This window comes from Prionailurus bengalensis, chromosome C2 (assembly GCF_016509475.1).
Source record: "Prionailurus bengalensis isolate Pbe53 chromosome C2, Fcat_Pben_1.1_paternal_pri, whole genome shotgun sequence".
Classification (NCBI taxonomy): Eukaryota; Metazoa; Chordata; class Mammalia; order Carnivora; family Felidae; genus Prionailurus; species Prionailurus bengalensis.
This window is the reverse complement of record NC_057350.1, coordinates 6,786,031-6,856,919: the sequence shown is the minus strand read 5'-3', so window position 1 is coordinate 6,856,919 and position 70,889 is coordinate 6,786,031. Positions and strand designations below refer to the sequence as shown.

At 49.6% G+C, this 70,889-nt stretch overlaps 1 protein-coding gene and 1 long non-coding RNA gene across 2 annotated transcripts; one reads left to right on the top strand and one right to left on the bottom strand.

Annotated features, from left to right (window-relative positions):
• Positions 1-16,358: 16,358 nt before the first annotated feature.
• On the bottom strand, positions 16,359-22,446 carry LOC122491166. Its single transcript, XR_006299291.1, has 2 exons — positions 17,507-22,446; positions 16,359-16,473 (listed from the first exon to the last, which is right to left on the bottom strand). It is a non-coding gene; the product is annotated as an uncharacterized LOC122491166 (long non-coding RNA).
• A 225-nt stretch (positions 22,447-22,671) lies between these two features.
• Positions 22,672-42,579, top strand: ETS2 (ETS proto-oncogene 2, transcription factor). The gene is made up of 10 exons (XM_043593591.1): positions 22,672-22,922; positions 27,499-27,570; positions 30,320-30,431; positions 31,756-31,875; positions 32,231-32,431; positions 34,247-34,330; positions 35,296-35,517; positions 36,625-36,888; positions 39,408-39,526; positions 40,268-42,579. Exons 2-10 carry the CDS (start codon positions 27,499-27,501, stop codon positions 40,481-40,483), a joined length of 1,410 nt encoding a protein of 469 aa, XP_043449526.1. The 5' UTR covers positions 22,672-22,922; the 3' UTR covers positions 40,484-42,579.
• Positions 42,580-70,889: the final 28,310 nt, after the last annotated feature.

The window sequence follows — 70,889 nt, the reverse complement described above, 5'->3', positions numbered from 1 at the left end:
CCAGACCTTTGTGGGGAGGTGGCCTATCCATAAGCATCGCTCGTGCACCTGAGGACAAAGCAGGCATGAAGGTTCTGCCTATAAAGGAAATAACTAGGTGGAACCCAAAACCTCTGTGACACTTATAATAGCGGGGGAGGAAAGGGAAAGGGGGGGGGGGAGGGACGACCTTGAACTTTGCAAAAATTTCTTTCTGCTCTTGGAGCATGCCGGAGCACCTGTCCTATCAAGCCACTGCTAGAAGCCTTCTGGGTCACTCGGCTCTGATTTGAACAGGACTGAGGTCAGGAAAACCCTTCCTGAAAAGTGACATTTAGACTGAGACCTGCAGAAAGGATCTCAGTTAGAAACAAAAATCCTTGCTCAGAATTTCAGCTGCGCTGGCTACAAATGGCTGCAGGAATCTGGAATCATAGATAGAAGCCTTTTAAAAGCAAGGGGTTAATTCAGCATCCTAAATCTAGTATGCATTAGTCAAATAAAGTTCTGTGGGGGAAATGGGGTGGGGGAGTTGGGGGTGGGGGGACCGTGTACCTCTCTCATTGATGGTTGTCATACTGATAAAGTCCTTATCAGAGAGGAAGGTTTTCAAGACTGTAATTCATTTTCACCCATTGGTTTACTTTGAGTTTGCCAGAAAAATCATTGTTTTTTTTTTAAATTTTTTTAACATTTTATTTATTTTTGAGAGACAGAGAGAGAGAGAGAGCATGAACAGGGGAGGGGCAGAGAGAGAGGGAGACACAGAATCCGAAGCTGGCTCCAGGCTCTGAGCGGTCAGCACAGAGCCCAACGCGGAGCTCAAGCCCACTAACCACGAGATCCTGACCTGAGCCCAAGTTGGACACCCAACTAACTGAGCCACCCAGGTGCCCCCAGAAAAATCATTGTTAACTAAGCATCAGATTCCATTTAAATCAAAATAATTCCTATTTACATAATTTAAAGAAGGTCTTTGGAGAAGTGGGAAATAGGCTTTGCTGAAGTATTAGCTCCTGCCCAGCTCAGCTCGGAGCGAACATTGTCTCCTTAATCCAGGCACAGCCCTGCAGGGACGTCCAGGACTCCAGACCCACTTCCTAAGAAAGAAACAGGCTGTTAACAGTCCAAGTCTTATGCCCCTCCTTACCGTAGTAAGTTGATTCATTCCTTTGTCTGACGTAATTAAACTGAACTTTGGAAAGTCACTCCTATTCTATTACCAGCAGTGGGACAGAACAAAGACAAGAAAATAATGTCTTCGGTTTCTTCTCGGTTTTTCACTTTAACTACGTTCTACCAGATTCTCAAATTTCCAACAATTGACTAGGCTCTCAAATTAGAGGTGTGTAAACAATGCTACTTTATACAAAAGCATAGCATCCCGTCATTTGGGGATACGGTGTGGCCAATGGACATACGTGGGTTTCCAGCATAGATTGTGCCAAAACACTGTACATGTGGCCTGGTCTATAGACTATGCGACAGATAGATGATAGATAGATGGATGGATAATGTAACTGGGGTCCAAGGATATAAGAACACCTAGCTCCAGGAATCCCAAAGAGATCAGGTTCGGCCACTTTCCGCTGACAAAATCCAAAGGCAGAGAGACGTTTGGTGGCGACACAGAAAGGAATTTATTTCAGGGACGCCAACACCGGGAAGACAGCTGACTAACATCTCAGGGGTTGTCTCCAAAGTACCGAAAACACTTCCAGGTTTATACAAGGGAAATGTGGGACAAGGGTCGGTGGGTACATGCAGCTGGACAGCCAAGGTCAGGTGGATCGTTATCTTGAGGTCAATCACGTGGGGGCTTGCAGCTCAGGGCAGTTCCCTGTGGCTTGAGGGGGTAATTTCGGTTTCCATCAAGGGATGCTTTGCCCGCTGGGTCCTTTGCCCGAGTTAAGAAATGACGAGAGAAAAGCGCTCTAAAAGTCTGATATATAAGGGAAACCATTTTCGATTTCTTTCTAAATCAGCGTGACCGTACGTAAACTTTGTTCAAACCCAGAGCCTGGTTTATGATCCACCCCCCACGGACTGTACACCTGCTTTGTGAATGAGCAGCCGAAAGGACAACCATCTTGTTCTAGAGACATCCATCGGGGCTCCTGCTTTATGCATTCCTTGATGTTAAAACTCGCAATTCCTGCCTATATGCTAATCTATAATCTTTTGAGCTGTTACAAGATGTAAAAAAAAAAGACATACCTCTGTAAGGTCTGTTCATTCTCCGGAGCACTTTCTTCCCCGTAAAGAGCATGGTTCCCGGACAGCCGTCCCAACTTGGGCTCAAAGAAAACTCTCTTTCTTTCTTTTAGCAATTCTAAAAGTTGTGTTCATTTTGAATCAGCAAAGATAAGCTGGAAGGAAGGACTTAGAAGAATAGACCGAGGTCAAAATGGAGGTAGGTGAAGCACTCTTTCAAATACACAGATGATGGATAGATACGCAGACAGACAGAGCCATTGACCATCAGTATGGCCACTGAGTCTCCCAACACCACTGAGGTAGATGCTGTGCTTCCCATATCACATCTGAGGCCCAGAGAGGGTCAGCCCCCAGCTGAGGTCACACAACGACTGAGTTGACAGAGGCAAGATCTGACCCGGGATCTAATCTATGCTGTCTGGCCGCCTATCAAAATACATCTGAAATAGAACAAAGCTTTTGTATAGTGTGAGCATTTAATACCACTGGTTGCTGCCGAATTGAATTACATTCTAGTGTACCACTAATGGAAATTACAGTTGTAGGGGCGCCTGGGTGACTCAGTTGGTTAAGCATCCGACTTTGACTCAGGTCGTGATCTCCCAGTTCACAGGTTCGAGCCCCACATCGGGCTCTGTGCTGACAGCTCAGAGCCTGGAGCCTCCTTCGGATTCTGTGTCTCCCTCTCTCTCTCCCCCTCCCCCACTCAGGCTCTGTCTCTCTCTCTCTCCCTCTCAAAAATAAGCAAACATAAAAAAAAAAAAAGGAAAATATCCAGTTGTAGAAAAACAAAAATAAATCAAAGTTCTGCCTACTGTACAGATGGCCACCAACTTACAATGGGTCTACTTACAACTTTATGACTTTGTGATGGTGTGAAAGGGATGTGTGTTCAGGAGGAACCAGATTTCACCGTTTGAATCTTCATCTTTTCCAGGCTAGCGATATGCACATACTCTCTCATGATGCTGCTTCAAAATTACCCGAGATAATTCAACACTTTATTATAAGTTTTATGTCAGATAATTTTGCCCAACTTTGGGCTAACATTAAGCATTCTCATTTAAGCGTGTCTAAGATAGGCTCAGCTAAGCCACGACGTTAGGTAGGTAGGCGTAGGAATGCATTTTTGACTTATATTTTCAAGTTGTGATGGGTTTATCGGGATGTGTCCCTGTCGTTAAGTTGAGGAAGATCTATATATGGGTCCAAATGTGGCTGCTTTTCACCTCTTTCTCTTAAGGTTGAGTTCGAAAATTAAGTTTTCACAGGTTTCCAGTCCCAAACTTGGCAGCTTAGCCTGTTAAGTTAAACAAAGAAGCCACTAGATTGCAGGGGCTCTACTACCCTGGCGGCTTAGGTAGCAAAACAAAATTTAAACCTGGAAATGCCTCAAATGTATAAAATAGAAGCCTAAGCATGACCAGTCACAAACAGCCAACCATGCTTTAAGTGATAGGCAATCAACCAATTCCCGTCTTTGCTCCCACACCCTCTCTCCCCTGGGGCCTGTGGGTCGGGGAGGGAGAGGGTGGTGGGGGACACATTACAGCTTCCAGCTTAGCACTGCCCAATCCAGAGTTCTGCTCAGATAAACTCAACATTTTTCATATCCCTCCATGTATCTGTTAACAGGACCCGAAGATATTTGTTTTTAAATGGTTAAAGAAGACAAGTGAGGTGATACAAACGTTAACACTTTATCAAGAGGACAGTCTGTCTCCATCAAGGGAACTGGGAAATGAGGCAGATGTCAGAAAGCTTTTATAGCATAAAGAATAAGGAATAAGAAATGAGGAAGTAAAGTGCGGAGCCCAGAGTTGGCTCGGTGTTTGGGGATTGGCCGACTGGGTACATTGCATTTCTGGGCAAGCAGGGCATTTACAGGAACCTGGAAGTTATCTGTTTGGGTTTGCCAAACACATGGTCTCTGGGCAAGAGAAGCTCTTTCCGGTCGATAATTGACTTCGACAATACCAAAAGCCGCAGAGTTTAGTGACCACTTTGGCCCTCCAGGCCAGGGCGATGGTGGTTCCGGGGGCCTTATATGATCTTCTTCCTTGAGGGCCGTGCTGAAAAAGGCTGAGAGCACTGCTGGGGTTCAGCCTCTGTATCTGTATCTCCCCTGACTTTTTCCAGGTTGCTCCTGAAATTCCCGCATTTCCTGATAAGCCTGATGCTACTACAAAGTAACTATTTTATGAAAGGTGTCCTCTAGCAAGATGGGGATTTTTTCCCCTAAAATTTATGGTTTAATGACATCATAACAAATTTTATTGCTCCTTCTGCAATCTGTGCCTGGCTTTCACTCAGCAAATCTCTACCGAGCCCCTACTACCTGCTGAGTGAATGGTGTAAGGGAGAACCAAGAACGTGTATCACTAAGAGGCCTGAGTTTTCACCCTCGCTATGTTATACCACTGGGGAAAACGGGGCATCTGATTCAGGTAGATCTAGAATGTTCTTAGGAATATGATAAATTACGTAACGGGGCCAAGTCCTCATGATACAGGAAAAGAGAAGCAATGACTTGGTCAAGCGAACACAAAAGCAAGACTTCTCATCTTAGACCCGCGATAGTGACCCAAAGCAGAGAGCCTAAAATTAACATCTAGTACATGAGTAATCATAAGTGATGTTCTAGTACTGAATGTCACTAACAAGGATGTCAAGTTCTTATTGTGAGAGAGAGAAGGATATTCAAATGTCATTTCAATAGAAATAAGCCCATGTCCTTTAAACTATTCAATATCAGCATTAAATATGGTGCAAAACTATTCATATTATTCTAACTTTGGTCTATATACTTCCTCTAAGTTCTAAAGCACCAACTTTTTTTAAATGGACATCAGCATGGAATGCTAGCATGAGACAGTATTTATAGGCCCAGATTTTCCCCATCTATGCTTAGTTATAATGTTGCTTTATGAACAAAATCAGTTAAAGAGTTGAGAATTTGAAAGGGAGACATGGAAAATTAATTTTTTATTTTATCGAAGGGAGTGCATTAAATGTCTTTTTAAGGCTACTCCAGAGTCTCCATAAACATGGTAAATAGCTAATAATTCAAATTTACAATGGCCATAAAAGCTTTATCAACCAAATTGTTTTATCACGTCAAAAACGTCTAAAAAAAATAAGATGTCTAAAAAATACCTAAATAAAATCGGAAAATACAGGTTCTTAGTCAAAGCTGTTTGTTAAAAGAATAAACTTTAAACTCTCTGGAGTTGACCTTATTTCCAGTAGCATTCCCTTCTCTGGAAGATGCCTCCTTCCCTTTCCTCCTTTCCAGGAGCCCATTGGCTGGTTTGACACGTTCACATTCCCAAAGCAGATCTACTATGAGAGACTGGCGAATCAACAGTGGGCTACCATCACAGACTCAGAGACACCCACCAATTCCACGGCCCCGAAGGCTGGGGTGCCAGGCTGGGGGCCACCGGGACGTCACCTTCTGGGTGACGAAACCTCTGCTTGTGCAATCCCAGCCAGGCCCATCGAGCAAAGCGCAGCGTATTGATTCTTCTGCTTTCTGTTTATCTCGTGGGTCTTTGATGGGTCCGGTGACTCATCCCCAGCCCTGTCAGAACTTTCTACGTCTTGATAACATCTGGATGACTAATGCCTACGACACCTGGCGAGCTCCGAGAAGGCACTGTTTGTTCAGAGCACACTCATTCCAATAGAATCCAGAAGTTGGTGGTGACCACTGGCAGCCCTGTCCCCATGGACCCTAAACCAGAGGAGTCGGTCTAGTCTCACTAGTTGGCTCTGATGAATCCAAGTCAGTGCCTCCCGGGACTGGAGGTCAAGGCGTATGATAGTCACCCACCCAGAAGAAAGCATGATCTTCCGAGTGTGACCGGCTGGCACAGGGCAGCTCGTGACCTCCCCTCCTCCCATCGAGATTCCGTTTAAATCACCTTTGTTCCAGCCATCAAAGGGAATATTTACTGTTATTGTACTGAGTCCTCTCACCGTACACAAGGCCACACCTAAAACACACAGGCTGTCAAAGCACACAAAGGGGCCATTGTGCAAACATGAGCCAGTGAACTAGACGGGGTAATAAACATACGATTAGCAGCTGTGCTCTGGGCCCCTGCAACTTACCTTAGTGTGTGTGTGTGTGTGTGTGTGGCCATTGGGCTTGTACTGTATTTATTTCAAAAGCTGCAACTTCCTCATGATCATAATTAAATTATCTGGGCATTTGCTTTGCATTAAAATAATCCAGCTTCCAATAAACATCATACTGGGGAGGGAATCTCGGGCTAAGGTGGAAAGTTGCGAGTCTGGTCCTTGGTTCATGCTAGGAGACCTCAGAAACGAACCATCCCCTTCAGGACCTTGATGTCCTCATCTGAAAAATGAGATCAGAATACAGCAGAGCAGTTCTCAAGGTGTGGCCTAGGAACCGCTGGGGGGGGGGTCCCTGAGCCACTTTCTGGGGCCCTGTGGGGTCAGAAGTCGTTTCATAAGAGTCATTTGCCTTGTCCACTCTTGCTCCACGGTGCACACGGAGTGTTCCAGAGGCTTTATGACGTGTGATATGCAGGCTTTATGACGGATTGAATGCAGAGGCAGATGTGAGAATCCGACTGCCTTCTGTCAAGCCAGGCATTAAGATTTACAAAAATATAAAACAATGCCAGGCTCCACACTAAATGTCTGTTGTTTTACAACATCGTTCCCCTTTCATTAAAAAAAAAAAAAATGTTATTCATGTGAACACGTAATAGTTTCATTGTAATTATTTTTAAATAAATGTTTTAAACGCTATTCAGTTCTGATTTCCAATACGGTAAAAATTGGTAGAAACCGCAGACCCAAGAAACATTAACAGTGTAAGGAATCCTGAGACCAAAATGCTTGGCAATCACTGCCCTACGTCATTTTTAGGGTCCTTTGCCATTCTGTAATTTGGTTCCCCCTCGCCTTGTTCTTGGGTTTTTTCTCCCCCTTTTTCCCCATCATGCATTTATTTCCATTTTAATTACTGAGTAGTTATTTTTTCTAATGTTCATTTATTTTTGAGAGAGACTGGGAGCAGGGGAGGGGCAGAGAGAGAAAGGGGGACTGAGGATCCAAAGCGGGCTCTGCACTGACAGCACCGAGCCTGATGCGGAGCTTGAACTCGTGAACCGCGAGATCATGACCTGAGCTGAAGTCCGACGCTCAACCGATTGAGCCACCCGGGCACCCCAGAATACTTAGTTATTATGCTTATCACCTATCATGCATGTTCCCCCACATTCGTGTAAACTCCAGGAGGGCTGACGTATGTGTCCTTTTGTGTGTTAATATACACCAGGCTGCCCAGAACGGCAGGTGCTTGGTGAGTACTGGTGGATGGGTAGCAGGGAGAGAGGAAGGTATATAGCTCTCCTGCTATCTGAATAATTGACAGAACAAGGTGTTCTACCTCTGTTTTATGGGAGAAACGGATGCATTGGAAATGAAGGGCCCTGCAAGATCACATGGTAGGGGGCAAAGCCGGAACTCCCCGTCACAGCTGTCTTAGTCACATGACTCTATTATCCAACCCCCGTAAGGCAGTGCCTTTTCCCGTAGATCCCAAGGGCGTTCAAGCCCGCCAGAACTGGAATATGTAGACAGCCAACGTCCAGGTGACCCTGAAAGGGGCGGGGACAGCCCTTCCCCAGTGCACACGTTCCTCAGAGGCCTTCGCAGGGTCTGAGCAGGAAACTCAGACCCACACAGGTGGTGTAGGATCCCCGAGTCTGTGAACAGACACAGGCTTTGGAATCCATTGAGAGCCTTCCGAGTTCACCCTGGTGGCACAGGTCAGGCCCCGTTTACCAGACCTGGAACATTCCAGCTACATCAGGTGTGCCTCTGAGGGCCACCCATCACTTTTGCTCCTGGTAAGTCCATGATTCAGTAACCACTACCACAGATCAGGCCGTGCTGCCTCTTCTGGAAATCTCTGGGAATGAAGAGATTCAATCAGCCAGCCAGGCACCCCACTGAGTTCACCTCTCTGTCACCCTCCCCCACCTGGGAATGACCCCCTACCAACTCCTCTGAAAGGTGATTCCTTCGTCCATGAACACTCAGGGCCTAGGTGAAAGGACAATCTTCCGGGCCCTAAGGAAGCTTACGGTCTCTGGGAAGAAACTCTGGCAAAACTGTCACCGCCCAGGAGGTAAGACCCAGGGGTGACCTCGGACAGCCAGTGAGGCTACTGTTAGGACCAGGTGCGAAATAGGGCCTGGTCCTCGGTGGGCACCCAGTGCGTTTAAGTCACGCTTGCCCTAGTCCATTTGAGTCACTATAACAACACAGCACAGACTGGGTGCCTTATAAACAACAGAAACTTATTCCTCACAGTTCTGGAGGCTGGGAAGTCCAAGACCAAGACGCCGGCAGGGTCAAGGTCGGGTGAGAGCCCAGCTCCTGGTGCATAACTGGCTGGCTTCTCACTGTGTCCCCAACAGGGCAAGGGACAAGAGAGCTTTCTCCAGCTGCCTTTCTAAGGGCACCAGTCCCGTTCATGAGGGCTCTGTGCTTGTGACCCAGTCATTTCCCAAAGACCCCACCTCCAAATAGCCTCACGTTGGGGTTAGATTTCAATACATGCATTTGGAAGCCGCACAAACACTCAGACCGTAGCGATGATCGTTACAACAGGCCAATAAATCTCCATTCTTTTTTCTCCTCAATCCCTTGCCTTCCTCTTGGCTGGACCTTGAGGCTCACGGTGAGGCTGGTGGGGGTGTGGGAGGCCAAGCCGGCCACGCACATGAAAGCCACACCAAGCTGTTTAGATTTTCACGGCACGGACGCACCGAATGCTTTTGAGCAGGGGAATAACCTAATCAGAGCAATACATCGGGAAGCCTATCTGCCTGGTCCGTGTAGTATTGATTGAGAGGAAGGTACCAGAAGGAGAACGTCTGGTTGGAAAGTGACGACCTGACCCTATTGTGCCGTCCCTCTCAGATTCGTGAAGACAGAAAGAAGAGGTTGATTGCTAGAGAAATTGAAGAGCCAGAACCCACAGGCCCTGGTTCCAGGCTGACTTGGGTTGGGCAAGAGACAGTAGAGTCTGTGAGGATTGCCCCTGGTCCACCGGGACATAACCCGGGAGGAGGGGCACACTTCAGGGATGGATGCCCTGGAGACTTCTGCTTCTCCTGCAGGTATCCGTTCTTAGCACCGACTCATCTAGCTAAAGACTACACTTCCCAGCCTCCCTTGCTGCCGGACGAAGTCATGTGACTAAATCCAGACCAATAAGAATGAGCAGGACCACCATGTGCCATTCTGAATAGTGACCTTAAAGGGAAGTCCCTTCCTTTCTTTGCCGGGGAGGAACAGGGAGGCAGTAGTGAGCCATCTTCAGTCAGGGGACAAAGGGCAGAATGAGATGGGAGGGGCCTAGGTTCCAAGGTCACTGAGCCACCAAACCAGCCTCAGACCACCTTCCCCAGGTGTTATACTAGGGAACGATCAAATTCTCTGTCACTTAAGCCCCTGCATTTTTGGAATCTTGTCACTGACATATATGTGCAAGTGTCATTCTGCACGCGGGGAGACCCGTTTGCTTTTGTTGTATTTTAAGTGACTGGGAGGTTGAGGGATTGTATCTCTGCACCGAGGGCTCTCAGAGCCACTGGCCCTCTGTCCTCAGGCTCTGCACTGACTCGTGGCATGGAAAGCCACCCGTGAAGCGTCCCCGCCCGGGGACAGAGGCCGCTGTCTGTGTGCAGACAGGTCTGCGGCATGCATCTGGACAGTAACGGACCCTTCACATCTGCTCTGGTGGGACCCAGCCAGGAAACACACCCAACTGAATGAAGGCCTCGGGGTCACCAGGATTTCATAAAAACCAGTTGTGTGGGTGTGACCTGCCAGGCTGGTTGGAGAAGCAGATAAGGCGAATGTGACAGATGTCACCCGTTCCAAAGCGGGATATTTCACACAGTGTCGTGTATCTTCGAGGGTACTTCTACAAAAAGAGCTAAGCAGGCGTCAGTGACTGTCACCCAGAGGAAGAGTCCTAGTGACATGCTTTGCATTAGTCACTATTTGTTCAACGGCTTGCCTAGCAAGGTTATAGGTTACCAGAGCAGTTAGTAATGAAAAGATACTTTGGATAAGAAAACTCAGGAGTCCTAAAGATCGGAGACACTGTGATGCACTGAATCTAGCCAGATTCATTCATTCGCTCACTCACTCATTCATTCACTCATTCATTCATTCATTCATTCACTGAGGAGATATTCATCGACAGCTAGAACATGCCAGATGCTGCTAAAGGTGCTGGGACACAGCAACGAACAAGATAGACAAGCGTTCTGCTCTCTCTGAGCTTGCGTTTTAGTACGCTGGGGAAAGACAACAAAATCAAATGAACAGATAAATTAACAGGATAACACGGTAATTTTGTAGCGGTAAATGCGAGGAAGAGCGTTATCGGCATGCGGTGATAGTGACTGGAAGGTGAGGCATCTCCTGACCAAAGGTCAGAAAGGACTACCTTGAACCAATGACATTTATCCTAGAGGATGAGAAAGAGCAGCCTTGCAGAGACAGGGGAAAGAGCGGTCCACAGAGCAGCAAGTGCAAAGGCCCTGAGGTAGGAGCACTTTCGGGGCGTTCCGGGAGAAGATGGAGGCTTGTGTGCTGGAGCGTGAGGAGCAAGGAGAGGATGATGGGATGGGAGACGAGGCAGGGCAGGTCTTCTAGGGGCTGGAAGGAGTGGGATTCTATTCTACGTGGGTGAGAAGCTTTTGGAGGATTCTGGGGAGAGCAGTGGCATCACAGGATTTATTTTCTGAAAGACTGTGTTGGCTGCCGCGCGGAGGGTGGATCGTAGGAAGTCTGGAGCAGAGGGGTGCCTGACAGTTAGGAGACGGATGCATCGTCAAGGTGAGTGATATGGCGACAAGGGTATGGAAGCAGAAAGAGTGAGGAGCGATCGGATTTGAAAGATGTTCTGGAAGTAGAGTTCACAGGACTTGCTGATATCTTAGGGGCTGAGGGAAGACTGGAAATCAAGGATGACTCCCAGGGCCTCTGAGTGCCTGCTGGATCCCGAGATGTGAAACCCTTTTCGGGTCCAAGCCACCCTCCTCACCTATGTTACCCCCACTGTGGTCCCCTGGCCGGCTCCCCTGCTTCCACGACTCTGTTCCCCACGGTCTACACTGGATCGTGTTGCACATCAACACTTTCACTGCTAACAGATGGGCTGTGAGGAAAGCCCAGTGTCTCATGGACAGCAAGCAGACAGGCAGACAGGCGCTCCCCGTGTGGGACTGTCCTTGTGTGGCAGAACACGGACGTGGCTTCTGCCCAGGGAGGGGCTGAGGGCGCCAGGCGGAGAAGTCTGAATTGAAGAAATAATACCAAGGCAGAAACCCCATCTCAAGAGACCAGAGGTGAGGGAACGAGGAGGTCCCGATGCTCAGGACCCCGCCGTGGCTCTGGGCTGGCCGAGACTCGGTCCGCCCCCTGCCAGACCACGGGGCTGGTGGTTGGTGGACTGTGATCCCAGTCCAGAGGTCCACAGGACCAGCCAAGTTTTCTTACCAACTCCAGAACGGGTACTGGATCAGATCCAAAGTTGAGGGGCCCCAGAGAACCCAACTAGAAGCTAGGAAAGAACAGGAGCGGGAGGGCCAAAGATGACCTTCTGGTTCCTTCTAATCTTCTGGTCATCAACCACTTCACACTATGGTTAACAAGTAATTGCCCTGCATCCACAAGTTCTTAGTCTTTTAGCTTTATAATTTTTTTCCCCCACCTGAGTTGTAAATGGTGACTCAGCCCTCAGATTGTACTTAACATCCCCACATGTAACTGCCACCTTGAAGTGCACATCGCCCTCACTGGCTGCGATGTCCCCCACCGTGGTTTCACTAATCCCTTCCTCTCGCCTTCTTGTAGACAATGTCAAAGACCCAAGTCACCACCTAATTCAACTTTTGATTCCTTCCTCCATTTTTAATTCACTCAAAACTTTCTTACTCGGGCAAAGATCCCTCGCTTTCTTTCTTTCTTTTTTAAGTGTCTGGTTCCATTTATACGAAATTTCCAGAATAGGCAAATCCATGGGGACAGAAGGGATCCCTTGCTTTCTGAGAAAGCTTTGAGTCTTGACTTCCATCCCTCATGCCCATTTCCTGGCCCTCCTCTCAGGGTCACTTCTCCCAAGGAGGTTGTCTGAGTTTCCTGTAGCTGCTATAACAGATCACTGCAAACTCATGGTTTAGAGCAACGGAAATTTACTCTCTCACAATCTGGAGGCCACAGGTTTAAAGTCAAGTGTCGGCAGGGCCGGGCCCCTCTGAGGCTCTGGGTGAGGGTCCTTCTTTGCCTCCTCCTTCCTGGTCGCTCCAGGTGGTCCTTAGCTCTGCCTTGGTCTGCACATGACCGTCTTCTCTTCTCCCTGTGTCCCTCCTGGACATTTGTCATCAATTTAGGGCTTGCCGGGGGTAACCCAGGATGATTTCATCTTGCGGATCTCCACTTACTACCTTCTGCAAAAACATTTTATCCAAACAAGGTCCCATTGGTGAGGTTGCAAGGGTTAGGAAGTAGACATCTTTTTGGGGGGAGGGAGCTACCTTTCAACCCACTTCAGGAACCCAGCTGTTATCCCTGGGGGAGAGTTACTGCAAAGGCCGAGAGAAGGGGAGCCCACCCACGTGAAGGTGAAACAGAAGCTGAAAGGTGGGTGAGGTTCCCTTGCTGGCCATGCGGCTGCAGCGACTGAGACGTGTTTCAGCTAAGTTTCATACACAGCCCACCACGGGGCTTCGGGCTGCTCTCAGATGATGGAACTGACTGATAGGACAGCCTCAAATACCAAAGGTCAAGCTGTACCTTGTTCAGCAAAGAATAAGGAAGTCAATGTCATTGTTCGTCATTGGCAGTCAAGTCCACACAAAGAGCAGATGCCTGGTGTGGGCCCTCAGCTTAGCCAGCTGGAGGGGGGGTGGAGGGGGGTGGCAAGACGCTGGCCAGGCTGAGTCACAGTTTCCTCACTGGTTCACCAGGGACTCGGGGCTAACAGGGCGCGTTCTGCTTATCACAGGGCAGGGGCAGGGCAGCTGATGTCTGCGAAAGAGTCTGCAAAGTGTGAAGGGTTAGACCCACACAAGCGGCGTGCCCTTCTGTTTGCGTCGGGGGAAGAACACTCTTCAGTGAAAATTTCAAAAGATTTCAGTCTTGCATCCCTTGGAAGTTCATCCTGTGACCTCGGGCAAGTCACTTGAAGTGGAGATAGGAATGCGATCCAAAATAAAGAATGTCGTGGAAGGCAAGTCTAGGAAAGGTACAGAGTACTACATAAATGCCAGATGCTACCATTATTATGGTTTTTCCTACTTCAGCGAAGAATTCTAAAAGACGTTGCATAATGTAGTCACATCTTTTTATGGATAAAACGTTTAACATATGCGTCCATACTTACTATCCAACATTCTACGTGTTCGCTGGAAAGGCGATAAAAAGTCACCCACGGAACTCATTAGCGTCACTGACCCAACAGATATGTGTTGAGTCTTATGTATCAGGAATTGTTCTGAGCTTTGCAGAAAAGTAGTGAACAAGATGGATACAGTCCCTGCCCTAATGGAGCAGAACTTGGGATGGAGAGATAGAGAATGAATTGGGGAAAAAAAAAAAAAAAAAGATGTAAAGAATATTCAATAATGATATGTACTCAAGAAAAAAAAAATCATGTGGGTCCGATGGGAGTGGTTGAAATGTTGGTGGGGTAGCCAGGGAAGGTCACAGCACAGGTGACTATTTAGGGAAAACCAGAGGCAGCAAGGGAAAGAACTCTCCCAGGAGAAGAAGGGGCCTGCCTGGCACCTGGGGGAGGCCAGAGGCTGGTGCCCGGCCGGGGTGCAGGATGGAGGACAGAGGTCGGATCACAGACATGGAAGGAGGCCAGGTCACAAGGCATTGAGGGGCCTGGCGGGCTCTTGAGCTTTTCGTCCAAGCCACATGGGCCATTGGATGGTTTCTGCTGGGGAAGGACGGGATGACAGATGTTTCAACAGCATGCCTGTGAGAACAGACATCTAGAAGTCTTTAGAAATAAGCATAAGTATTTCAATTCACGAGTTATACTGCAAGTCGTTTAAAATTGTCGAATGATGTCATTGTATCTTAATAAAACTGAATGGAATAAGTGATAGGCAGATGATAGATGCTAGATAGATAGATAGATATAGAATGGTTGTTTTTCCTAGACTATAGCAAATGGTTCTTGCAGAGAAATAGTCTACTCATTTTGCTATACAAATGCCAAAGTACAGGGTGAAAATAAAGAAACAGGAAGGCACCACTCACCACATTTAGTCAACAATCTTCTTGCTCCCCAAGCTCGAACTAGCGGCGCCCAAGCTGAGAAGGAGACGGGTTGCCCTGGTCTCCCTCCCACAGCGCTGCGGAAGGCCAGGTGGGCGGTCAGGTGAAACCCAGCCTGATCCTGCCTGACGTGACTTTGTGTCTTCCTCCCCTGCTCAGGCTGGTCCAGGAAGAGAACATGAGGCGTTAGCCCACTCTGGGGGCGAAAGATGCCATAAATTTCTTTTTTATTTTTATTTATTTATTTTTGGAGGTTAGTGTGGATATTTATCATTTTCACATGAATAGGATCATACTGTCCAGATTATTTAGCCAATCGCCTTCTTCACTTGGCTGTATGTCTTGGAAATCTTTCTACCAAAACCAAAATCAACCTTGTTTTTTTCCTGGAATTCTTTTTTTTTTTTTTTGTATTTTTATTTTATTTTTTAAATTCACATCCAAGTTAGTCAGCATATAGTGCAACAATGATTTCAGGAGTAGATTCCTTAAGCCCTTTACCCATTTAGCCCATCCCCCCTCCCACAACCCCTCCAGTAACCCTCTGTTTGTTCTTCATATTTAAGAGTCTCTTATGTTTTTGTCCCCCTCCCTGTTTTTATATTATATTTGCTTCCCTTCCCTTGTGTTCATCTGTTTTGTCTCTTAAAGTCCTCATATGAGTGAAGTCCTATGAGACTTGTCTTTCTCTGACTCATTTCGCTTAGCATAATACCCTCCAGTTCCATCCACATACTTGCAAATGGCAAGATTTCCTTCTTTTTGATTGCCGAGTAATACTCCATTTTATATATGTACCATGTCTTCTTTATCCATTCATCCATCGATGGACATTTGGGCTCTTTCCATACTTTGGCTATTGTTGATAGTGCTGCTATAAACATATAAACATTGGGGTGCATGTGTCCCTTTGCAACAGCAGACCCATGTTCCTTGGATAAATACCTAGTAGTGCAATTGCTGGGTCGTAGGGTAGTTCTATTTTTAATTTTTTGAGGAACCTCCATACTGTTTTCCAGAGTGGCTGCACCAGCTTGCTTTCCCACCAACAAGGCAAAAGGGATCCTCTTTCTCCGCATCCTCGCCAACATCTGTTGTTGCCTGAGTTGTTAATGTCAGCCATTCTGACAGGTGTGAGGTGGTATCTCGTTGTGGTTTTGATCTGTATTTCCCTGATGATGACTCACGTTGAGCATTGTTTCATGTGTCGATTGGCCATCTGGATATCTTCTTTGGAGAAGTGTCTATTCACGTCTTTCGCCCATTTCTTCACTGGATTATTTGTTTTCTGGGTGTTGAGTTTGATAAGTTCTTTATAGATTTTGGATACTAACCCTTTATCTGATATGTCGTTTGCAAATATCTTCTTCCACTCCTTCAGTTGCCTTTTAGTTTTGCTGATTGTTTCCTTCACTCTGCAGAAGCTTTTTATTTTGATGAGATCCCAGTAGTTCATGTTTGCTTTTGTTTCCCTTGCCTCTGGAGATGTGTTGAGTAAGAAGTTGCTGCAGCCAAGGTCAAAGAGGTTTTTGCCTGCTTTCTCCTCGAGGATTTTGATGGCTTCCTGACTTACGTTTAGGTCTTTCATCCATTTTGAGTTTATTTTTGTGTCTGGTGTAAGAAAGTGGTCCAGGTTCATTTTTCTGCATGTTGTTGTCCAGCTTTCCCAGCAACACTTGCTGAAGAGACTGTCTTATTCCATTGGATATTCTTTCCTGCTTTGTCAAAGATTAGTTGGCCATACGTTTCATTTCTGGGTCTATTTCTGGGTTCTCAATTCTGTTCCATTGATCCGAGTGTCCGTTTTGGGGCCAGTACCATACTGTCTTGATGATTACAGCTTTGTAATACAGCTTGAGGTCCAAAGATGCGGTAAGTTTCATTGTGCAGCCCAACAGTTCCCCAGGTACCTGCAAATGGAGACTGGACACTGGCTATAGGAGAAGTGTATATCATATATATATATATATATATTTACATCATGAAAGGAACGGAATACTGACACATGCTATAACATGGATGTCCCTTGAGGACATGATGCTGAGTGACAGAAACCCATCACAAAACACCACATACTGTACAATCTCATTCATGCAGAGAGTCCACAAGAGGCAATTCTAGAGACAAAATCAGATTGGTGGTTATCTGGGACTTAGGGACAATAGGGTGATAGCTAACGGAAACAGGTTTTCTTTTTAAGGTGACGAGACGTTCTAAAATGGACTGCATAGCAGTTGTACAGCTCCATGAAAAGTCTAAAATAAAAACGATTGAATTGTGTACTTTAAGTGGGTCGGTTTTATGGTATGTGAATCAGATCTCAATAGAGTGTGTGTGTGTATGTGTGTGTGTGTGTGTGCGCACATATACGTACCTACACACACACACAAACACAATGTTTTTTCGTGACTTCTAAAAAATGTTCATAATCCCTGATGGAAGTATTTATGCCCAGCCAGGAGAGAGACTTTTTAAAAAAATTTTTATTATTATTATTATTATTTTTTATAGAGAGAGAGCATGAGCAGGGGAGAGAAAGAATCTCAAGCAGGCTCCACTCTCAGTGCTCAGTGCCCAACGCGGGGCTCAATCCCAAGACCCCGGCATCATAACCTGAGCCAGAATCAAGAGTCAGACGCTCAACCAACTGAACCTCCCAGGCACCCCCAGGAGAGCCTATTAAAAGTGCATTTTGAACCTCTGTTGTCACACAGGAAAGGATAGTTTGAAGAGATCGACCGAGATGACCCAGTCTCTGCCTGTGACGTGGCTAATGGGGCCCTGAAGGTGGAGAAAGCCCTGGGTCAGACGTCCCCCCCGGGACCAACTATATCATTTGGAGGGCTCATTGCAAAATGAAAACGGACCTCTTGTTTCAGACAGTTACGAAGAATTTCAAGATGCCAAGTGGAACCCTGTCCTTTTTTCCAGCCGTGGGGGCGGGGGGTGTTCTTACTGCATGAACCTGCCTGTCAGCTCTGCTTCATTTTGATGAAGGGGTATTTCTTCGCCAAAACAGGGGACTCCAACAGCATTCTGTGACACTCTTCCAAAAGATGGGTGCTGATGTTTCTCTCCCTTGACAGCTAAGTGTGGAGGATCGCTTTCCTCCTTGTCCTCCACCCGACCCAAAAGGCATGTTCAAGTGCAGTGGTGAAATTTTTGGCATTTAAGAGGTAAAAGAAAGCATTAGCTGGGAGCAAAGTACATGAGGAGGTGTGATTTACATAACAGCTACAAAACAAGAGGTGCTAATAGCTCAGTGGGTCTGAAATAGACAAAGAGACCAAAATTCCTAAGTGCAAAGGAGTCGGGGAAACCTTGCAGCAATTGGAAAACCATTCTTCAAAAGAATGGACACCCCCCGAATATCCCAACATCTTCACGATTGATTCACATGCCTGCTTGAGTGTGTTGCATTATTTAGCTTTAAAACATTAATCCAGGTTTCAGTTGCCACCAAAGCGGCAGGTGAATTAACCTTTACTTAATCACTTGCTAGGCTGACCGCCACAGCAGTGACTAACTCTTCGCTTGTGCGAGGCCTAGTGTGGCTCAGTGTTGGGTTTGCAAGGCAGACAGTCAGGCTGATGAGCTGAGCATTATCCAGTTGAGTGCATACTGTGGGAATCATTCTGTGATTCAGAAAAAAAAAGCACACGCAACTCCAAAATCATATATCTGTACCGGTCTGACTCACACTGCAGACACATTTATTTAAGGATTATCGATTTTACAGCATACAAAGGGTCTTTTGCTATTTTTGTTGTTCAGACTTGCCTAAAGCATGGCATCATGCAGTTTAACACCACGGCGGATTTTGAAGGTGTTTTATATACTCCGAGAGTAATACCTTATAAGGGAAAATGCCGGCAAGGGCCAGTCGGCCTGGAAATAACCCCCAGCCCCAGCCCTGCCAGGAAATAGCCGCATGACCGCAGGTAAGGGATTGATCCTCCTCGGGCCTCAGTTTCCTTATAAAAACAGGAGCTGATCTCACTTATCAGATCTCTGAAGTTTTTTCCAGTTTTAAAATTCTGTGTTTTCATTCCACCACCGAAGGCAAGCGAATTATGGTGAAGGAAACCGTAGGCTCCTATTGATGGCATTGGTCTTGACTTTATTCCTTGTTGTGAACCAAAGTCCTGCTCAGAGTGTAGAGCAAAGCGGCCATCGGAAGGCGCTGGAAGGGATGGTCGGAGGATCTGCTGCTGGTTTATCACACACTTGGGCTTGGACTTGGCACTGTGTGGCCGTGCATAAGAAACACTAACTCATTTCATCCCAAGGCAGCCTTTGGAGAAATGTCAGCATCGCTATTATGCAAACTTGACTGAGAAGGAAACCGAGGCTCAGAGAGGTAAAGTAATACCTTCCGAGGGCCACAGTGGATGCCTAGTGAAAAAGACTGAACTGGGTTTTGACCCAGGGAGTCTTACCCTACAAGTTACCCTTCGGAGGTTCAGATCACAGGCTGTATCTAGTTTTTAATGCCTTTGTACCCACGGGGAACCCAACCAATAAATGAGTGTTCTAGACACTCTTCCCCAAGAGTATAGATACGGCCTGCTCTTACATAGCTTGGGACCACCCTGTCAGGAGGCTGGGAGGCTGCTCCACGACCCCAAGTCGCCCCAGCTTCCTGGTAACTGATGCCAGCCTGCAAATGGGCAACAACAGAGAGCTGCTTGGATCGCGAATGTGGTGTCTGAGCACACGGAGGTGGGGAGAGGTGCGGGTTATAAACCTTCACTTTGTCCTTTCCTTGACCCCAACGTACATCCGTGGGGTCCCTGCTGCTGCCAGACCCCACCCACTCCGTGACTGCAAGGTAAATAAATAGTCAACAGAGGAAATTCAAATGCCAGAATACGCGTGAGTTCTGCGATGCCCGTCTGTAAGTGCGTTTCCCCTCCCCCATCCTGCCCCTGCCCCCAGGATCTCCAAAGTTTCCTGTTTCTGTGTGATTTTTACAGTGCTGTGGACTCATTTTTATGTCTTTAAGGGCAGGGACTAGGCTTCACTGGTCTCTGTCTTCTCAGCAGCTGACACTGTGTTTGCTGACTGGGTAAATGAGACACTTCCGACCAAATGATGTCTTTTGTGATTACAACTAGAAACCACACGTACTGTATGTTGACTATTGATTTGGATTTCAGGGTAAATACAGACATGTTTGTAAGGAAACATGTTTGGTTGTTTTTCAGGGTTTTTTGGTTTTTGTTTTTGTTTTTGTTTTTTACAGAATGACTTGGGAAGCTAATCACTTTTAATAATTATGTCTGGATTCTAAAAAAACTCCTGACTGCATTTCAGTCTCTAGACATTTGGTATTTAAACACACATGTTCTCCTGTAATATTCCTTTCCTCTTCTCTTCTATGAGTGTCCCTCTTTCTGGAGAGCAAAGAGTCAAGATAGCTTTTAAACTCAGTTTGACATAGTGCATCTGATCATTTCACCCCGCGTGCCTTCTGACTTTTAATTTCCTTCTAACACGTTCGACTTTTGATCTTGAAGCACAAGGGCTGTCCTTTTATTAGGTTTAATTTACTGTAAAGCTCAGTGTTCCCTGTGAATCAAGCCATAATAGTGAATAATCACAGGCTTCATTCAGTCAGCCAGGTTTTCGTTCTGCTGAGTAACTAGGAAACCGACTAGTAACAGGAAGGTTAAAAAATGTTAGGAACCCTGCTATCGCCCCAGAGCTAGGATCAAGCCATTTTATTCTTTGCACATGACTGTCCAAGCGGACAGGGGGATCAGCCATGGCCCAGGACCCAGGGCAAGGGGGCTGTTTGGATGGGCCCAGGGCTCCCTGGAAGGGAAAGCAGGGGGTGACAGGGGCTTGATTAGAGTCCAGATTTGGGGCTGGCATGTGACCTCACTTTCTCTCCCCCGGCTTCCCACACCTCTTTCAGCTCTGCCATTTATGCCTCTGGCCAGATTATTTTCAATAGGGTTTTACACAGTATATTTGAGAGGGTAGGGATAATTTCCTTCTCCCCCCCCCCCCATATATGGCATTTTTTTAAAGGGTTTTTCATAAAATGAAAAGAGAAGAGCTTGGAAAAAGACACTTAATCGCTATATCATTTTGAGATTCTCTCTACCATGTTGCTCAAGGCCCTGATAAGTTCTTTACCCGTTTGGTTCTGTGTAGACTGGTCATCACAGCCTGACGACGTAGGTTCTATAATCACCTTTTCTTCTGTAGAGGCGAGAACCTCCTTCCCAAGTCAGAGCAGAAGAAAATAGTTGTCAGGAACGGATTATCTCCCATGCCCCTCTTCTGACATCTTTCTGCTCAGATAGGTTGTCCAACAGCCCAGCATGACCAAAGGTCCCCTCCAGGCCCCCAGCCTGGATCCGCCCCTGCAGGAGGGAAGATGGCTTCCCAAAGCATCAGTGGACATCGATGACTCGGGGAGCCTCTGAGCTTGGACCCAACACCCGTGGTCACGGGAGCCCCACTTTGGGCGACTGAACTTAATGGAACAGCTGTAGGCATCATACTTCTCAGGCTCCATCAAGGGCTGGATGAGTAGCGTGGGGGAAAAGTCCCTCTATTCGCTGAAACTGCAGCACCCATGAGTCAGTAGTTTCTGCTACAGTTAAAAAAAAAAAAAAAGTAGCATACTGTTCACATCTCCATGGTAACTTACTATGGATCTGCATTCCATTTATGAAACTCCTTCTTGACCTATCTGTGATTTCTGATCCAGGATTGAATATAAACTGAGAAGCCATCAGAATCCAATCAGTCTCCTGGAAATATCAACACCCTCTGCATGGGGGGGTGGGGGTGGGGGTGTTTCAGAGGTGTAGACTCTGCCTCTGACCCATGCAGGGGTGATGCCGGAAGAGCCTCAGGTGCCGGTGGCAACATTAAAGTGCAATAGTATCTCAATTATCCGGGTAACTCCAGATTTGGGGTTGCCATGGAAACCGGGAACCTTGGTAACAGTGAGACGGTTCCTGTCTCTTCACAGCACTGCAGTCCCCGAGATGCGCCAACTTTCAGTCCCTTGGCCTTCCTTCCCTACGCTGGGCTGTTTTATTTTATACCACCTTCAGGAGTCTAAATTTTCCTCCAAAATATTGAGAGCCCGAGTAGGAAATGCGCGTATTTCTAGGCATGGACTCAAGTATTTCGTTAGCAACGGAAACCGGCAGTAGGGGGGACGGTTGTGACCGGGATTGGGAGTCAGATAAACTTGAGTTTCAACGTGAATTTCCCATTCATATGTTTTATGGCCCCGCAAGTTATTTCCCCAAGGTTCAATTGCCTCACACTGTCAAGTGGGGACAACGGTGCTTCGGAGGATGGTGAGCACTCACCCGGAGCCACTCAGCCAAGGCTGGTTACCATCCAGGCACCGCTCAACTCTAGGGGGCGCCCCTCACACGATGCCGGAGGCTGGGGGCTCCCCGGAGCAGGGCAGACTCGGCGACCCAGCCAGGGGCCCAGTTCGGACGTGTAGCATCTCAGGCGCATTTTTAGAGACTCTTCGTGACAGAATGATGAGAACTTCCGAGGCCGGGAGGAGACCCAGGAATGGGGCCTGAGCGAGTCCCTCACTACCCAAGTGTCGCAGCCCCTCGGTGCCACCACCCCGCTCCTGCCCACTTCCAGAGGCGCGCTTGGTGTGGAGGCCTCGGGACGAGGGGAGGAAACCGGATCCTCCAAGGCGAGGCCCTCCCCCTGACCTCCCCGGGCTCGAGTCCCCGGCCCACCGCGGTCCCAGAACCGCAGGCGAGGGACGCAGCCGGGTGACAGCGGGCGCGGAGCGAGGTCCCAGCCGGAAGGAGCCAGCTCCGCCCCCGCTCCCCTCCCCTCGAGTCCTCACCCCTCCCCTCTTCCCTCCCACTCCTCCGCTCCCCTCCCTCCCCCACCCTCCTCTGTTCTCACCCCACCCCTTTCCTCCCCTCCTCCACCCCTCCTTTCTCCCCCTCCCTCCTCCCCTCTTCCTCCCTCTCCGCCCCTCCCCCCGCCTCCTCCCCTCCCCTCTCTCCTCCTGTCTCCTCCCCTACTCTCTCTTTCCCCCTCCCCCTTGTCCCTCCTCCCCTCCCCTCCCCTCCCCTCTGTCGTCTTCCCCCCTCCTCCTCCCCCTCCCTCCTCCCGACTCCCTCCCGGCTCTGAAGAGCGCGCCGCGAAGGGGACTGGCCGGTTACTTCCTCCGGTGGCGACACGGAGCGCAGTGCGTCCCCAGCCTCGAGCGCCCGGAGCCGCCCGCCCGCGTCCGGTCAGCGTCCCGGCCCCCGGCCCCGGTGCCCGCGGCTCGGACCCCCGCCCCGTCGCCCTCGCCCGCGTCCGACGCGCACCGCGGAGCCCGGCCCCGAGCCGCCGCCGGCCCTGCCCGAAGCGGCGCGGTAAGAGCGGGGTCCAGGACAGCGCCCTCCGGCGCGGCTTCTCTCCCGGGGCCCCGGACCGCGGGCGGGGGACGCGGGTAGCCCCGAGGTCCGGGTCCCCAGGCGCGGCCGGGCTCGCGGCGGGGCGGCGACTTGCTCCCCGGCTTCAGGCTCGCTCCCGGGGCCGGGGCGGCTCGGGGAGGTGGGGGGGGGGGGCGGCGCGGGGAGGTCGGGGGGGGGGCGCGCGGGGGCCCGGGCAGGGCGCGGGTGGGCCCGGCCGTGACGCTCCGAGCCGGCCGCGAACTTGGGCCGCGTCCCCCGGCGGCCGAGCCGCCGGGCGGGGCGCGCCCGCTGGCTTCACTTGCTTTTGTTTTTAAAAGGAAACCCGGGTCTGGTGGGGGGGCTTCTGCCGGAGGGCGCCCCCGCGGGCCGATTTCGCGGAGGGTGAGGGGGGGAGTGGGACACAGCGGAGGGTGTCGGGGCGGCCCCGGCGCGCCCGGCTTTGCGGCTGACTTACCCGAGCGCACCGGGCCCGGTGGGATCGCGGGCGCCCGAAACACCTGGCGGCTGCACCCGCCTCCCCCCCCCCCCCGCCCCGCGCCCCCGAAAACGTGCCCAGCACCCGCTCACCTGCTCCGCCGCTCCGGGGCCCGATCGGGGGCGGTGGGCGAGGGAGGCGCCCGGGAGGGCGAGCCCCCCGCGGGCGCCCCGGGACTTCTGGATCTGGGCCCTCGGTGCCGGCAGGCGAGCGTGGGAGCCTGTCGGAAACGCGGGTGTGGGTGCGCAGGGCCGCCTTTATTTTCGCGTTCTTAAAGGATTTTGAATGAAAGGTTGCCGTTTGTGCGTGTGTGGGTTGTTTGCTTTGGTTTCGAGCCCAGGAGACTTTTAAGATGTTGGCCTGTATTCGGTTTCGGGGTAAGCTTAAACTGCTAGGTGACGTGCTAGTTATTCAGAAAGTAAAGAAGTGAGCAGTCCCCCCTTTGGAGATAGAGGTGATTTATTTTAATTCACCGGTAAGAGATTATATTTGTCCTGGACAGTGGAAGCGCCCGTGCGCCCTCGGCCTGACCACACCACCTCCAATCAGGGAGATAAATCTCCAAGTTAAGGTTTATTAAAATTCTGAGTAATATCACAGTAGAGTTATAGTTAGCGCCATGGGCCCTGCAGGGAAATATTCACTCATTTCTGGGATTAGTCATTCCTCTCTCTCTCTAAATTGATAACTTTCAAAAGAAACGGCAAAACCAGCCTTCAAAAGTAGCCTATGGGTCTGTTTTGCCTTTTGTTTTTCAAATTTACCTCAATACCGACCTGTGCTCTGATCTTGTTCCGGTAAGGGTACTGTCCTTAGGCAAATTCTCTTTGTTTTAAAATTTTATTGTTCTCAGATCTTCCATTTCTGCCTTTTTTTTTTTCCTTTTTTTGTTCAAAAGCAGCCATCAATAGGGAAACCTGAAAGGGACCTAAATTTGAAATTGATTCAGGTGAAGAAACTTGACCTTAATCAATGCCACCTTAAGAAGCCTTGTGGGGGCGCCTGGGTGGCGCAGTCGGTTAAGCGTCCGACTTCAGCCAGGTCACGATCTCGCGGTCCGTGAGTTCGAGCCCCGCGTCGGGCTCTGGGCTGATGGCTCGGAGCCTGGAGCCTGTTTCCGATTCTGTGTCTCCCTCTCTCTCTGCCCCTCCCCCGTTCATGCTCTGTCTCTCTCTGTCCCAAAAAGAAAATAAAACGTTGAAAAAATAAATAAATAAATTCCATTAGTTATGTGTCTGCCTGAAACCATTGGGGGGACACTTTGATTCTACGTGGTTCTTACAAAACAGTTGAAATGCCGGACAACAAAAGAATTCTATTCTGTAGCTAGTAATCAGAGCTTTTTCTGTGGGGATGGTAGGCTGCCTTTTCTCCTGGTATTTGTACCCAAAACCAGGCGAGCTTTTTCCATCGCCTTCCATACCAGTTCTCTGTCCATCCCTGGAGGCTGGGGAAAAACAAAAAAAAGGACAATAAAGTTAGCAAGTTGTCTGCAAACGAGACTTAGAAAAAGTGCTTGGCCCAGTGGGCTCGGGAGAGAGAATTGGTAAGAGTTAAGGCGTCTTTTCGTTTAGGTCTTCTGTTTGAGGTTGGTTGATTTAATCGACAGGTAACAGCATTTAGTTTATCCAGATAAATAACATAAAGCTGTGAGTGAAGGAGCATTTCCCGTGGTAAAGAGGAGTGAGCAGGGGCCTGGTCTAATAATATTTGTATGTTCTCTAGGCTCCACAGTGATGTGGTGGGAAAGGCCCAGGCCTCATCATTCGGGTTACCCACCCAAGGACTGATCTGGACTGTAGTCGTGCTGTAGCTGTGTGGTCCTGGGCAAGTCATTGGAGGTCTCTGGGCCTCGGTTGCCCTGTAAGATGCAACATCACTGTAAAATGTTACAACATCCGCCTCTCAGAAACGTAGGGAAGATTCAGTGAAGTGGGAATGTGTGGTCCCCCATCTTGGGCTTGGCTCTTGTGACTAGGATGGTGTCCGTGCAGGGATCATTAGTAGGGAATATTGATTCTTGAGCGCCCGAGCCACTAAGTGGAGATTCTGAGCCACAGTGGCCACGTTTGATCCCGGACAGTCCTTCCTCTGCTCCCTTCTCCCCCATAGGACTATTAATTTATTGTCTGTGTTTTCCAGCCTCCACTGGCCACCATGATAATGTTTTCCAGCCTCCACTGGCCACCATGATAATGTTTTCCAGCCTCCACTGGCCACCATGATAATTACTCGCACTCTGAGGGTTTTAACAGCCCTCTCCAGTGTCTCTTGCCTGCTCTGTGGCATAGACTTCTCCCACGCTACCTCTCTAGCCCAGGGTGTGTGTGTGTTTGTGTGTGTGTGTGTCCGCTTGCGTTCATGCACAGGTGCGTGTCTAGTAGCTGGGAGGTCTGGTTTAGCCATAATGTTGATCATAAGAGGAAACAAAGTACAAACTCAAAGTAGTCACGGGGAAATGTCCTACTCTCCACCTCCAATAAGCCCTATCAATTGCGCAACACTTTAATTACTCAGAGTTCCTGGTTGTAACAGGTGGGAGCACCCCTGGGGAGATCATGGGGGGAGGACGATTCGGGGTACCCTGTAAAGCTTCCTATAGACCTTCAGTTCCATAGCCTGTAAGCTGGGGGGCGGGGGCGGGGGTGAGTGAGGCTTGCCTGTTTCTATTATTGGTGCTAACCCAGCTTCTTTGAAAATGAGTTTTGGTCGCTCTGTATGTTTATCTACCACTCTGGTGACATGATCTTGGTACCTTTCTCACCTATTAATATAGAACTTACTCCGCCAATTATATGTTAGGGCTCCAAATAAGTTTTCAGCCTACATCACTGTCCCCTTGCAGGCCACGTAAGCAACTATAAATTTTCTAACAGCCACATTAAATATAGGCAAGTAAATGAAGTTAATTTCTATGTTCCAAGTCACTGAATACCTTCAGAATATTATACAAACGTGCCGTCAGTCCACGGTCGTTACTGAGATACTTCACTTTTTTCTACAGAACCTTTGAAATCTTGTGTGTTTGCCGTGCAGAGCTCAGCTCAGCCCATCCCAGCCCCAGGCCAAGCACTTGGCAGTCCACGCAGGGCTGGTGGCTATAGCACAGTGGTCAGCCCAGGTCCGCCTAGTAAAGCCCAGACTCTCATCAGAGCCAGTAAGACTGATGCAGCATACCCAGCATTACTCCCCCTGGAAGAAACACAGCTGAGCTACATACACAGCAGACATGTTTTGAGTGTGTATAGACAATACTGGAGGGATCCGGGGCTTTGGACTGAAGCAGTGGTTCTGGGAACCTTTTACGTCCTACGTGAGAATGTTCGCTCGTAGCTTAGGCAGGAGAAAGAGCCTCCTAGGCTCCTTCCAGCATGCTGGCCTGGGTCCACCAGGAGCCGCCTGGGTGTGGGAGCAGGGGGCTGGCCCTTAGCTCCCAGGTGGAGCTGACTGCCCCGGGGACATGACCGTGGAAAGCAGCTTACCCCCACCTGTCCTATAGTCCTTGCTCAGCTCCCTGAACCAGGCTCCCTTGGGAGGCCCTGACCAGCCAGCCAGAAAGTGCCTTCATCTGTGTGTCTGGAATCTAAGTGGATTTGGTGGAGAATCAGCATTATTATTTAATTGCTTAAATAGCGTACCCTTTGCGAGAAGGGCCTTTTAAGCAAGAACTGGCCTTCAGTTTTGAATGACCGGTTGTGCTGTAGACGTTGACAGACTCCACCAGAATTAGGGTTGACCTAGCCAGTAAAGACTTCTTAAAAATGTGATGTTTGTTGGGGTGCCTGGGTGGCGCAGTCGGTTAAGCGTCCGACTTCAGCCAGGTCACGATCTCGCGGTCCGTGAGTTCGAGTCCCGCGTCGGGCTCTGGGCTGATGGCTCAGAGCCTGGAGCCTGTTTCCGATTCTGTGTCTCCCTCTCTCTCTGCCCCTCCCCCGTTCGTGCTCTGTCTCTGTCCCAAAAATAAATAAACGTTGAAATGTCTAGTGTTTCATTTAAAAAAAAAAATGTGATGTTTGTTGCCCCTGACTTTATTTCTTTTCCTTTTTTTTTTTTTTTAAGATGAATGATTTTGGAGTCAAGAACATGGACCAGGTAGCCCCTGTGTCTAACAGTTACAGAGGGACACTCAAGGTGAGTGAGCTAAGTCTTAATTTAAACGTTTTTTTTTTTTAAATATATTGGAAAACTCAATCTCTAGGATCGTAAAACGATGCGCTGGGTCCCAGAAGACTGGCTTTAGCCCCGGCCTTTTAATATACAGGCTGTGTGACTCTGGATTGTTTGCTTAGTCTCTCTGGACCTCAGTTTTCTAGTCTATAAAATGGGTATCCTGATGCTTGTTTCTGCTTGTCTTCCACGCTAGGAAACCATTTAATTTGCAGATGGCGAGGCCTTTGGGGTTTATTTCTGAGACTCCTACCAGCTGAAAAATCCTGGGATTCTCAGTGGGACAGCGCTGGAGAAGCTGTCTCTACTGCGGTTCTGTTCATCTGTGCATTTCCTGGGGTCACGGGCTGGGTTGTTTAAGAACTGACCAGGGAAGGGGCGCCTGGGTGGCTCAGTCGGTTAAGCTGCCAACTTCGGCTCAGGTCGTGATCTCGCGGTCCGTGAGTTCGAGCCCCACGTCGGGCTCTGTGCTGACGGCTCAGAGCCTGGAGCCTGTTTCAAATTCTGTGTCTCCCTCTCTCTCTGACCTCTCTGTCTCAAAAATAAATAAACGTTAAAAAAAAAAATTAAAAAAAAAAAAAAAAAAAAGAACTGACCAGGGAAGATCGGAGAGGAGGAAGGCCCGCCTCTGCAGGGGGGTTCCTTCCTTCCGAAGGGTCTGTGCCCACCGGGCTGCTGGCAGCCTGCTGCCACACGGCCACAGAACGGCACGCCTCTCTGCGTAAACCAAAACACAGGTGAAAGACGAAGGAGGCTTTTCCGGTGTCTAAGAGCCAAATTCCATGCAGCTTCTACCTTCGTTCCTTTGGGGAACATTCTGAAGGAGCAGAAACTGGTAATTTCCCGTTTGCTTTCTTCAAACGTGACAGCGAGACCTGATTGTTTTTTTAGCCTCGCGCAGTAAACACCTATAGAAGCAGGGATTTTTCGATTGGCCTCCACCAAGCTTAGCGTTTCGTACGGTGATGGAGCTTCGTCGTGTTGCATGATCGTTTGTGTATCCTTAGGAGGTGATTTAGTCCGGGAGAGTCCCCGGCGGCCAAAAATGGGCCCAGGCTTTTCTTGCGTATTAGGAAGGTCAGGAAACTTCCAGCTAGTGAGTTTGCTCGTTTGATTTGGTCAGATGTTTTCCACGTGGCAGAGGCTGTATAAGAAATCGTGGTGTTAGGTTTGAAACCACACCCCTAGAGAGGAAAATTCTTCCAGACGCTAAAAGAACCTGATGATGCTCATGTGATCTCTGGGTTCGGAGAAGAAACGTCGTTGCTGACCTTGATGTGTTGGTACACTCAGTGGGAATTTGTATTGTCTTTTGGCTTCCTGACTTTAAAAAAAGAACTTCCAGCCAGGAAAGGAAAGGCATTTCTTGGTCACCTGGGGAAATGTTACTGGGAATTAAAAAAAAAAAAAAAAAAAATTAATTGGCTATTTCACTGAAATTGGTCCTGTGGTAGAGTTTATAAATCCAGATGAGGATTTCGAACTTACTTGATTGTTTATTCCCTTAGGTTTCTGGCAGTCAGACATTAGAGTCCCGTGTTTTGGGGGGCTGGGCTCCCATAATGTTGGGACATCGCTGTGTTGAGTGTTTTAGGCTGCGGTCCAACTTCAGCCTGCCCTCTTACGTAATGCGTCATTCATTGTTCCGCATTTCTAGAAAGAAAGCACACAAACCGATTTGATTTGTAAATGTGTTGCACATTTTTTAAATTGATGACTCAACAGATGGTTCATTGTATTACACATAACACGGGATTTCCAGTGTATGTTGGAAAAACATAACCATCTTTTACATTGTTACTCAGCAAGTCAGGCAGTGATGAATCAAGACTTTATCTGTTACTTATAAACAAGTCTTCCATTAAAGGCTACTTTCATAACTGTTAGATGAAATTATCTTAGATCGACACAGTGTGGGGTTTATCTTTCTCTGTGTCGCCATTCTCTTTTCCCCCTAAGCTATAGATAGTTGAACTTGAAACCTTTTTCCTTTGGAAATCTTTCTCCTTAGTAGATGATGTGGGGTAGAGGTCTTTTCAACACCTTAACTTTTATGAAAGTAAACCCTAAGGTGTTTTTTTCATATCTATTACTATTTTCTGGACCATTGGAGTTGATGAGTGAAAAAAACCAAACAAACTAGTTTCAGTTAAAGTGTTTCATGGTCAAACATAAAGATAACTGCTTCCACAAATAAAGTAATTTATTTCACTGTTTGCTTCTCAGTTTTCATTCAGTCATTCGTCTTCCCTTTAACGGCGGTGGGCTAAAACTGCCCGACTGAGGGTAGTTTGTGCTTTTGTGCCCAGTCTGACTGCATTTCCCTCTGATGTAGTGGAGGGACCAGGTGTTTGGACCAGGTGGGTCTCTTAGTCTGGTCCAGTCCTGTTCTTCCAAAGTTCCATTATTTTTAGGTTTGTTTACTTCGTTTCTTCGTTGAAGTTAATTATTAAGCCATTAAAAATAAATTCCTGGGTTATCCTGACTCTGCGAGGTCAGTGAAATGATCCCGAGTAAAATGGAACCCTCCCCATCACTTTGACTGTCTCGTAAGTCTGGTCTGAGAGCGCTCAGTGGTCTGGTCCATTGGTGGCTTCATAATTGCCAGTTTCGTCAGGCTGTGTCGGGACGATTACCCACGGACCACTTTTAAAACAGGTAATTAAATGGGTTGAAATATTAATTTCCGTTTTCTTTTCCATCTGTTTCCCAGCGCCAGCCAGCTTTGGACACCTTCGATGGGTCCCTGTTTGCTGTTTTCCCCTCCCTAAATGAAGAGCAGACACTCCAGGAAGTGCCCACAGGCTTGGATTCAATTTCTCATGGTAATTTGCTACTCAGACTTGACAAAGTGTGCCAGGTTTCCTCCCCTAGTTCGGTTACTAAAGAGGCGACCATTTGCAAGCGGCCACGGTTGGTGTCTTCAGTCTTTGGCGTGCAAAGTCGGTGACTCTGGACCTGGGAGAAGACAGTTTTCTCGCTCTGAACATGCTGGCTCTGGTGTCTTCCACTGCCAGGTGCCCCCCAGCCAGAGCAAATGCCCTGCTGGGACCAACCTGTAGGGGAGCCCCTGAGATTTCCACTGGGATGTTTGCAACACTGTAGCCAGCCTGGGTGCGGTCTCCCAGGCGCACCTGCAAAGCCGATGATTAAAATGCACCCCAGCTTCTCTGTCTGGGGTCTCCTCATTAGTTAGATCATCCACCCCACCCCGGAGTCTTGGGGCAACAAATGACAATTGCTAATATCCGCCCGCCCGTATGTATTTATTTCTGTAGTTCTTAATGTCATGGCTTATTGTTTTTAAAGGGACAGCAGTCAGATAATGCCTGTACAATTACTGGGATAGGGTTATTCGTTGGAAACATTCCAGAGATTACTTTGTCATACGAAGTAGGTGCTGGAAAATACAGCCCAGAAAACTAATTAAATCACAGATGCCTGCCTAAGTATACCATCATGCGGTCGTTTATCATTCATGAAATTGCCGAGGGAACCTGGAGAAGATTGGTTTTCAATAAAAATTGCAGGTGCGCTGACGTGACGGGGGCTAAATGCTGTGTGTTCGCATTACACAGAAGGCCCTTTGCCTGCTGCTTATTTGAATGGAGGTAACTTCAGAGTGTACATTTACAGGGGCACCTGGGTGGCCCAGTCGGTTAAGCGTCCCACTTCGGCTCAGGTCATGATCTCACAGCTCGTGAGTTCGAGCCCCACGTCGGGCTCTGTCTCTGTCTCCTTCAAAAATGAATAAACATTTTAAAAAAAATTCTTTTAAATGGCAAATTATACATTTACCGTCCCTTAAAACCTTTGACCGAAACCACCTACTGTCTTTCATTGTTTAAACATTTTAAAAGAGATTTAGATAGGAATTTCACCTAAGGATAATGGCAAAAATAATTTGCAAAATAAAATAAAACTTGCATTTTATTTTCATAAGTGTAGCTGTGAGATGTATGATATTTTCTGAATGTCTACCCCTCCCTGTCCAAATTTTTGATAATATTTATACTCTCTTAAGGAATTACGTCAAGGTTTGAGATCAAAATTGTTCTTTCCTGAAAACTTAACAAGATTTCTCCCCTGAATTCAGTATCTGGTCCTGCTAGCTTCCAGCCCTCATGTCCCCATGGGGTTTCTTTCTAGATGCATCCAGCTGTGAGTTACCTCTGTTAACGCCGTGCAGCAAGGCCGTGATGAGTCAAGCCTTAAAAGCTACCTTCAGCGGCTTCAAGAAGGAGCAGCACCGTCTTGGCATCCCAAAGAGTAAGGGCCACTTTTTCCAGTAGTTTCTCTGAGTCTGGGTTGTACTGGAAGAACGAATCTGACCGTCGTTGCTTGGGATTGCTTGGGATGACGGCTGGTTCTTCCCCAAGCAGCTTGCAGGCTGGCGGGGGTGTGCATAACCCGAGCCAGCGATGGTTTCAAACCCCTCAACCGGCCGAACAGTCAGTCCGGCACCGTTGTTACTGTCTTAGAGTTTACTGGGTGTCTTTCCCCTCTGCCCGGTCTCTGGTACACATCTGGACTTTGCGGGCAGATCAGGAACGACGCTGCTCTCACTGCCTCCCTCCCGTTTTCTCCCTGTGTGTGTCTGTCTGTCCTTCCCTCCCCCGGACAGACCCCTGGCTGTGGACCGAGCAGCAAGTATGCCAATGGCTCCTCTGGGCCACCAGCGAGTTCAGCCTGGTCAACGTCAATCTCCAGAGGTTCGGCATGAATGGCCACGTGCTATGCAACCTGGGCAAGGAGCGTTTTCTGGAGCTGGCACCTGACTTTGTGGGCGACATCCTCTGGGAGCATCTGGAGCAGATGATCAAAGGTACCCGCTGGGGGGCCTGGCTCCTGCTCGCCGAGGAGAGCCGTGGAAGGGGGAGCGGTGCTCTGTAATCGTATGGTTGGGGTTCCGAATTACGTAAAGTGCCTGAAAATGCCACCGGAGTGAGTCAGATGTGTGGCCGTGATTAGAGGGTTTTTAATCCACTGAAGTGTGTGTGTGTGTGTGTGTGTGTGTGTGTGTGTGGAATGGAGCATAGCCACGAGGCAGTGACCTGAGTCACTAACTCGTTGACCGTGGTCAGATGGCATGTGTCAGAGGAGTGCGTGTTGGCTCAGATATGGAGGCCAGCAGAATTCCCAGGTGCTGGGGCGCATCTTAGAGAACCCGAAGGAGCAAGTTGCCCTGAGTGAAAGGGAGCTTTTATTCAGACACACTCCGTGCATTTTACAGTAAGTTTTCCTAAGACCCAATGGAATGCAACAACGAGAATTTCCTCTGGTTTTATCTATTTAAACAAATGCAGAAGTGATTGATGTATGTTTACACGCTGACATGTTCTGCAGAAACTGGCCATTGGATAAAAAGAACTCTCATCAGATAGAGTCTTTACTTTTTTTTTAATGTTTATTTTTGAGAGAGAGAGAGGCAGAGCGTGAGCAAGGGAGGGGCAGAGAGGCAGGGACACACGGAATCCGAAGCAGGCTCCGGGCTCCGAGCTGTCAGCACAGACCTCGACGTGGGGCTCGAACTTGTGAACTGTGAGATCATGACCCAAATTGAAGTCGGATGCTTAACCGGCTGAGCCACCCAGACGCCCCCAGAAAGTCTTGATTTAGACCTTATAAGAGTGTTGGCAGCAATGTTAACAACACATCTAGTTAAAAAGAAAAAAAAAAATTATAGGAAAGGATCAAGTTATAAATATAAGAAAATCAGTTCATTGGTAGAGTTCAGAGAAATAGTCCTCATTCACTTGATTTTAAACACTGTGTTTCAACACCTTTTACAGACCCAGGATCTTTGAAAGACCTTAGGTTTCAGCCACCATTTCTTTTAGGCTGTGGCTTCTGGGGGCCAAGGAAGCTTATTTGTGAAGACCCCCACATCCTTCCTGAACTTGGACAAGTCTGATTTGACGAGTTTCTGGTGAATCTGCTCACTGGCAGGTTGGGCCTGTCTGACCATCACTCAGGGTGTGAGTCTGTGTGGGCCTGGATTTGTGGGTGTGTGTGGTTCAGTGTGTTTGTAGGGAGTAAGCACACACAGGGAATGCTAATAACCTTTTCCTTTTCAAAGTTCCCAGCCCCTGGGACAGATGGAACTTCATAAATATCTAACTACCTCTTGACGGCAGGGGTGAATTAAATTCACGGTCTAGATATTTGAAATGATGCAGTAGAACATTTAGCTTGGCCAGTGACAGCGTTCATGGCGGAAAACTCACTCTAGTTATTAGAAAATGTGTTGCTGTCTCCGGTTTTTTAAAAAGACCAAATGACGCTGATTACCGTCTGATTAAATGTGGAGCACAGGGGCGCCTGGGTGGCTCAGTCGGCTGAGCGTCCGACTTCGGCTCAGGTCATGATCTCGCGGTTTATGAGTTCAAGTCCCGCATTGGGCTGTCTGCTGTCAGCACAGAGCCCCCGTCAGATCCTGTTCCCCTCTCTCTCTGCCCCTCCCCCGCTCACACTCTCTGTCTCTCTCAAAAATAAATTTAAAAAAATCTTTAAAAAAATTTTAAAAAACGTGAAGCGTAAACGCATTTCGATATTCTAAAATAACCGTACGATAGTAATTTGGGAATAAATGTTTTTAACCTTGATTTGCAGTCCTATGCCTCCTGTATCTGTTTTTCAGAAAACCAAGAAAAGACAGACGATCAGTATGAAGAAAATTCACACCTCAACTCCGTTCCTCATTGGATTAATAGCAATTCACTAGGTCAGTCCAATCGATTCTTGCCCTGAAGACCTTGGTTTCAAGCTTTTCTATTAAATTTGGACTCTCCACCCCCACAAAAAAAAAAATAAATAAAAATAAATTTGGACTCCCTGGCGCACAGTCTTGGCCTGCACTGTCCCCATGTGGTGACGACACGTGGCTCTTGATGCGTGGCTGGTCCACGTTGAGACGTGTGGTAAATAATACACATCTGCAACGATAATTGGTACTGTTGAGTCAGATAAAAGGTTAAAATTAATTTCACCTGTTTATTTTCAGTTTGCTGTTGCAGCTACTGGAAAATCTAACGTTGCCTGAGTGCCTGGCATGATCTTTGCCTGGCCAGTGCCGTCTAAGGCAGTGCGTAGAGCCCAGGGGCAGAGCGAAGGGGGCTGACTGCTGTAGTCAGAGCTGGTGATATCAGTAAGAGGTGACAGGCACGGGAAGCATGTAGAAAGCAATTCTAAATTTGCTCTGAACTTTGGAGTTCAAAAAAGTGTCCTGGAATTCGGGTCTTCCCTTCTGGTCACTGACACTGATGAGTGTGGATTACAGGTGGTCCCCCCACCAGCCCCCCCCCCCCCCCCAGCCAGCAGAGGGAGGGGATGTTCCCTTGCAAGGCACACGCTGGGTGGCAAATCACTTACTCCCTCCGAGCCTTAGAAACTGAAAGAGCCGGTGACCTCTGCCATCCCGAGGCAGGATGAAAGCATTTGATAAACCAGAGCCGTAGAAATGCTAACATCGAGGCACCGCATCTCGGTCCGGGGAATTTTGGAAAAGGGCTCCCTGGCTTCAGAAGAGCTGTTGCCGAAGCCCACGTGCCCCCCCCCCCCCCCACGGTTTCGTGGAGGGTTAGAGCACGCAGAACGGGTTGTGTTTGGTTCGGTTCGAGGGCACAGAGGGTCTCTGCTGACTACGTCGCTCCTGCCTAACAACTCTGCCGTCCGATCGTTGTGTCCCAGGCTTTGGCGTGGAGCAGGCAGCGTATGGCGTGCAGACACAGAATTACCCCAAAGGCGGCCTCCTGGACGTGTGTGCATCATCCTCAGCACCCAGCGCACTCAGTTCCGAGCAGGACTTTCAGATGCTCCCCAAGTCTCGACTCAACACCGTCAGCGTCAGTTACTGCCCCGTCAGTCAGGACTTCCCAGGCGGCAGCTTGAACCTTCTCGCTGGAGGTTCTGGTAAGTCGGGGCTCCAGGCTTGATTCAGACAGTCGCACAGTGAGGGGAGCTTCTCACGCAGCTCGGCCTGGATTCAGCCTTTGGAGGAGGGCACGGGTCCCCTCTGTGTCCCAAGTGCTGTGGGGCACTGTTGCAGGGGACAGATGGTCTCCGCAAACATCGACTCCCGCTATGTTTCACGCTCTGAGCCGGGCACCGTGGGTATTGAGCAAACAAGGCATGGTCTCTGCTCTCGCAGCTGGATTCCTCCACTCAGTGGGCTATTTTGGGAGAAAACGTAGGAATGTGACATTCCTGCATGTGGGAGAAAACGTAGGAATGTGACAGATTTCTTTTTATGGAGGTGCACACGTACAACGCACACATCTCGGCTTGTACTGCCGGCTGACTGTTTACATATATGCCCCTGAGTAAGTAACAGCCACCCAGATGGAGATAGAGAAGCTTCCAGCCTCCCAGAAGACCCTGTCACGTGCCTTCCATCGGTAGCGTCCACACAGCAAGAGGAAACCATTGTCTTGACTGCTGTCATCATAGATTAGATTTTCCTGCCCATGAACTTGATATAAATGGAATCCTAGCACTCTGTTTTCTTGTGCCTTTTGTTCCTCATCGTGTCTGAGACCCATGCATGTGGTTGGATGTGGCAGACAATTGTCCTTTTCTTTCTTTTTTTTTTGTTTTAAGTGTGAGTGGGGGAGGGGCAGAGAGAGAGGGAGACCCAGAATCCGAAGCGGGCTCCAGGCTCCGAGCCGTCAGCACAGAGCCCGACGTGGGGCTCAAACCCACGAACTGGGAGATCATGACCTGAGCCGAAGTCGGGGGCTTAACAGGCGCCCCCGGTTGTCCTTTTCATTGCTGTGTAATACTCCATCCTGCAGAGCTGCGCTTGGTTCAGCCAGGCTGCTGCTGGGTGCTGAGGTTGTATGGCACATTAGTCATCAGGACCGAGTGCCTCGTGGAGGAGCTTTGTGAGCAGTCCCCAGGGGGGTTGGTGTCCATGCTGCTGCAAAGCCCCAGACCAGCCTGAGGTCCTTTGCGGCTCGGTAACACCAGACGGTCCCCTGCCCCAAGGAATCAGCGTCCGTGCCCGGTTGTCTTTGCCAGGAAAGCCCCGGGACCGTGACTCCCCCGAGAACGGCACGGACAGCTTCGAGAGCTCAGACTCGCTGCTGCAGTCCTGGAACAGCCAGTCGTCGCTGCTGGACGTGCAGCGAGTGCCTTCCTTCGAGAGCTTCGAGGATGACTGCAGCCAGTCCCTGTGCCTCAACAAGCCGACCATGTCCTTCAAGGACTACATCCAGGAGCGGAGCGACCCGGTGGAGCAGGGCAAACCAGTCATACCTGCGGCGGTGCTGGCCGGCTTCACAGGTGAGCGCATCGCCCGGGTCTCCCCGTCACCTCCCCGGGCCCCGCCCGGCCGCAGCGCCGCATTATTTATCCAGGGTGTTTCTGGTTGGAGCACATTGTGTTCACACCCCGCGTTGCCTGCGTGGCCATCATCCCGAATCGGGCAGGCCGCATCCCTGATTTCTAAAACGGCCAACGTTGCAGGGATTTTCGCACACCCAGCTCGGTGGCGGGGATGCGCTTCCAGGGGCGGCTCCGTCCCCTGGGGTGTGCAGGGCCGGCCTGCAGGGGAGACGGCTGGGGCGCACGCACGGGGCCTGCGGAGGCCTTAGCTCTGACTCACCCCCTCCAGGAATTCCAAAGAACGTCAGCCAGCCCAGGGAGGGAGACCGGAGCCCGCCTGCAATAACACGGGAGCTGTTTACCTTTTCGTGTTTCTAAAATCCATCTTATTTTTAAGATTTGGGCGAGAGCTATTTTAGGCAACGGATAAATATTAAGGCTGTTTCTGGAAGCAGATATTTCCAGTGCTTGAGCAAAATTACCAAGATTTTTTTTTTCATTGCTTCATAGGTCCTTAAATGTGTGTGGGTGTTTTTGTTTTTTTTTTTTTTCATATTTTGACCATATGGAGCCACTGGATTAAAAAAAATACCTATGGAAAAACAACTCACAGGTTAAAGTAAGAATACAGAGGGATCCTTTTTTTTTTTTTTTTCTTTCTGTCGTCCCAAAACGTCCACAGAAATGGGCTTGATGAGAAAATAAACAGCCATGGTGGTCTTCATTTAAAAAAAATTTTTTTTCAACGTATATTTATTTGTGGGACAGAGAGAGACAGAGCATGAATGGGGGAGGGGCAGAGAGAGAGGGAGACACAGAATCGGAAACAGGCTCCAGGCTCTGAGCCATCAGCCCAGAGCCTGACGCGGGGCTCGAACCCATGGACTGCGAGATCGTGACCTGGCTAAAGTCGGACACTTAACTGACTGCGCCACCCAGGCGCCCCATCTTCATTTTAAGATTCGTTACCATTTGCCTACTGTCAGCTCTTTGTGGCTAACTAGGCACGAATAGGGTTGGCGATCCTTGGGACAGCCCAGCGCAGGTGAGGGCAGTAACCTGCTTTACAGTTGGGGCGGTTGGCTCAGAAGTAGACAGCTTTCCGGGCACATAGGTAACCTGGTTGTGTCTGCTTCCAGAACTCCTGCCCTTCGTGTTTTCTAGCCTTATTGATGATGGCCATGGGGTCTTGAGGAACAACTCTTTTGATGGGTGTGTGATTCAGGGCAAGACACCTGGCATCTGAGCGCACCTCCTCTTTAAAACAATGTTACAGGGGTGCCTGGGCGGCTCAGTCGGTTAAGCCTCTGACTTTGGCTCAGGTCATGATCTCACGGTTCGTGGGTTTGAGCCCCGCGTCGATCTCGGTGCTGACAGCTCGGAGCCTGGAGCCTGCTTCAGATTCTGTGTCTCCCTCCCTCTCTGCCCCTCTCCCACTCATGCTTTTGCTCTCCCTCTCAAAAATAAATTAAAAAAAAAAAAAAAACCACATTAAAAATAAATAAATAAAAGAGTGTTACAGGGTGCCTGGGTGGCTCAGTCGGTTAAGCATCCACCTCTCGGTTTCGGCTCAGGGCATGATCTCACGGTTCGTGAGTTCGAGCCCCATGTCAGGCTCTGTGCTGACAGTGCGGAGCCTGCAGATTCTCTTTCTCCTTCCCCACTCACTCTGTCTGTCTCTCTCTCTCTCAAAATAAGTAAACTTTAAAAAAAGAAATAAAATACAGTGATAACCCTCTTCACAAGGTGGGGGTTCTAAATATTACCCAGGAGAGGTATATGAAAAGCAAAGCATCCCTCACCAGCGGTGGTGAAGCAATGGATACAACCCCAGATGCCCAACTCACTGTTGAGTAAACTGAGTCCTGGATTAAGCAATTTACCCACCCTCATTCAAGTCAGGAAGGTGCAGCGTAGGATTCCTTGAATGGCGTGCCTCATTCTGTGGGGAAACGCCCCTTCAGCCACCCCCGCCCCTGTCCTGCTGGGTGGCTCTAGAAATAAACCCTGAAACGTATTACATAAGGAACAATTAAACAGGATGAGGAATCTTTTTAAAAAGATTTTAAGGCATCTCTGCATCCACCGTGGGGCTCGAACTCACAACCCCGAGGTCAAGAGTCGCACGCTCCCCCGACCGAGCCAGCCGGGCGCCCTCGAGCTGAGGAATTTTCATGTCTAGAGTCGGTGGCCCTGAGTTTTTTTCCAGAAGACCAAACTCGGCGATCCTTAAGGGCCCAGTGACCCCTTGTTTCTGGAGTGGGAGGCGGGGAGGAAGACGCCCTATTCGGTCTCTAGCCTGGTGCCATTGAAGTGTCACCACCCTTGAACTGGGTCATCATGTTGGCCCCCTGTCCGGAGGTGGGTCTCACATGGCTTGGGCAGCTGAGGTCACTAGGAGGATGAAAGCCTTGCCGAACTGTAAATCTGTAAAAACGTGTAACCCGCCCCTTCCCCCCCCCCCCCCCCCCCCCCAGGAAGCGGACCTATTCAGCTGTGGCAGTTCCTCCTGGAATTACTCTCGGACAAGTCCTGCCAGCCGTTCATCAGCTGGACCGGGGACGGATGGGAGTTCAAGCTCGCTGACCCCGATGAGGTACGGCCAGGGCTCGGGAAGTCCATCTCTGGGCTCAGAACCCTGATTTCCTCACCTTAGGCCCAGCTGGGCACACGGCAGGGTCCACGGCTACTAACGAGAGCGGCTCTAGTGTCCCGTGGGCGTGCATGTGGGCACCGGGCAGGCTTCTCCGTCTTGCTCGCTCCTCTGATATAGAGGCACAAGCGGTAAACTGAGGGTCTCTCCCGACCACTCGCAAATGCCGTGGGGAGTTTGCCTTTTCCCCCCCCCGCAGCCCCGTGCTGGTCCTCGGGGCTTCCCCTCTGCAGGAGGAGGCCGGGGGCAGATCCGAGACCCTCCCCTGCGGGCCTTAGAGAGGCCTGTGATCTCTGGCAGCAGGAAGGTGCAAAGAAGCGCTGAGGAATGCATACCGTCCCGTGGCTCGGAACCACACCCGGCAGCTGTTGGCTGGGGTGCCTAGAATAGGAGCCCAGGGGGGTGGGGGGGACACAGCGTTTCCCTTGCGTCGGGGCCACCTGACCGTGAACCATTGCTTCAGGCCGCAGGAGGCGGCGCGGCGGGTGGGGGCCCCTCCCTCTGTCCTCAGAGACACAGTGCCCCGGCAGGTGCCCTGAAACAGAGCACACACCCCCAGGGCTCGTGAGGGCCGGCCCGGTTCTCTCCGGGTAAGCGGGCACGACCACCCTCAGCGGGGGAGAAGGTCCCCCCGCTTTTTCCTTACCTGCCCAGTTGAAGTCTCTCCCTCCGTGTCCGCCGCAGGTGGCCCGCCGGTGGGGGAAGAGGAAAAACAAGCCCAAGATGAACTACGAGAAGCTGAGCCGCGGTTTGCGCTACTACTACGACAAGAACATCATCCACAAGACGTCGGGCAAGCGCTACGTGTACCGCTTCGTGTGCGACCTGCAGCACCTGCTGGGGTTCACCCCCGAGGAACTGCACGCCATCCTGGGCGTCCAGCCCGACACGGAGGACTGAGGCCCGCGGGGCCCCGACCGGAGCCGGCCCCGCCCGCGTGGGCCCCCCCCACCCCCCACCCCGAGGACCCTGACAGGTGGCGTTGATCGCGTCCCGGAGAGTCGCCGCGGAGCAGTGGCCTTGTTCCCTCCGAAACCGCGGGTTTTCCGCCACCAGGAAGCACGGTTTCTCGCTCGGAGAGCCTGCCGACTTGGAACACGCTGCTGATGACGCCCTTAACATTAGAACGGCCGAGAAAGAAGCACTGGGAAGCCGCCCTGGCCTCCCCCCATCCCCGAGCAGGCTGTGTGACCGGAACGTCCGGGCTCTCGGAGAGTCTCAAAGGAGCGAGCCTGTCTGGGGCACGCGCATTTTGGGTTTTTTTTTGTTTTTGTTTGTTTCTCGTAAGTTTCTTTCCGCCTCTGGCAGCCGGGAATCACAAAGGCAGGGGTGTTCTGTTCGGTTCAGAGAGGCGGAGGGGCGGTGCAGGGAGACTGTGGTGCCGTTTCAGGAGTCAGGTTTGTATATATGACTGTAATCTCCTCGTTGCTGTCTGAATCCTCTAATGGTCCTATTTAACAAAAACTGTACATTGTAATTTAAAATAATTCCGTCAGCGTACGTGGAGCGGGAACGCAGAGCCGTGCGGCATTCTGCAAACGTCGCGTCTGCCCGGCCAGACGCAGAAGTTGTAAAGCCGTGTTATTTACATTCAGTATGCCTACAGGTGTAAGTTCTGAGAGGGTCAGTCCCTTGTTTTTGTTTTGTTTTGCCCGGATTATCATCCGGCAAGGACTTTGTACATTTGGGAATTTTTATAAAAACACTTAATGTTATTATCTGGAGGCACACGTAGCCTCCGCTTTCTCCTTAATTGTAACGTAAAAGCTATAGAGCAGTATTTTTCTTGACGAATGGCATATGTTTTCCATTTCTGTGCATGCCTTTAAACCAGTTGATACGCAAACCTTCTTTTATTTTTTAGTTCGACCGGGTTTCCCCGACGACTAACGTCCCCTGACCAGCCATTCCCTTCCCATGGTCCACCTCCGTGCCCCAAATTATTCTGTATGATTAAAATAAGAATGCTATTTTTGGAAATATGTGGCTCCTTTTCAGAGATCAGGAAGGATTTATGTAGCAGCTATTTTTACTGCAGAAGTAATTCACTGGAAAAAATGCAATTTGTAAGAAAGCTTTATTTTTATCTGCACTCCATGTAAAGTTAAACGTATTGTACAGAGCTGAAGGTTGGGGCCAGTGGGGGGAGGGGAGGGGGACCTTCACGAAGTCTGTTGGTCATGAACGAAACTCGAATTTTTTCCCTGGCCTGGCTCACCTGTCGGGTCGTGGGCTGTCTGGACACGCACGATGCTGTTCCTTTCTGCTCAGTGCCCGCAGCGGCACGGGTCTTTGTTCCTATTTTCACGGAAGCTGAATGCCCAGAGGCAAAGAGAGGGCACAGAAAACAGGAGAGAGAATCCTTTGGAGGGGTCGACTTGCAGAAATGTTTTGCGCCCGACGGGAGACTCCCGTGGTTGTTTCGAAGGAGCGCCTGGGTCCGCGTGCAGTCGGGACGCTTGTAAACGATCGAGTCGACCTGGTTTCAGAGCCTCACCGACTTCACTCGCAATGTGAGAGGCCACTCAGAGGAGTGGCTGACGTCCCCGGAGAGGAGTCCATCTATGTATTGAGACCACAAAACTGGGTGCGGGGGGCAGCTGGGAACAGCAACACCAGAGCTGGGGACTCTGTCTCAGTACCTACCCGAGACCGTTTCCAGTGTCGTTAAGCACAGGATGTTTTTCTCAAGCGGGACATGTTTATCACTCAGACATCTGTTTATAACATCAACAGACATGTGACCGGGAATGTCTTTCTGCCAAAGGGGATCTTAGCCCTTGGCTCATTTTAAATGGGGTTGAACCACATGAAATTGCCAATATTGGACTTTTTTAGAAACTTACAAAGTTGGCAGTGTCATGTGGTTCAACCTAAGTTACAGAAACCAAAGTCCATCATAAACCTTTGGTGTGGTCATGCACAGAACTGAAGTATAAAGATTTTGTAATCTGGCCTTTTCTCTTGCAAATAATAAAGTATTTTGTTTATATATACGCCTCCTGGTAAGGGTCCTCATTCTTCCCACCCCGACAGGGGATGAGGGGAGGTGGTATGATTTTGAGCTCTGATCCATTGTCCTCTCAGCTTTCTGTCTATTGAGAGTCACAAGTCCATTTAACCGATTTTACACACAGGTCACCTAGTAAATCGTGACCAAATCGCAGCCACCTGTGAGCTCTTCCTGACGGAATCCCGAGAAAGTGCTTACAGAAAAAAAAAAAAAAATTCTTCTAAGAAGGGGTTAGAATGGAAAGACACAGGTGTCTTGTCTTTGCCAAGGGGTCGGCAGAGGGAACACGGGATGGTAGGATGTTGATGTGAGGAACATAAGAACTTCAGTCTCAAAAACTTTCTCCAGGGTGCCTGACATTGCTGAGCTGAGGTCGGGGTGATGATCCTGGGACACCTGTTCTCAAACACACTTCAGAATTAGGATAGGGCACCTGGGTGGCTCAGTCTAAGTATCTCACTCTTGATTGTGGCTCAGGTCATGATCTCATGGGTTTGTGAGATCGAACCCAGCGTGCTGACAGCACGGAGCCTACTTGGTATTCTCTCTCTCTCTCTCTCTCTCTCTCTCTCAATAAGCTAAAAACATAAGTTAGGATGCCAACAAAGAGGTGGGTTATAATCAGTGATGTGCTGGATCCCTCTCACCACAGGCTAGAGGGAGAGCAGGTCCCTTCCCAACTTCACATCAATGACATATTGGCACCTTGAAAGTGGTCGTGATGAGAGTATTTATACCATGGAAATCAGCGGACACTATAAATCAGGGCTCCCTTCAAGGCCCCTCAGGGAGCTGGTTGTTAAACATTTACCAAAACACCACTGGCATCGGTGTTCACCATATTAGTAATTAGAACAAATTTTGCAATGCAATTCCTTTTTAAAATAACATTGTTATGAAAAATAACTTTTCCAAAAAAACAAAGGGAGCATTGTTTTGCATGTTTCCAAATTTCTCTGATGTCTGGTTGAAAAGAGAGCTGGGTTCTTATATTTTCTTCTGCATTTTGTCTCTTGCAATATATTTTGGAGGAAATCAGGTCTCACACAGATACGTAATTGGAACAGAGGAGTATTTGGGAGATGTTTAGGATAATTGTGTGTATTTTATACTAAACCTAACCTGGCAAATGAAAGTTATTTAAAGGTTCACTGCAGTTGGAATATGAAACCATACCAATAAACTTTCCTGTGATTACAGTAAATTCCATTGGTCTGTCTTGCACTTCGAGTGGATCATTTACCCAGGGGTGATTTTGTAACATCACGCATTAGTCATTTGGAAAATATTGCTTCAAAATGTTGACACATTTCAATGTCTAATATCAAACAATCACATTAATTACCACCATCACCAATTTCACCAGGAAAGTACTGAGCATCTATCAAGCTCACAGTGGCAATGTAAATTTTCAGAAATTCAGATTTTCACTTGAAAGTTCAATTTTTATCATTGGCAACAAATAGTCTTAAGTTTCTTTGAAATGACAGACTCATTTCATTTGCTTGTGAGGAAATACCTGTCAGATAACCAAGTCTGAATAAACATAACTTGTCAGTTGTTCTTGTAGGTAAAAATGGCGTCCATGGATAAAGTGGTTAGTTTAGCTTGCAACTCACACAAATGTATGATGCATTTCCCGGGACAACCAATCTACCTTAGCATGCAGCAGTTCTTCGTGTGTACTGTTACCCAGAAGTTAAAAACGTGTATTCACTCATTAATAAAATTACTTTTTACTCCTTTATCAAGGACATTTTTAAATGGAACTTGTATTTTTTTTTCCCTACCAGTACATGGTGGTGAAGAATGCAGTGATGGCTGGGACAGTTAATGCTAAGGCCCCAGCAATTTTACACACCTTTGCCTTTGCAAAGTATCTGAAAGGGTGTCAGAGCCCCACAGATATCTGTGGACCTCACTTTGAGAAATGTTCTGGAAAGCAGAGCAGCTCACCCAGAACGGAGTGGAACAGGGACCAGAAGGTGGCCAGGAATCAGGTGAAGAGAATTTTCCTTTCTCCTTCCAGATCCAGGGTCCATCCTTCCAATCTTACCCTTTCATAGCCAGTTAAGATGAGCAGTTTTATGTAAAACAAAAAGGATTATCTAATGTTCTACCTGATAAGGAAATAAGGTGAAATGGATATTCTCAAAGTCCTTCTACCGTCCTTCACTCTTTGTCCTTTTCCATATGTCACTCCAATTCTCTCTTTTTTTTTTTAAGTTTTTTTGCTTGAGAGAGAGAGAGAGAACAAGCAGGGGAGGAGCAGAGAGGAGAGACAGAATCCCAACCAGGCTCCACGCCATCAGGGCAGAACCCAGTGTGGGGCTCAAACCCACAAACCATGAGATCAGGACCCAAGCTGAGACCAAGAGTCGAACACTTAACTGGCCAAGCCACCCAAGTTCTTCTCTAAATCTTTTTTGGATGTAGTGTATTTCACATTTTAAAAGTTTATTTTTAACATAGTCAAAACTGAAGTCATGAAAGGCAAACAACTCAGCCCACCCCATGTCCTGGTTGCTCCCCATGCAGAGGCCTCAGAGGTCCTCAGATCTGCAAATGGTGGACACTCAAAGCGATAATGATTCGGAGCCTGAAGGGGCTGCTCCATTGGGTGGGTGAGGTAGTGAGGTACAGAATGTGGGGGCCAGAGCAGGTGGAGACGGAACAGGGTGGGTGGGGAGGGCAGTAACCTCTCTCATCACCTCTTTGGAAACATCAAGTTGACGGTAGAGTTTGTCATGCTGTGGCCTGCCCTTGGGTTATGGTTCTCACCCAACTGTTCACGCACTGCTGCATGACCTTGGGCATGTGACTTCATTACACGGTGCCTCAGTTTCCCCTCCATAAAGTGGAGTCACGGGGCGGTCGTGGGTGGATGAATCCATCATTTGTTTAAGATTGTGGGAAGTTAGTGACCTGAGGGTCTCCATTTAAGTCATGAGCAAAGGGGTCTGTGAAGAAAATACAGCTCCTGACCATCATGTCTCTGTTTTCATAAGAAGAAACCCAGGCCGCAGAGTTTGGCAAGAAAGCTGGCATTTAATTCAATCAGGACTCAGACTTAGGCCTTCCGTTTCCAGATGCTGTTCTCTTGCCATGATAACCACGCTGCGTTTTGTTTAAATCATTATAAATCCTACCCAGGGGCTCCCCCAAGCTTCCAGTTCCTCCTTCTGTTCTGTTTTGAACACAGTGCACAGCCCTTGAATTTTAAAATTATCCACGAGCCTTCTACCCAAAGGACACACAGTCCTCATACACGCAGCAGCTGGTCACGGCTAGTTTAGTTTGAGCAGATGCGTGAATCCCATAATCGGGGCCAGATGTTAATCTGTCTTTTCTGAAAAAGCTGCACAAAAGGGTGAGGCTCAGTGCAGTGAAGGGGGAAACCCCTTATTGTGTAATTCTTTTGAAACGCCTGGGCAGGGTTGGAACGTGTGATTCTACTTGAAATCTGACATTCAGGGAAATATGATTTTTGTCATAGCTGATGATGATACCTTCACAACTGGAATGGACATCGCCTTTGTCCATGTGCTATGAGTAACTGTCCCCTCCTTGCCTCCCCAAGTCATGTTCAGTGGCAAGATAGCCCAGGATTGCCAAATCTGACCCCCACCAACAGTTTCCATATCTATGGTTTCATACTCTCCAGCCAGGGCTCAACACACATGTGTGTTTGCATGGCATGGGGCTGGAAATGCTGATTCACGGGAGCCCATGGCCCAGATTGGCTGGCAAATGACGTGTCCTGGGGATGCTGGGGGCAACAAACGGTACAAAGAACACGAGGTCTGGAGCAAGAAGGTTGTGCATCAGCTGTGGCCCATCTCCACGTAAAGCCCATGAGAAACACCTTTGCCATTTGCTCGTAAACTCCATCAAACTGGCTAACAAAGAGGTTATTTTTCATCACAGCACAAATGTGTAATTAACAATTGTGAAACACAATAGCATTGGCATCATCTCCCTGGGATTCCGGGAGGTCGGTTTCGTTACGTTCATTTTACAGATGTGGGAACGGAGGCTTGGAGAGGTTAAAGCCCTATGTTCAAACTGGAGGGGCTTCTTTGGACTCAGCAGTGGCCTCTGATCTGTCCTGACCGTGGGCTTGGGGGTGGTCAAGGCCTCCAGGGCTTGGAGTCCAGAGCCACCCCCGCCTCAGACGAGGGGCTGGACGGGCTCTCAACACTGTCACCCTCATCTGCCCCATCCATCCTAGGCATTGCCATCAGTGGTACAGGTGTTCTTAGCCTTTCCGCCCTGGGGATGAAGTGAGTGCATCATCTCACAGACACAGCACCTTGGCTAGAGCTCTCAGACCCTGAGCAATCAGACTAGTATTTTCGATCAAATTTACACGAGCCTAGGCTTCTGCTTCCCCAAACAATGTATGAACCCCATAAGACCCTCCAAGGGGAGCCCCAACAGTTTAGTTAACTTTTATTCAGTCATTTTTATATTCACCCCTCCCCCAACCATTCATTCACAAGCAGCTCTTAAACGTCAACCACTAGGAACGTAGAGATCACAGAAAGCCAGATACTCTATGCTTTTCTAGGAGCCAGTTAAGTGAAGGAGCCCAGGAGTAACGATGTTAAGAGCAACTGAGTTCCATCTAGCACCAAGGCCTGGGTCCCAGTGCTACCCTTGCACCTGTGGCTGGCGTTTCTCCAATAGCTGTGCGTGACAGCGGTGGCATTGCAACAAGAGGTGACAAGGAATCAACCTTACTGGGCGCTGGGGTAGGTGTTGGGGGTCCACAAGTTCACCGAAATGTCTCTGAGCTCAACCCTGCAGCCGGGAATAAGACGATCCTCCGAACACGTGTGTGCACACACACACACACTCATGCTTACATGCATCCTCGCACAAACACACATGCACACTCACACTTACACGTGCGCACACAGCACCCTCTGCTTGCCTCTGTCTCTGTCCCTCTTTCTGTTGGTCACCACGTCTCTTCTCTTCTCTATCGGCTTCCTGGGGCGGCTGTCACACAATACCCACCTTGGGAGGCTCAAACAAGGTAAATCCGTCCTCTCCCACTTCTGGAGGACAGAAGTCCCCACACAAGGTGGTGGGGGGCAAGATTCCCTTCAGAGGACTATGAGGGAGGATCTGCTCTGGGCCTTGATCCCTGTCTTGTCACTGGCCATCTTCCCCAGTGTCGCCATATTGCCTTCTCTCCCCACAGGTTTCTGCCCACATTTCCTCTTCTATGCAGACACAGTCCCATGGGATTAGGGCCCGTGACTTTAACTTGATTACCTCTATAAAGACTCCATTTATAAGTAAGGTCCCATTCTGAGGTCCTGGGAGTGAGGACTTCAATATTTGAATTCTGCAAGAACGTAGTTCAACCCATAACATCTCCCAACACTAAAGAAGTTAAAATCAGCAGAAGCAGACCTGGGGATGACGGTCCTTGCACGCGGACTTGGGCCAGTGGTAGAGGTACACTACAAATTCAAGGGCAACTATTACAAATATTTTAATTTTTTAAAGTTTATTTATTTTTATCTTGAGAGGGAGCACAAGCAAGGGAGGGCAAAGAGAAGGAGAGACAGAATCCCAAGCAGGCTCTGCACCATAAGCACAGAGCCTGATGGGGGCTTGAACTTACAAACTGTGAGGTCATGACCCAAGCCGAGATCAAGAGTTGGACCCTTAACCAACCGAGCCACCCAGGTGCCCCAACTACTACAAATTATTAAAAGAAGTTTGATTCCAAGAGAGAAGATAAAACAAAATCCTATAAATTGCTCAACTAAAACCACAGAATGCAGAAAAGGAATTTAAAAAAAAAGAAACAGAACAAGGGTGACAAAAGAAAACAGTCAGAAATGTGATAGGTATCAATCCACAAATATTGATAATCACTTTAAATGTTAATGATCTAAATATATGAATTAAAAGACAGAGACTGAATGGATAAACACACACACACACACACGCACACACACAAAACAAGACCCAACTCTATGTTATCTACAAGAAACTCACTTTCACTATAAAGACACAGATTAAGAGTACAGGGATAGAGAAAGGTATACCACAGTGACAGTAATTTTAAAAAGCTGGGATCACTGTATTAATGTCACACAAGCTGAATACAGAGCAAGGAAAATGACCAGGGGCTCAGGGGGAGGGAGGGAGGGAGGGAGGGAGGAATGAACAGGGGGAGCCCTGGGGGATTTTCAGGGCAGCAAAACTATTCTGTAGACTCTGGACCGGTACACTTATGACAGAGTGTATTTGTCGAACACCGGAGAATGCACAACACAGAGAGTGATTCCTAACGTAAGTTATGGACTTTAGATGATAATAATATACCAATGCTGCTTCATCACTAGTATGGATATACTACACTAATGCCAGTTGTCAACAGTAGGGGGTTCTTAACGAGGGAGGCAAGGGGGTATATGCGAACTCTCCATACGTTCCATTCCATTTTTCTTCAAACGTAAAATTAACTACAAAAAATAAAATCTAGGGGCACCTGGGTGGCTCAGCTGGTTAAGAGTCCGACCCTTGATTTCGGCTCAGTTCAAGATCTCACGGGTTGTGGGATCCGGCCCCTAGTCAGGCCGTGTGCTGACAACACAGAACATGCTTGGGATTCTCTCTCTCTCTCTCCCTCTCTCTGCCCCTCCCCAACTATGCACAAATGCTCTCTTTCTCTCTCTCAAAATAAATAATTTTTTAAAAGTCTACTTACGGGGTGCCTGGGTGGCGCAGTCGGCTAAGTGTCCGACTTCAGCCAGGTCACGATCTCGCGGTCCGTGAGTTCGAGCCCCGCGTCGGGCTCTGGGCTGATGGCTCAGAGCCTGAAGCCTGTTTCAGATTCTGTGTGTCTCCCTCTCTCTCTGCCCCTCCCCCGTTCATGCTCTGTCTCTCTGTCCCAAAAATAAATAAATGTTGGGAAAAAAATAAATAAATAAAAAAAATAATAAAAAAATAAAAAGTCTACTTAAACAGCTCTCGCTTCAGACCATGGGCCACCTCCTCCCTCATCACCAAACCTGCTCAGAGTACTTGTTCTGTCCATCCAGAGGGCCCCCACAGCCTAAGCCTGGAACCCCTCGGGACACCTGACCAGCCTTACTGACTTCTCTCTTCCCCTCTCAGACAAGGAGAGTGGGAACGGCCTCTTCCATCAGGGTCCCAGGGGACGGACGAGGGGCTCGGAGCCAGACTCTGCCGCAGAGATACTGGGCCCCTCCAGGGGCCCACTTCTGAGGTGACTCGCTGGACTGGGGGCCCTCCCCCGGGCACCGAGGGAGACACGGCTATGGATGGAGGGCCACACGAGGGAAACGGCCACTGTGTCACCCTGCAGAAGCATTACCCCCTCGCAGGAGCACCAGGATTGGACAAGGACAGGCTGGCTGCACAGAACCCACGACATTGTAAGACCCTGCCAGTTCCTGATTTCTCCCCAGTTGTTAGGATTGGAATCCTGGTCCCTTAGTAGCTTTGGGGACAGACCCAGAGTGACCTGCCCGCTCACAGTGACCACAGAGAGGAGGGAGGGAGCCTCCGAGGAGGGAGATCCCTGGGACCTTTGCGAGCAGGACCAGGAGTCCCTGGAGCAGAGGGAAACTTCGAGTCAGGACGGTGGGCCTCGCCCGGGAACCTGACACTCTGCCCCGACTTCCCCGGTGCACAGAGAGGGACCCTGCCTGGCTCTGCTTTGACCACCTAGGTTTGCCGTCGGGCCAGATGGGCCGAGCTCCTGGCTGGGATCCGCCCTTCCCGCCTCCCCTGGTGCTTGTGTAAGTGAGACCACGTTCTACGTCAGCAAAGTCAGGCAGAGCTGTTTTCTAGAAACTGGTTGGCCTCCCCTCCCCCCAGCCCAACCGACGTGCCCCGGTTGCCGAGCACTTGTTTACCTTAGAGACGGAACTCTCCCGAGTGGTCAGTTGGGAACCACAGGACGCTGGCCCTCAGAGGCAGTGCTGTGGTCAGAGGCCGAGCCGCGGAGGCCCGCGCAGCCACGCAGGGCCCGCCGTCGGCCACGGGATGCGCGTTTCAGCTGGTCCTGAAGCACCTGTGCGGTGCGGGGAGGGGACTTCTGGAAGCCTGAGACACCCCGTGTTTCCCGGGGCCGTGCTGGCATGCGCTGTGGTGCTGGTTCTGACAGTGAGGAGACAACACAGTCCCAGAAGCGCGAAGACACTGGGCGAGAGGTGTCCAGCCCGCGGTGAGGCCTGTGGAGGACGCCGTGAGAGCCCTGGCCCAGCCTCACGGGCCGATGACGCCCTCGGGCCGCCCCCGCTCACCTCACAAATCCCGTGCTCCTCGGCGACGGGCACACACCTGAGCAGCGCCTCACTGCGGGACTCCGTTGGCTTTGTGAAACAGGCACACGAGAGCCAGCCTCCTACACTTCCCCAAGTCACTGATGAAAACGCCATCTTGAGGGCATCGGAGAAGGATCGAGAACAAGGTCGGAAGGAAATAACGCATAATCGGGGCGAAAACCCTCATTGTCCAGAAAGTCCGGAAACGCTCAACCAAGAAATTTCGAGACGGAGGCAGAGAGGTCAGGAAAGGGAGGGGGAAGAAAGGCTGGAGCGGGCGAAGGCACGCGGGGAGCAGGGCCCGAAAGATCAAGCAGGCCCGTCACGGCCTGGGGCTGAGCACCTGCTGCGGGCCATCCCCTCGCCTGACCTCCCTGGAGAAGGCGGGGCCGCCGGGAGCGGGAACGTCGAGCACAGGGGGGCGGCGGGGAATGGCCATCGTCCCCTGCAGTGGGCAGCAGGTGATCTGAAGGATGTCGCTGGTGATGCTGGCGTCGCTGTGTCCCCTCGGGGTCCCGAAGGGGGGCATCGAGACACAGCCAGACAGCGGCGGGAAGACCAGCACCTGACCGCAGAGCCAACAGGACAGGCAAACAGTCTCCGGACCCAGGAAGCCACCCTGCAGCGTGAAAATTCCCAGCTTGAGAGTGAGATTCAGCAGCTGAAGCTCCAACTTCAGAGCCTACAGGATGCACGGGACGAGCACATCCTTCAGCGTCACAAGAAATGGTTTCGAGAGGAAGCGCGGTGCTTGGAAATCAAGAGGAAACTGGCCAACCTGTACAGAGACATAAACTGCACGTACCAGCTTCGCAACCTCTACAAGAAGATGGCCCAGGACGTGGGCCAAGAGCTGGAGAGAAACTCCCCCTACTGTCACCAGGAGGTCCTCGCCCACTGGGACAGAGCCCAGAAGAGCTGGGCGGCAGCTGTGTCCACCAAGAGGAAGTTCGAGGCGCTAAGGGCAGAAAACGACCACATCAGGCAGCTGCTGGCCCGCTGGGAGTCCAGCTGCCAGCCTTTCCCGAGGGGCCCTTTCGCTCCCGCTGCTCCCCCCGCAGCCCAGAGAGGCCGGGAAGGGTCAGGGGGGTCCCCTGGGTCACCAGGGTCCCCACTGTGAGGGCTCAGAGATCCGGGGTCGCCTGTGGGATCGACTCAGCTCAGGGCAGCGGGGCCCTGAACACCCACACCCCCACGCACACCTGCACGCATTTCTGCGACCAATTTCTGATCGTCCTCGCTTTCCTTATGCTGTTCTCACTACGCTCGTGCTTTACCTGTCTTCCTAGGGGAGCAGCATAGCTTTACCGCGGCATCATATTAATATAGCTGCGTGAATGTTCTCACGAATACAAGGTTTCCCCCTCAGACGCTTTAGAAACAGGGAAGTATTGCGTTTTGATCTAAACTGACACCACTCGTCTTTCAAACATCCTCTAAGGTTGACACAGAATAAGGTCGGACATAAAAATGTCCAAAACAAGACCGCTTCTGCGCCCTAGGACTAGGGTCACAAATCTGCAGAAGCCACCTAATATTTACATGAATAACATTCGGTTGGTTTTAAAAACAATGAGAAAAAAACGTAAACCACATCCCACTCAAACTTGCACAGAATTGTTATTAGCGTAGTCCCACGTTTATATTTTAGCCCTACATTTATATTTTCGTCCTAAATTCATGGGATTAGTTTAGTCCTAAATTTAGAGATGGGAAAACTTAAGAATTTGCAACCGTTTCTTTCTTGTTCTGTCATTTTTTTCTTAATCTTTGTGGCTTTAAGATGCTGTTGTTGAACACTTATAAATTTTATGCAGTCAAAAAAAGTTTTCTCTCGATGGCAAACACACACTCCCATGCACCCGTGCACTCACACGCACACACGCACACACACACACACAGGCACACAGGCACACACACGTGCACATGTGTAGAATCTAGGCTCTTCTAGTTCTTTCTTGAGTACCTGAAAATGTAAAAATAGAATTGAAAATTTTAAAAATTGTTTTTAGATAAATAAATAACTGAAAAGCAAAAACGTGTGTGTGCGATGTGTAAACAGAGGAAAGACCCCTTGATCTCATCCCCAGAAAGCAGGTGCCCTGTGTCTCAGCCAGGGTCCCAGCCAGGAGCACTTCTCCCCCAGGGTGCAGAGGACGACGAGGCGAGGAGATAGTCCCCAGCTCCAGCACGGATGAGGGCAGGACCTAGGAGGCGGGTTCCCAGCCCCCAGCACCAGGGGAACCTGGTCCCACCTCGGTCCGGAGGGAGGAGAGGGATGTGGCCTCAGCTGAGCCCAGTGGGGGCTGTCGAGGGAACAGGGAAATGCCCCCTCTGTCCTCCGGTCCCCCTTGGACTGCTGGAGAGGAGCGGCCCCCCGGGGGGCTGGGAATGCAGGCAGAGGGGTCAGCCTCGGGCACAGAGCAGGCAGACAGGGTCCAGATGCAATTCGGAGAAGGACCAGCACCCTTGACTCTATTTGATGCAAAGGGTGTGTGTGTGTGTGTTACTTCCTTCATTCACATCCGTTTATTTAGTAAATGTCTGTGCAGCTTCTATGATGTGTGTTCCAGTGCATGGGAGGCAGTGATGGAAAAGGACACCCCAGTGAGCCCGTGGACCCCGTGGACCCCAGAGCTTACGTTGCAGGAGGGGCAAGGCCAGGTGACAAGGACCAAAGGGACAAAGGATGGTAATCTCTGCTCTGTAGACGGTTCCAATAGGGTGATGGCTAACGAGGGTCAGAGATCACACCCGGAGGTGACATTCAGGCTGAGAGTAAAGCTAACAGGAGGTAGCCTGGGAGGGGAGGGGGCAGAACGTTCCAGGCGGAGAGAACAAGAGTATAAAGGCCTGAGGGCTGTGCTTCTGGGGCAGGGGAACTGGGGCAAAGGTGACAGGGAAGGGGAGGGGGGGCAGGGCAACTGCACAGACGTCTCTGTGGTGCAGGGGGGGATGCCAGGGGCAGGGGTAGGCCTGGAGGGAGAGGGTGGCCACTGGGGACGTGTGTGATGTGTGTCCTACGCAGATCTCCCAGGCTGTGAGGACAGGGGAGGTGGCGTGGGGGAGGGGGAGGGGGCTCACGGGGTCGCATGGAGCACTGGGTGCTCATCATGGTGATGGGGGAGGACAGACTGGGGCTGTGTCCGGGCAGCTGGGGGGGTGCTCAGAGGAGAGCCAGGAAGAAGGCCTCACATCTTTCCTGAGAACCCCGAGGGCTGCCCGCACGTCCCCCGGGAGCCCTTAGAAGAATCTCTACGGGGAGCCCTGAACACTCAGGAGGGCGCGGACCGTTCCAGCAGGAAGCCTGCTTTCCGAGGAGGGGAGTCCGCAGCAGGCACGTCGGTCTGGGCTCCCACCACGCTCCCACCGCACCCGAAGCCCTCGCGAGCAGGTGGTCTCCCCTCCCAGGGGCTCCCGCAACGGGGACCCCAAGCACGGCCACAGGAGGGGCCTGAGTGCAGGGGGAGGATTCCCAAGCGGGCGCTCAGACTCCCGAGCGCCGACCCCGGCAGAACCACGACAGACGATACGCGTCCGTCCGCAGGGTCACGGGCACAGAAGAGAGACGCTCGGGGACGCGAAGTGCTGGAGAAGGTGGCCTGCGCGCCCGGTGCTGGAGAAGGTGGCCACCCCGGCTCTCCAACTGCCCCTGCTGCAGGCTGGGGGCGGGGAGCAGGCCGGGAGGGCTCTCTGGAGGAGGTGGCCTCTGAGCCGAACACTGACGGATGAGCAGGCGTCACTGATGGTGCTTCCGCGCTTCAAGGGGCGTCTGAATCACTCGAAGACCTTGTCACAGAAGGTTCTGACTCATCAGATGGTGGGGGGAGCTGAGACCCCGCGCTTCCCCCATGTGCTCTCGATGCCGGGACCGGACATGGAGGGCCAAGGACCTTTAGGTGAGTGTGGGGTAGGAGTGGGAAGAAGTGAAGGGGGAGGGGCATTTCCGGCAGAAGACAGGGCACAGGGGAAAACACAGGGCACCAAACAGCCTCGACTGGGTGAGCCAGGCACGTCGTGTAGTTAGCTTTCCGGAGCCCGGAAGCTCAAAGCTGGGAGGGCAGGAGGAGGAGGCAGAACAGATGCATACTCTGTGCACACACACACTGTTCCCCTTACCTTGTCCGGGGCTCCTATCCTACAGGGGCCATCTCGGAGGAGCACAATGAACTTGAGGTGCCTCTCGGGGAAGCCAGCCATGGGGGCACCACTCCGACCAGGCACAGAAACAGCTTTGCAAGGAAGAAAACTCTTTAGCTCTGAAGATAAGCAGACCCCTTCAGACCGTGCACATGAGCTCATCTATCCCATGAGCAGACGTCTGACAGCTCAATGGTCTGTGCATTTAAGGGATACATCAAATGCAAATACATCTTATGTCTAAGTACTTGGTGACAAATTATATGTTCACCTCTTTTGTGGTTAAAGAAAATGTATTTGACTGTGTCCACCTCCACTGAAGATTTACAAATATAAATACTTAAGGTATAGGATTTTTAAACTATTTTGAGAGAGAGAGAGAGAGAGAGCGGTGGAGAGGCAGAGAGAAAAGGAGAAAGAATCCCAAGCAGGCACCACACTGTCAGTGAAGAGACCAACTTGGGGCCGGAACTCATGAACTGTGAGATCATGATCTGAGCCAAAATCAAGAGTCAGATGCTTAACCCACCCAAGTGTCCCTTAAGGTATGGTTTTTAAAGCATCACAACCCTATATGCTTTCCCATTTCAACCACCAACTTTTCATCCAAGAAGTACCCCGAGTATAAGTTTCAAGGACATCTGCGAGAAAGGTTGTGTGTGCTTTATAAAGGGTTACATGTTAGTTAGACTTTTATTTTTCATTCCTTCATTGCCTGGCTCACTCACTCAGCCCTGACTTATTAAGCACCTTCTATGTGCCAGGCACCAGGCAGATTTGGGTACTGCTCTGAACAGGACAGACAAGGTCCCAGCCTGAAGGAGCTGACCCTGACCAAGAGGCAGGTGGTGACCCTGGTCCTTCCCTGGAGGAAGAAGACCCCCACCACCCCAAACTGTGCCCAAGTCCCTCTCTGGTTCGGTTTCCCGTGAACCAGGGAATACAGCTGTGTCAGGGAAACTTTAATCATCAGAGTTTATCAGGCCAGATGACAGAGCCGAAAGAATCCTCTGGCCGTCACACACGGAACAACGAAATGAAAAAAACGGACGAAGCAAAATCACGGAAGGAAAGCCATGCCTTCGCCCGCTTCTTAATGCATATATTTGCCTTGATGACGGAGATTTTTTGGCATCCCTTAAATTTGTTATGATTACAAAACATACATATATGATTTGCCATTTTACCTACTTTTTAAGTGTAAAATTCAGCGGCGTTAAGCACATTCCCATTGTGGTGCAACCATCCCCGCCATCCATCGCCAGAAGTTTCCGTCTTCGCAAACTGCAACCCAGCCCCCCGCGACCTCTGGCCTCCTCTCTGTGTCTAACAACCTGACTACTCCAGACACCTCACTGAGCAGAATCAGACAGCGTCTGTCCTTTGGGACTGGCCTGTTTTGCTGAGCACGATGTTTCCAAGGTTCGTCCCTGCTGTAGCGTGTCAGAATTACGTTCTTTTTTTTTTTCAGCCTGAATAGTATCCCATTGTGTGGCTAGACCACATTTAGTTTATCCGCGTGCCCATCAGTGGGCATTCTGGTTGTTTCCACCTTCTGGATGTTGCGAATAACGCGGCCATGAACATCGGTGTGCAAATATCTGTTTTGAGCATCTGCCTTTAGTTCCTTGGAGTGTATACGCAGACTTGCTGGACCCTACAGTCATTCTATCTTTAATTCTTCGAGGAAGCTTCCTACGGTTTGCCACGGTGGCTGCATCTACACGCCCACGAGCAAAGCACAAGTGTTCCGATTTCTCCACATCCTCACCGACCCTTGGTCCTTTCTGGTTTTGTTTTCTGAGAATCGCCCTCGCGACAAGCATGAAGTGGGCCCCCTCTCAGACTCTGTGCCCAAGGTGAGCCCGGCCACAGTTCCCAGTCTCCCTTGAGTGGTCCCGGACGAAGCCCCATCCCTGTTCATGGATGAGGGCTCTCTCCTGATGGAACCCCGAAAGGGGGCTTTCCTGTCCCCACATGGCTTTACTCGGTGTGTTGGCAAAGACCACAGTCTGTGCCCCTGGACCCAGTGCTCAATTCCCACAGATGAAGGTGAACCATTGGAAAAAGTAGCAAGGACTGGGGTCCTTCGAGGCAGGTCCTGACCTCTGAGAAGCCAGACATCCTCATTTCAGTGACCAGAGTGCCATCGAACAAAAAAATAAAAACAAATAAGCCAACAAACACTGCTGAAAAGCACTTCAAATTTTTAAAAAGGGTTTTGAATAATATCATCTCATATATATTCTTCTGGAACTTGATCTTTGGCTCAGTCGTCCGTTCTGGAGAATTGTTCACGTTGAGAGTCGCAACTCTAGTTCATTCCTTTGAGAGACCGAAGAGAGTCTTGTGTACAAAGACCCCATTTACCAGCCCCTGTGGGCACGTGGGTTGTCTCTAAACTTCACGTCCAGTGCCTGACCCCTCTTTTTCTCCTTCTGGAGGGATCGGTGAGAGGGTTTCCTCTGAGGATACGGACAGTCCCGTGCATGGGCACACCAGAGACATCCCCAGCCAGGAAGGACAGACAGACAGACAAGCCCATTATTACCCTTGACCTCATTCCACGAGGATGGGAGACGTACCCAGAGGTGTGCGCCCTACGACGAACACCAGAAACACGAATGCCTGAACGATCAGAGCACGGAGCTAAGATGGAAAGATGGGCGAGGAGGGGCCAGAATGCCCTGTGTACGTTATGGGAATTCAAGAACTCACAACACGGACTCCCAAATTTAGTCCTGAGCCTTCTGGGCCAAGCAGAGAGGGGAACCAGGCCAGGAAGGAAACACTCTTCCTGCACGAAACAGGGACTTGCTCGGGGCCTGGCTGTCAAAGAGCCTTCCCGTGGGGCCCACACCAGAGACCCTGAGGAACGTCATGGGCTCTGTCCTCCTGGGATTCCTCCTCGCACCTGTCTCAAAGGGGGCATCCAGGACCCCTCAGGGACCGCCGTCCCAGGGCACAGGCGTCCTCTGTCTTACACAAGGTGTCTGACCCTCTGAGGGCCCATACACGGGCCACCCGGGAACACACGCAAAGCGCCCGCCCAGCAGGCCTGAGGCTCACCCCCCACACCCCGGGTGGAAACTGGGCTTCTTCTCTTTGGGGAGCGGCAATCATCCCCTGCTGTCCAGCCTCTCTGTCTAGTGGGGATGATGGGGGCCAGCTCCTCCGTGGGAGGATTAATCACCACCTCTCTCCAGCTCCCCCCTCCTGCTTAATCAGAGTCATAAAACATCTTAATGTCAGGCCACATCCATTCCGCAATCGTGGGTAAGTCCCTTCGTAAAGAGAGCCTCTGCCAAGCCTTCTGACGAGGACGCCCTGTCCCTCAGCTGGGGCTTGAGCATCAATCCTGAGCAAAGCTGTGGAAAGACCCTGCCTCCTCTCTTGGCCATCTGGGCCCAGCTGGCGCCCAGGGACGTGGGACCCATGTGAGTCTGGGTGAGTCACCCGGGAAAGACATCCTGCCGCGGCCACTGGCCTGGGGGACCGTGTGCCTTCCCTCCTGAGCTCGTGGTGCCAGCATGCTCTTCGCCCCTCGTCCCCAGCAGGCATGGAGCTCAGAGAACCGGCCACACGCCCAGGGCAGGGAATCTGTACCTGGGCAGGCGGCCGGGTCAGGTTATCAAGAATAGGAGACCAAGGAGACAAGTTCCCGAGGGCTCCACCCGGGAGGTGGCCGGGCCTTGTTTTCAGAGCCATGCATATTTCGCCAAAGTATGTTTGGAAGAGGAACATGCTGCTTACCGTTTCTAAGCTGCGCAAGTGAGAGTGCCGGGAAGTGAGAGCCAGGGACGGACAGGGCTGGGTTTTCTGGAAAGGACAGCGCGGCTGTGAAATGAGAAACCAAGTTGTTGTTCAAGCCCAGGGTCAGAAGACCGGCGCAGAAACTCTCCCTCCGCGGGGTCGCTCGGAGGATGCTGAGTGTGCCCGCGGAATGAGCTGGAACAACACATCACCTCTCCGGGTGCTAAGGGGCAAAGGTGCTGGCTCACGGCCGGGTGGTCCTGTGCTCTCGGGACCATCGTGCCGGCCCCGGTGCCGCAGTGCCTGGCTGGTGGCAGCCACTGCGGGCACCTGGTCCGCCAGACGGGGATGGTTTCCGAGCAAAGAGCAGGTGGAGAACGGAGAGCGGTTTTCGGTGGGCAACACACGGGACTGAGATAAGCCGCTGACCAAAGTTCTGTCCCCGAAGCCCAAGCCCGCAATGGCTCAGGATGCCAGGTGACAATCAGGCCCTCATCACCTGTGTCCCCACAGACCGGGCGCCCGAGGGCCAGGCCCCGCTCTGTGTCTACACACATAGTTGACAACCCTGCACTCATCTCTGAGGCAGGAGCGAGGTCTCCGTCTAAGAACACGGTTCACAGAGCTGGTGAGGCCAGAGCAGGATTTGAACCCATGTCTCTGGAAGAGCGGGTCTGGGCCCCTTTCCTTCTCTGACTTGCCCGTGAACAACAGTCTGTCTATCTGCCTCCTGCTTCCGTCTCTGCCCTCTCCTTTCCCAGCCTGCTCCCGCCTTTCCTTCCTCGCCTCCTCTTCCGGCCCCAGGTATCTGCCCAGTGTCTCACCCAGTCCTGCACAGATGAAGCGTGAGGCAGGTGCTGTGCACTTGGACGCACGCGAACATTCTCTCTCTAAAATGAAAAGTTTTAAATATGGTGAACCGAACACTTACTCGTCTCTCTTTGGTTGGCTTCCGCTTCTGGGTAACGTTCAATCAATTACTTCAGGCAAACCCCGCTCACCGGTGATTCAGGGAGAGCAGCTTCTGGGAGGGGAGGGGCCTCCCGGGTGTCTGAAGGCGGGTAGCGGGTGGGGTGGTCAGGAGGAGGGGGCCAGGTGTTCTGGAGTCGAATTCCAACTCTGCCGCTGGTGGCTCCGATACATTCCTTGGGGAAGGTATCCATCCTTCGAGACTTGGTCTTTCCATCTGTTAAGTTGGGGGGGGGGGGATTGTTAATACCCACCTCACAGTGTGCGTGTGAGGGCTCCCCTAATAACACATGTCAGACTCACAGCACAGAGCTGGTGGCCGGGCGACGCCGTGGCCCCCTTCAGCAGGCCAGCGAGGCTTACGGACCCCTTCCCAGAATCGTATGCTGAAATGCGTAAAATAAAATTCGGAAGGATGACAAAAAAAAAAAAAAAGCCCCACAAATATCAAAATGGGCGTAGAATTGTAAGTGTGGAAAAGCAACGTGTGTGCTCTTTTCTCGTGCATTCGTAGTAAGATCAGTGGCAGGTCTAATGATTGCAACTTCAGGGCAGAGATGATCAGGAACCATTCCTTCCAGATTCCACAAGAGTAATCACGTGGTATGAAACACCTGTGATCCCACTGGTGCTAAAATCCCCAGTCCTGTTAATGCTGCTCTGAGTTCTTGCTTCCACTCAAGAATCAAAGGAAATGCTACATTTCAGTTGAAAGCCGGCGAAAACAAAACCACAGCTTTCCACCCCCCCAACTTCACCCATGCACCGTGAGGAGTCACTTCTCTGGGCTCCGGGTGAACAGCCACCCAGAGGCAGCAGGGTGGGGACGGAGAGAACTCACGCCTCATCTGAGCTGGGAACATCGTGGGCAGTGAGGATGTCAGAGAGGATTTCTGCATTTTGCTTTCTTTCCCTCACAGTTCTCCTAAAGAAAACAAACAAAACAAAAAGAAAAGTGTCAGGGGACAGCATTTCAGAGGGGATCATTTTCTCCAAGCAATCTATTTATCCACCTGAATATTAAGTTCACAGATACTCTCGTCTCGCAAAGAAAAGCCGTGGGTGGAACATTCTTTTAAATGTCAAATCCAAAATGAATCTGCAGGGCACAGCCTCGAGAAAGCTCTGTGTTCTCCAGCAGCCGATTCTGAACACAAAGAGATGTACAAGCCCTTTCTTGTCAGAATTTAGGTAACATTTCCAAGTTTCAGAGTCAGAGTTCTGAGGTTGTTGGTGTGTGGGGTTTTTAGAGGCTCTTTTTTTTTTCTTTCTTTCAATATTCCTCCTCCGTCTCTGCTGGTCCCGGTCTCCGAGCTCTCAGCAGGTGCCCCTGTAACTCGTCCCCTGTGGGAGGCTGATCTCCAAACACCCAGCAGTGAACCCAGTTGGCTCACTCAGCATCTCTGGCCCCCTTGTCTTGCCTTCTGGGAACTGCCCTCCTCAACATGGGAATGACCTTCAACCCCTCAGTATAGCGGTGGGCATGAAACCCCAGCCAGCCCAGGCCCAGCCCCCTTCCACAGACAAACATAGACACTAAGAAACAGGGGACTTCTCTCCTGCTGAAATCAATCACAAGCACTAAGAATCCTATAATCTGGGGGTGCCAACAGCCATTGTGTCCTTTTGGAGATGCTGTGAGAGCTAAGGTATCTTCCCCTGTAGAGGAAGCAGTAAAGCTGAAAGACAGCAAGAAACATAATCCTGGTATCTGCACCCTTGATCCAGCTGTTCCTGAAGCCTCCGTCTTAGTCTCATAAAGGACCTAAGCTGAGTCCCCTGTGAGGCTGAAGCAGTTTGAGATGAGTTTCTGCCACTTGCATGTGAAAGAATCCTATCGTTTGTAATAATTCCGATGGCAAATGCCGTCTTAAGTAGAACTGCTCTGTCCAGAGTCAGAGTCCCGCAGAACAGACAAGGTGAGGCGGCTCGCAGTTCAGGTGGCCACACCCGGGCTCACACCTGACAAGTTCGAGGGCGGTCACAAGCTTCCCCGTTGCTGAGATTGCAGGACGTCTTCCCTCTGGGCCCCCCACTGTCCATTACAGTTGCCCCCTCCCTGGGGGGCCCTGGGGGACGTTGTTTTCCTCTGCGTCCGAACATCTTCAGGGGCCACGGCAGGGACGGCAAGTTGAGGGCTCGGCCTTGGCCGCTGACCCATCCCGCCCACGGCGGGCTCCTCCGGGGAGCAGCGCCTGGGCCTGGGGGCTCCCGGCTCCTGTGTGTGCAGGGGGCACCCCCCCTCCTGGGTCAGCCTCTGGGGAAGGGGGAGGCCTCAGGGGCAGGACCCGGGCCATTCTGTCCCCAGCAATGCCTCTCCCGCCTTTCGGACGGACGGCTCCTCCCGGGCCGCCTCGGAAACCCGGGTCCGAGGCCACGCCCGCCCCGAGCGGCCGAAGGGGAGGATACGACCGCGCATGCCCAGTAGTCCTCCGCTGGGCGCCTCCAAGGAGCCTGGAGGGAAAAGGGAAGAAGGTCCGGGTTGGCGCCCGGGTCCTCCGACCCCCGGAAATGCCACCCAGGCCGGAAGGAGAGGAGCCGAGGACAGCGGAGCCGTGGAGCCGTGGCGCCCGTGTGGGTCCGGAAGGGTGAGACGGGAGGGCCGCTCGTCTCCCGTCTGTTAAGATTTATAAAGACGAGGCCGGAGAGCGATCTCCCCGCAGAGCTGATGCCGCGCTCTATGGGCTGACTTTCCGAGGGAGACAAAGCTCCCGGGGACGCGTAGTTGTGCATCTGAGACGGGCAAGAGGGTCCCGGCTCCCAGACGCGGCCCGGACTGCTCCCGCCTCACCCCTGCCGGGGACGCCCAGGAGATCCCGGGTGTGGTTCTCAAAGCCAAAGCCCGCGGAACCCTCCTGACGTGATGGGGGTGGGGGGTGGGGGGGTACTGACCCCCGAAGGCTCTGCCGCCGGCTGACATAAACCCCCCGGAACTCTTGTCTTTGCACCAAAGGCCACCCCCCGGGCAGCTGCGTGAATCACTGCCCTGGGTTGGGCTTTGAACGGTCCTCCGTCCGTTGCTAGGGTGACAAGTCCTGGGCTGCCTCGCCCGGGACTCACGGGCAGCACACCCCCCTCCCCCAGAAGGACAGGCCGCTCCTACCTCCTCCCGGAGCCATGAGGCCGCTCCGAGGCTCCGTCATGGACCCCAGACTCGCGGGTGAGGAGGAAAGGCCGCCGGCCACCCACAGGCCCCGTGTGGAGGGTGCACCGACAGCCCCAGGGGGTAGGACAGGACCCGGCGCGAGCTAGGGGGCCGTGATGGACCCCAGACACAATCACCGTGGCAACCTGCTCTCCAGCCTTGGCCTCCCCACCTTCCAGACGTGTGTCCTGTTCTCCAGCATGTGGTCACGGGGGCAGGTCTTGCTGCCACATGCAGAGCGAGGTGACAGACACACCCTGTTGGTGCTTGGTGCCCGTGCTGGCTTGATTAGTGTCCCCCCAAATTCGTGTCCACCTGGAACCTCAGAACGTGAGCTTATTTGGAAATAGGGTCTTTGCAGATGTAGTTAGTTGAGATGAGGTCACAGGGGCCAGAGCAGACCCCCGATCCGACGTGACCGGTGTCCTTGCAGGCACAGGAAGGAGACCCAGACCCGCAGCGGGGAAGGCAGGCGAGCCCCCGGCAGGGACTGCAGGAACGCCCAGCTTAGCAGCAGCCCAGAAGCGGGACAAAGGCACCAAACGGATCTCCCTTGGGCCTCCAGAAGGGACCAGCCCGGGTGGACCCTGACCCCACCCCTGCGGCCTGGAGAACAGCGAGAGGATCCAGTTCTGTGTTCTGTTACCGCAGCCACATTCCCCTTTGAGTGAAGAAGAAGGCTCTTGATTGTTACTGGCCCATGGGGCAGCGTCAGCCCGGGCCCCTGGTGCCCTCAGAAGGTGCCTTAAAACGTGTCCCCATCAGAGATCAGGCTGAAGGGTCAGGTGACCCCCCCCCCCCGTTAGTCCTCTCAACTTTGGAGAAAGGGGACAGGGAGGGAATAGGGAGGGGAGGGTATGGAGAGAGTATGGGGAGGGCATGGGGAGGGAAGAGAACCGGTTGCTATGGAGGACTTTAGCACCGATGCACAGCTACATTCTGAAATTTTACTTTTTCTGATGGCAAAACCTAAAAGGTATGATAGTTTGAATTCTAGTTAAAACTTAACTCTGCAAAAGATAAATTAAGAGTCCCATTTACAGTTGCACCAAAAAAGAATAAAATGCCTCAGAATACACTTAAGCAAGGATGTGAAAGACCTTTGCTCTGAAAACAATAAAATATTGCGGAAAGAAATTGAAGATGAGGGGCGCCTGGGTGGCGCAGTCGGTTAAGCGTCCGACATCAGCCAGGTCACGATCTCGCGGTCCGTGAGTTCAAGCCCCGCGTCAGGCTCTGGGCTGATGGCTCAGAGCCTGGAGCCTGCTTCCGATTCTGTGTCTCCCTCTCTCTCTGCCCCTCCCCCGTTCATGCTCTGTCTCTCTCGGTCCCAAAAATAAATAAACGTTGAAAAAAAAAAAAATTTAAAAAAAAAAAAAAAAAGAAATTGAAGATGATACCAGCAAATGGAAAGATACTCCACGCTCATGGGTTGGGAGAAAAAATATGAAAATGTCCATATTACCCAAAGCAATCTACAGATTTAGGGCAATCCCTATCAAAATACCAACAGCATTTTTCACAGAACTAGAAGAAGGAATCCTAAAAATGTGTATGGAACCACCAAAAAAAATCCAACTAGCCAAAGCGATCCTGAAGAAGAAAAACAAAACTGGAGGTATCACAATCCCAGATTTCAAGATAAACTAGAAAGTGTAGTAATCAAAATAACATGGTACTGGTACAAAAATAGACACAAAGATAGATGGAACAGAACAGGGAGCCCGGAAAGAAACATACATTTATACGGTCGATTAATTTGCGACAAAGCAGGAAAGAATATCCAATGGGGAAAAGACGGTATCTTCAACAAATAGTATTGAGAAAAACTGGACAGCAATATGCAAAAGAATGAAACTCGACCACTTTCTTACAGCATACACAAACTAAACTCAAAATGTATTTAAGACCTAAATGTGAGACCTGAAACCATAAAATTCCTAGAGGAGATCACAGCAACATTTTTCTAGATATGTCTCCTGAGGCAAGGGAAACAAAAGCAAATATAAACTCTTGGGACTAAATAAAAATCAAAAGCTTCTGGGGGCGCCTGGGTGGCGCAGTCGGTTAAGCGTCCGACTTCAGCCAGGTCACGATCTCGCGGTCCGTGAGTTTGAGCCCCGCGTCAGGCTCTGGGTTGATGGCTCGGAGCCTGGAGCCTATTTCCGATTCTGTGTCTCCCTCTCTCTCTGCCCCTCCCCTGTTCATGCTCTGTCTCTGTCTGTCCCAAAAATAAATAAACGTTGAAAAAAAAATTAAAAAAAAAAAATCAAAAGCTTCTGCACAGCAAACAACCAACAAAACTAAGAGACAACCTACCAAATGGGAGAAGACATTGGTAAATGACATAGCTGAAAAAGGGTTATTTTGCAAAGTATATAAAGAACAGATACAACTCAATACCCAAAAAACAAATAATTAAATTAAAAATGAGCAGAAGACATGAATAGACCTTTCTCCAAAGATGACATCCAGAGGGCCGGCCAACAAACACATGAAAAGATGCTCAATATCAGTCATCATCAGGAAAATGCAAATCAAAACTACAATCAAAACTCACACCTGTTAGAATGGCTAAAATCAAAACCACAAGAAACAACAAGTATTGTTGAGGATGTGGAGAAAAAAGAACGCTTGTGCACTGTTGGTGGGAATACAAACTGGTACAGCCACTCTGGAAAACAATATGGAGGTTCCTCAAAAAATGAACAATAGAACTACCATATGATCCAGTAATTTCACTACTGGGTATTTATCCAAAGAACATGAAAACATTAACTTGAAAAGATACATGCACCTCTATGTTAATTGCAGCATTATTTACAATAGCCAAATTATGGAAGCAACCCAAGTAACCATTGGTAGATGAATGGATCAAGAAGATATAAATGGAATATCACTCAGCCATAAAAAAGAATGAAGTCTTGCCATGTGCAACTACATGGATAGAGCTAGAGAGTATAATGCTACATGAAATAAGTAGAAAAAGACAAATATCATGATTTCACTCCTATGTAGAATTTAAAAAACAAAAACAAAGAAAAAAAAGAGACCAAAAAAAAAACCAAAAAACAGACTCTTAACTATAGAGAACAAATTGATGGTCACCAGAGGGGAGGTGGTGGGGGGATGGGAGAAATAGGTAATGGGGATTAAGGAGGGCACTTGGGATGAATACAGGGTGATGTATGGAAGTGTTGAATCACTATATTGTACACCTGAAACTAACAGCACTCTATGTTAACTAACTGGAATTAAAAAATAAAAATTAAAAAAATTAAAAAAACTTCACTCTGCAGTATCCCCTGCTGGCGTAAGGTTCAAGGCCAGATGGATTCCCAGTATTTTTTCCTTTAGTATTTCTAGTTTTTATCGATAGATACCACTTCTACCATAGGTGCTCAAATCTCGGGGTCACTTAACTATTATCCAGTGACCTTTTACATAGCTCTGCAGTCATGGAAGCTTCTTCCAGAGAAAGATGCCAAGTCTGCCAGGCCCAGCAGGCCCCTCCTCGATAACTAATCCCCCACCCCTAGAGGAAACTGCAGCTCTGACCTCTGGCACTACGTGTTACTTAATTTAAAAGTTAGAGGTGGAATCATCCACTCTGCATTCTAGGACCTGCTTTCTCATGCTCAACATTGTGTCTATGACATGTCCTTGTGTATGGCAATAGTTTGGCTTTTTAAAAATTATTATTATTGCTGTATACTGTCGCGTGACATGCCATACCACAATGAGGTTGATTTCCTCTGCAGTTGGTGACCTCTCAGGTGCTTTTATGTTTGGGGCTGTCATAAACAATGGTGCTATGACCACCGGATGCATGTCCCCCGGCGGCCATGGCCCTCACTTCCCCAAGTACACACCCAGGGATGCTGGCGTGGACATCGGTATGTTCAGCTGTACGAGACACGGTCATGCTGTTTTCCAAAGTTGTGTCACTTTACACTTCAACCGTCGATGTTCGGGACCTGCCGTTGTTCCCCGTCGTTGTCACACTTGGTGCCGGTCTTTTTCATTTTAGCCATTCTGGTGAGTGTGCAAGGGTATCTCACTGTGGGCCACATTTGCATTTTCCTGTTGGCTGATAATGTTGGGCACCTTTCCCTATGCTTATTGGCCTCTTGGGTTTTCTCTGTTACAGGGGTCTGCATATTATCCTGTAGGGGGGCTGATAGTAAATACCTTTGGTTTGCAGGTCGTTTGGTCTCCGCTCCAACCACCCAGTCCCTCTGTTGTAGGGAAAAGCAGCTGTAGGCAATATATGAATGAACGAGCAGGCAGTGTACCAATAAAACTTTATTTAGAAAGAGGCTGAGGGGTCAGATCTGGCCTCTGGGACTTTCATTTCCTGACCCCTGCTCTAGTGTAATGCAGCTACCCGGATGTTTGCCCATGGTTAAACTGGTTTGTTTGAATTCTCTTATCAATCTGTACAAGTTGTCTATGAGTTGTGGATCCCAGTCTTGTACATTAGCATTACAATATTTATCAGGTTCTGGAAATTAAAGAAATCATGGTATATTGGACCATTTCTGTAGCGTTGTCCTTGATGTTTCCACCACAAGGCCCCTAAGGGATGAAATGATGGTTGTTGCAGGGAGCCTCCCTGTTGTCGCAGGGAGCCTCCCTGTTGACACAGGTACCCAGGAGACCTGTCCGCTGCCGTATCACCCAAGTGGCACACAGTGTCCCACACAAACCCAGAGCCCTGTGTCCCTCTGTGCCTCTTGCGGCGACTCGTCATGTCAGGACAGGCTGCCTTAAAAACGGCCCTGACTTGTTAAAATGCACACATTTTCCAAAAGGAACAGTAACCTTGTGTGGATAATGAATGTACATGCCACTGGGACTTTTCTCCGTTTGGAGGAAAGTTTCCAGTCCTTCAGACCAAAGATGGTCAGAGTGGGGAAGTTGGGAGGCCCCCTTTCCATCGTTAACCAAACGCGTTACAGGCTAGGCATCCGCTGACAGAGGGATGGAGGGGAAAACGGCCCTCATTCAAAGATGGGGCTGGAAGAGCTGCTCCTGGAAATCTGGACGAGACCCTGAGGTCTGGGAGTGGTCAGGGGACTCCTCACTCAGGCCCCAACCAGCCAGCTGCAAAGCTGGCATGAGAGCCCAGATTTTCCAAAGTCTTCCTCATATCTTGTCTTTATTTAAATAACTTTGACTTTATCATATGCACCATAATGTGAGCTGCATAAAAGCTGCAGTGTATTTTGTCTTTCTCTCCACTGCATCTGCAGCAGTGAGAGCATAGAACCACTGAGGTGCCCCATTTGTTGAACACACAGGTCATCAGGAAATGAGTAGCTGGATTCATCCTGCAGAGATATTTTGGGTCTCATCCCACCCATCGCTCCCTCTCAAGCGTCCCCTCAAGACGAAGAGGGTGGCTGGATGTGCAGCGGCAGGCAGGACCTGAGGCCAAGAGGAGACTCGTGGTATCAGGCCTCTTCTTGTAGGTTCCTAACGTTGGGAGCTCACCACAGTCTGGGTCCTTCAGGGATGCTCTCATCACAAAGAGATATTCCAAAATATGGGAACTTCTGGTCTCATCCAACCTGGCCTTAGATGGCCAACGACTCTTACTTTCAATGTTACCCGATTCCAAACAGACAGCCCCTTAGGAACATAAGAAAGCTGTTCCCAGCCCCTGAATGTGGGGTTTATCAACCGAGTATTGTTTATTCTTGCGCAAGTAGCGACATCATTTCTGGAAAAGGACTTTCAGGAATGGATAGATCTGTGCCGTTTTCCTAGCACTGGTTCTGCTTCTTCAGGCATGCCCTCCTTTCAACTACCAAACTTGGGTTATGGGAAGTTTGGGTAAACAAAGCTCTTATGAGTAATTAGTATCCAATTAGGCCACAGTTTTGTGTCTGTGGGAGTCAAGGCCTCTTTTTCCGACCTCTGGGAAGAATTAAGTAGGTCAGACCTTTGTTTACAGAGCAAGGCCCATGCTGACTGCCCGGCCATTTACAGGTTGCTGTTAGTGGCTACACATCTACAGAAAGCTACTCACTATTTTTGTTGGCCCTCGCTACTGATGGAAGGGCAAGCCTGGCCTCCAGTGACCTAGGTCCTTCCTGTCTGTGTCCATCTTGTAGGAGCCTCCAGCACCACGGAGAAGCCTTATCCTGACCCAGAGGGAAGGTTGTGACACTGCTCTCTGGGTGAAAGGTCATGACACGGTCCTTCCTGTCATCAGCCTGTTTAAAATGACAAGCCTGGAGTGAGTGCCTCTCCACTGATAAGAGTTTGTGCCTGGTTTATATTTCTCAACTTTGTATTATGAAAATACAAATGTTCAACAAAACGTTCAAATATACAAAATTTTGCTGAGCTATTTGAAAACTAAATATTTCTGCATGTATTTCATAAGAATAAGTACATTCTTTAATACAACCAAAGTAACATTATGACAAAGAATTTATCTATTTCTTTTAATTTATTAAAGTAGTTGGAGTAAAATTGTAATTTTTTCCTTCTTATCTTTTTAAGGTCTGTAGGATCTGTAGTGATGCTTCTATTTCATTCCTGGTGTGGTAAGTTGTGTCTTTTTTTTTTTTTTTTTTTTTTTTTCTGAATAAGTCTAGTTAGAGGCATATCGAGTTCATTGAATTTTTTTCCCAAAGAAACAACTGTGGATTTCATGCATGCTATTATTCTTTTCTGTTTTTTATTTCATTGATTTCAACTTTTATATTTATTTCCTACCTATTTTTGAGTTTAATTTGCTTTTTTTCCTAGAAATTTAAGATGATATTTTAGATCATTTTTAAGCTGTATCCCCCACATTTTGATCTGTTATGTTTTTATTCCTACTTAGTTAAAAATATCCTTAATTCTCTTTTTGATTTCTTCCTTGACCCATGGTTTATTTAGAAGTATGTTGTTTAATTTCAAATTTCTGGAGATTTTCCAGACATTTTTCTGTTGTTGACTCCTTACTAAATTCTTTTGTTAGGCAAAGCATAAACTTTGTATGATTTCAATCCTTTTAAAGGCTTATTCTGTGACTCAGCACATGGTCTGTCTTTGTGCATGTTCTACACGTACTTGAAGAGAATGGCTCTTCTGCAGTGTTGGGTAGATGTATTTATGTCAATTAGTTCAAGCTGGTGAATAAAATTATCCTTATTGATTTTCTGTTTACTCGTTCTATGAATTATTAAGGAAGGAGCGCTAAAATTTCCAATTATAATTGTTAGTTTGCCTAGTCTTCCAGGTCTGTCAGTTCTTGCTTTATTTACTTACTGTACCTGTACACACTTAGGATTGTCATGTTTTTATGGTGAATTCTTTATCTCTGTTTATATATTTTTTCTGAAATCCATGTTCTTTCACAGCTACTTTGCTTTCTTTGGATTATTGTTTGCATGGTATATCTATTTCCATTCTTTTACTTTTACATATCTTTATCATCACATTTAAAGTATGTTTTTGTCGATCACATATATTTTTGCCTTTTTTAATCTTAGAAGCTCTGTCTTTAGTTAGAATGTAGACCATTACTTTTGTTATAATTACCAATGTGACTGAATTTTAATCTATCATCTTGCTACCTTTTTCTATTTGTCCCATCCCTTTCTTATTTTTTTCCTCTTTTCCTACTTTCTTTTGGATTTTATATATATATATATATATATATATATATATATTTATTTTACTGTTCTTTTGTATATACTATTGGATGATACGCTACACTTTTTGTTTTATCATTTTTAAAGTGATTACTCTAAGATTTACGTTATTCAATTTTATCACAGTCCACATAGGAATAATATTATGCCACTTCACATATAATGTATAATTCTTACAACATTGTACTTCTGTCTTCCATATGCTATTTGTGCTATTTTGTTATTGTAATATTTTATGTCTTTTTCTTATGTTTTTATTTTATTTTTGAGAGAGAGAGAGAGAGAGAGAGCATGAGCAGAAGAGGGGCAGAGA

Bases quoted from the DNA above. Each gene is read 5' to 3' on its own strand.
- ETS2 (XM_043593591.1), top strand. From the start codon at position 27,499: ATGAATGATTTTGGAGTCAAGAACATGGACCAGGTAGCCCCTGTGTCT. The intron at 30,432-31,755 runs GTAATTTGCTAC...GTTTCTTTCTAG, and splicing joins CTTGGATTCAATTTCTCATG to ATGCATCCAGCTGTGAGTTA. The intron at 36,889-39,407 runs GTGAGCGCATCG...CCCCCCCCCCAG, and splicing joins GGTGCTGGCCGGCTTCACAG to GAAGCGGACCTATTCAGCTG.